A 72089-nucleotide genomic window follows, 5' to 3' on the forward strand; every position below is an offset into this window, starting at 1 on the left:
TGTAGCCGGAATAGCCATCCAAAAAGCAGTAATAATCATGGCCAGCTAGTCTTTCTAGCATTTGGTCTATGAATGGTAAAGGAAAATGATCCTTTCTGGTGGCTGTATTGAGCCTTCTGTAGTCAATACACATGCGCCACCCTGTGACTGTCCTTGTGGGAACCAGTTCATTTTTTTCATTATGAACCACTGTCATGCCTCCCTTTTTGGGAACAACTTGGACAGGGCTCACCCAGGGGCTATCAGAAATAGGATAAATGATCCCAGCCTCTAGTAATTTAGTGACCTCTTTTTGCACCACTTCCTTCATGGCAGGATTTAGCCTCCTCTGTGGTTGGACCACTGGTTTGGCATTATCCTCCAATAGGATCTTGTGCATGCATCTAGCTGGGCTAATGCCCTTAAGATCACTTATGGACCATCCAAGAGCTGTCTTGTGCATCCTCAGCACTTGAATCAGTGCTTCCTCTTCCTGTGAATTTAAAGCAGAGCTTATAATCACTGGAAAAGTATCACCCTCTCCCAGAAATGCATATTTCAGAGATGGTGGTAGAGGTTTGAGTTCAGGTTTGGGAGGCTTATCCTCCTCCTGAGGAATTTTCGAAAATTCCTTTACTTTCTCTAGTTCTTCTTGATCAGGTTGAGCATCTTTGAAGATGTCCTCAAGCTCTGATTCTAGGCTTTCAGCCATATTGATCTCTTCTACCAGAGAATCAATAATGTCAACGTCCATGCAGTCTTCTGGTGTGTCTGGATGCTGCATAGCTTTCACAGCATTCAACTTGAACTCATCCTCATTGACTCTCAGGGTTACTTCCCCTTTATGTACATCAATGAGAGTTCGTCCAGTTGCTAGGAAAGGTCTTCCTAGAATGAGAGTTGCACTCTTGTGCTCCTCCATTTCCAGCACCACAAAGTCAGTTGGAAAGGCAAATGGCCCAACCTTGACAATCATGTCCTCTATTATGCCTGATGGGTGTTTAATGGAACCATCAGCAAGCTGGAGGCATATCCTGGTTGGTTTGACTTCTCCAGTCAACCCAAGCTTTCTGATAGTGGATGCAGGTATTAGATTTATGCTTGCTCCAAGATCACATAAGGCTATCTTGGTGCAGGCACCTTCTAATGTGCAGGGTATCATAAAGCTTCCAGGATCTTGAAGCTTTTCTGGTAAGCTTTTCAAAATGACTGCACTGCATTCTTCAGTGAGAAACACTTTTTCAGTTTCTCTCCAATCCTTCTTATGGCTTAAGATCTCTTTCATGAACTTAGCATAAGAGGGTATTTGCTCAAGTGCCTCTGCAAACGGAATCTTTATTTCAAGAGTCCTTAGATAGTCTGCAAAGCGGGCAAATTGCTTATCCTGTTCCGCTTTGCGGAGTTTCTGAGGATAAGGCATCTTGGCTTGATATTCTTCAACCTTAGATGCTGCAGGTTTATTCCTTACAGAAGTGGTTGAAGAAGCCTTGTTAGGGGGATAATCATCAGAACTCTCAGGTGCCTGATTCTCCTTGGGCGTTTGAACGCCAGGAGTGGATGAAGTTTGGGCGTTAAACGCCAACTTCTCCCCCTTTTCTGGCGTTTGAACGCCAGAACTGGGCAGGGAATGGGCGTTTAACGCCAGCTTTCCTCCCTGTTCTGGCGTTTGAACGCCAGTATTGGGCAAGGAATGGGCGTTTAACGCCAACTTTCCTTCCCTTTCTGGCGTTTGAACGCCAATAATATTCCTCTCTGGGCTCTTACTGTCCTCAGAGGGATTTTGAACAGTGGCTTGGTCATCCTCTGTCAACTGTTCCTTAATTGACTTCTTGCTCTTTTGAGCAGTGGCATTCAGTGTTTTCCCACTCCTCAGTTGAACTGCTTGACATTCTTCTGTTATTTGTTTAGATATTTGCTGTTTTGCTTGATTCAACTGCAGTTCTATGCTCTTGTTAGCAACCTTAGTATCATGGAGCATTTCTTTAAATTCTGCTAACTGTTCTGTCATCAGGAGCAATTGTTGATTAAGCTCATTCATCTGTTCTTGAGGATCAGGATCAGTGACTACTGCCATGACCTCTTCTTGTGGAACGAATTCCTTGCTAGAATATAAGTATTGGTTTCTAGCAACAATGTCTATAAGCTCTTGAGCTTCTTCAATTGTCTTCCTCATGTGTATAGATCCACCAGCTGAGTGGTCTAAAGACATCTGAGCTTTTTCTGTAAGCCCATAGTAGAAGATGTCTAACTGTACCCACTCTGAAAACATTTCAGAGGGGCATTTTCTAAGCATACCTCTATACCTCTCCCAGGCATCATAAAGGGATTCATTATCCTCTTGTTTAAAGCCTTGGATGTCCAGCCTTAGCTGTGTCATCCTTTTTGGAGGGTAAAAATGATTCAGGAATTTTTCTGATAACTGTTTCCATGTCTTTATGCTTGCTGTAGGTTGGTTATTCAACCACCTTTTTGCTTGATTTTTTACAGCAAATGGAAACAGTAACAGTCTGTAGACATCCTGATCTACCTCTTTATCATGTATTGTGTCAGCAATTTGCAAGAACTGTGCCAGAAACTCAGTAGGTTCTTCCTCTGGAAGACCGGAATACTGGCAATTTTGCTGCACTATGATAATGAGTTGAGGGTTTAGCTCAAAGCTGCTTGCTTTGATGGGGGGTACACAGATGCTACTCCCATATGCAGCTGTACTGGGGTTGGCATAGGACCCCAGAGTCCTTCTGGACTGGTTAATTCCACTTAAGTCCATAATGGACAAAAGGGAAATGATAATAATTGCAAAGAGATAAATTTTGTTTGTTTTTTTTTTGAAATAACCAAAAAATAAAAATAAAAACAAAAAGGAAATTTAAAATAAAAATTCGAAAATCAAAAGGAAAATAAAATGAGATTTCGAAAATTAGAAAGAAAATAAGATCAAAGCAAATTGAGAACTGAATCAATTAGTTAATTAAAAAGATTTTGAAAACAGCAATTAAGAAGATATGATTGAAAAGTTTTTTATGAAAAAGATTTGATTCTTAAAAAGAGGAAAGAGAAAAACACAAAAAGACACCAAACTTAAAATTTTAGAAAATCAAACACTAGTTTTTTTTTCGAAAATTTTAAAGGAAAAACACAAAGAGGACACCAAACTTAGAACTTTTATGAATCAAAAAGGGACTAAGAACATGCAAAAATCGAAAATCAAAAAGAAAAACAAAAGCATGCAAATGACACCAAACTTAAAATATGAAACTAGACTCAACTAAAAGACTCTAAACCAACAAAAATAAAACAGTCCTAATCTAAGTAACAAGACAAGCCGTCAGTTGTCCAAACTCGAACAATCCCCGGCAACGGCGCCAAAAACTTGGTGCACGAAATTGCAATAACACTTTTGCAATCCCGCACAACTAACCAGCAAGTGCACTGGGTCGTCCAAGTAATACCTTGCGTGAGCAAGGGTCGATCCCACGGAGATTGTCGGCTTGAATCAAGCTATGGTTATCTTGTAAATCTTAGTCAGGATATCAGAAATTATCAGAATTGTTTGTGAAAAGCAAAAGAACATGAAATGGTTACTTGTTTTGCAGTAATGGAGAATAGGTTGAGGTTTGGAGATACTCCATCTTCTGAATCTCTGCTTTCCTACTGTCTTCTTCTTCAGTCACGCAAGTCTCCTTCCATGGCAAGCTGTGTGTAGGGTTTCACCATTGTCAGTGGCTACCTCCCATCCTCTCATTGGAACGATTCCTAATGCCCTGTCACGGCACGGCATTCCATCTGTCGGTTCTCAATCAGACCGGAGTAGAATCCAGTGATTCTTTTGGCGTCTGTCACTAACGCCCCGCCTTCAGGAGATTGAAGCACGTCACAGTCATTCAGTCATTGAATCCTACTCAGAATACCACAGACAAGGTTTAGACCTTCCGGATTCTCTTGAATGCCGCCATCAATCTAGCTTATACCACGAAGATTCCGATAAAAGAATCCAAGAGATAACTACTTAATCTAAGGTAGAACAGAGGTGGTTGTCAGGCACATGTTCATAGTTGAGAATGATGATGATTGTCACTGATCATCACATTCATCCGGATTAAGAACAAGTATTATCTTAGAATGGAAGCAAGCATGATTGAATGTGAAACAGTAGTAATTGCATTAATCCATCAAGACACAGCAGAGCTCCTCACCCCCAACCATGGGGTTTAGAGACTCATACTGTAAAAGAAAACGTGTACAATGTCATAAGGTCGCCTTCGGTAGCGTTCGGTCCTAATTACAAAGTCAAAAGGTCCTATAAGTAGTAAACTAGTATCCTAAGGTTTACAGAAATGAGTAAATGACAGAAAAATCCACTTCCGGGCCCACTTGGTGTGTGCTTGGGCTGAGCATTGAAGCTTTTATGTGTAGAGACGTTTTCTGGAGTTAAACACCAGTTCTCATGCCAGTTTGGGCGTTTAACTCCAAATTTTATGCCAGTTCCGGCGTTTAACGCTGGAATTTCTGAGGCCGGATTGCTACGCAGGTTTGGGCCATCAAATCTTGGGCAAAGTATGGACTATTATATATTACTGGAAAGCCCTGGATGTCTACTTTCCAATGCCGTTGAGAGCGCGCCAATTGGGCTTCTATAGCTCCAGAAAATCCGCTTCGAGTGCAGGGAGGTCAGAATCCAACAGCATCTGCAGTCCTTTTTAGTCTCTGGATCAGATTTTTGCTCAGAACCTTCAATTTCAGTCAGAAAATACCTGAAATCACAGAAAAACACACAAACTCATAGTAAAGTCCAGAAAAGTGAATTTTAACTAAAAACTAATAAAAATATAATAAAAACTCAACTAAAACTACCAAAAACATACTAAAAACAATGCCAAAAAGCATATAAATTATCCGCTCATCATTAACATCACTAGAAATTACAGCAACAAATCATTTTCAATAAATCAAGAAAACAAATTCAACAAAACCAATCAACAAACCAGAATACTCAACCTTCTCAATCAGTCAATAAATCAATCAGGCAAATAATTACATTCATCCAAAGTAACTCAGTTCAATCCATAAGACTCAGGTAATCATAAAAATATATTTTTCATATCAATGTCATCTTGTAACAATTCTTGGTAATAAAACAGTTTTAAGAAAAAGTCCCTACCTCAAATATTCGAAACCCATAAGCCGTAAAATGCGTCAAAACCTTTTTTCTCCCAACCCATAACAGCGACAACCGCAACTATAGCTCCATTCTACTTTCGCAACAACTTTAATCGCGACATGCAATAACCAAAACTCGATCCTACGTTACCAAAATCTCAGAATCTTTAACAAACTTATAATAGAACACTCTTATACTAGCGATGAGGGTTTAAGACAAGAACGACTTACTGCAGCTAAAGAGAAATAAGACAACAGAGCGGCAGTATCTCTGACTGTGTTTTTCAGCGACCTGAATGCTAACGAGAAGCTCCGATAGCGACGAAGTAGCAACAACAATGGCATACCAACTTTTCCCACATCTCTTTCATACATGTAGCAATGACGACTTCTTCTGATGACGGCCTAACCAGTGACGACGGCAACATAAACAACGGTAGCAGCGGCAACTGGCGCGACGGCGTCGAGCTTCCTCCCTCTCCTTAATGTCACACACACACACACACACTCTCTCTCTCTCTCTTCCTCCTCGGGTTGACGTCGACAGCAACAAGACGGCGGGTGTAAAACCCAGATAAACGGTATATAATTAATTGCCGAAAAAGACGTATCGGTGTTAGAATTAGCTGAACCGATTTAAGTCTGTTTGGTACCGCGTATGAGAGAATTAAAACTGTGAAAATGATAAAAAAAAAAATTTAGAATGGATACCCTAACACTAATCTTAAAGGTTTTGGTTCAAAATAGGACCAACGGACCAAAAATTACAAAGGGCCCATGTTAGGCCCAAGTCCAAGGCTTATAAGTCATCCTCACTTAGAGAATTCAGTAACACTCCCCCATTTGGTTAGAGAGGGCAGCTGAAAGAGAGAAGCGAAGGAGAGAGAGTGGCTCCCTAGAGTTACTATTCATCATTACTTTCATTTGCTCATAACTTTCAAACCATAGCTCCGATTGACGAGCCGTTTGCGGTCACGCATCGCTCTTCTCATCCTCTTCAATTCTATCTAACTATTGTGGTGAGTAAATCCAAAATCCTTTTTTTTATTTTCGAATTCTTCATTGAATTTGCATTTTTGGTATGTGTGAGTTGAATGTTTGTGATTTTGGTTCCTTAGGTGTACTCTAGCATGGATTCCAAGTGAGTTCCATCCTAATTTTGAGTGAATTAAGGTAAGGATGTCGAATCGCTTAATTATCCCTAATTTTAAGTGAGAATTCTAGTATGAATGTTGAAATAATTGTTGTGATTAGATTATATGGATTAGCTTGGATTTGCTTGGTAGATGTTAGGTGCAAGTTGGGTTCGCTCGGATTGAGTTGATATGGAAGGATTGCTTTGTTTGATTGGTGGAGCTTTTGTTTGTAGGAGGATTGATCAAGCTTGGGTCCACTCTTTTTGGTGAGGAAATTCAAGTGTTGGGAAACCACCATCGATAAGGTACGAGTTTTAGTGCCGTTATACTTCATATCGCTTGGTTTGTCAAAACCTTTTGGGAGCTTGGCCTTTAAAATCCTTTCGGTGAACGGGGTGGCTCCCATTATTACGTGCTCGCTCCTTGTTCACTTAGAATCTCGTTGGTGTCTTCTGTCTTCATTGTCGTGACGGCGCTCTGGTTCGCGGGGCACACTATGATTACGGCATTTTCCAGGGCGCCGATCAAGAGATCTTTCGTTCTGGCTTCACACCGTGATCAACTCCTAGAGGTTGCTTGACTTGCATGTTCCATGTGGTATCACTCTTTGGAAGCAACCAACTTTCGAGGGTTTGTACTCGTTGCCTGTCAGGGGTCGGCTGGCAGTGCACGGTGTTGGTTATCCTCCCGTGGGTTGGTGTGGGGATGTCGTTTTGTGGTTTGTGCATTGGGTTTAGTAGGTCTGATTTGTGGATATGGCTTGAAGACCGCTCCTCGAATTCTTCCGTCATGTCGCCAAGACTTGACAAGTCCCCACAGACAGCGCCAATGTACAAGATGTCGTTAGTACGAGTTGTAGGATGGATCAGAAACTTGTTTATCGAGGTGATGGAGCAATTAAATCTTCGGAGTGCGGGGGATGGTACCTCCAAAGACACTCCGATGCTCAAGTCAAAATGAGTTTAAGAGGAATAGGTGAAAGTAGGAATGTGTAATGTACCTGAAGGAGCCCCCGACTCCCTTTATATAGTTTGAGGTTGTTATCTTATCTTATCTTGTTGGCTAAGACAAGGAATGTGTTTGAATTTGAATATTGATTAGGAGTTTATGATTAGCGGGTCAGTTTGGACCGCGATAATAATCTGGGCCTGAGTAACTAGGTCGTAACTGCTCCGATAAAGGACCTGGGACAGGATCCGAAACATACCCCATGTATTTCTTCTATGTAATCTCTTTTATTGGAATTAGACCCTATTCAATTACCTAAGGTTCTAAAAATCGGTTCGAACCGGCCGATCAAATCAATCGAACCATGAACCATTACCAAATGCGGTTCGATCAGAAGCCAAAATCGTAAAATTTAAAAACCGACATGGGACTGCCAAACCGGCCAGGACCGGTCAGTCGAACCAAACCGTGAATCGGTTGGTTTTCGAAATGGGTCAAAAATCAAAATTTCCAAAACCGGTGCGTTGAAGCTTGGTTATAATTTTTTAACCCTAATATGCCTAACACACAGTAACACCCCTCTTGGCCTCTCCTCTCCAGAACGCAGAAGCAGAACGCGAAGTAGCACACAGTAACACCCTAGCCCTAGGTTCCTTGCCGCCGCCGTCCCCAGGTTCTAGGCGTCTCCACTTCTTACTATTCCCCCTGTCCGGAACCCAGGTAGCTCGGCTCGTCGTCCCCATCTCGCCGGTTGCCATCCGTGTCTCCGTCAAAGGTTAGTGATGGCTCTATTTAATTTTTCTTCTGGTTACTGATGGCTCTGTTAGTCTGTTTAATTTTGCTCCGCATCCGCTCTTTCTTTTTAATTTTGCCATGGTTAGTGGTTACTGATAAGTGATGAGTGATGGCTCTGTTTAATTTTGCTTTTGGTTACTGAGGGGTCTGTTTAATTTTGCTTCGCATCCGCGTCTTCCTTTTAATTTTGCTCTGTTTACTGATGAGTGATGGCTCTGTTTAATTTCTGAATGCTTGGTTCTTCATGTTCTTTTTAATTTCTGGAATTTTTGTTCAAATTTTTGTGTAATGTTTTCTAATGTTTTATAATGTTTGTTGCTGTTTTGTAATTGCTAGTTGCTGGGTGCAGGTTTAGTGTCATAACTGTTTTGGAATGTTTATGTACTAATGTTTGTTGCTATTTTGTCATTGCTGGTTGCTGGATGGAGGTTTAGTGTGATTATTGGTTAATGTTTGTTGCTGAATGCTGATTGTTGAGTTTAGATATGGTTTTGTTGTTGAATGCTGTTTGTGCTTAATGCTAAATGTTTGTTGCTGAATGCTGCTGCTGTTTTTAATTTCGTGAATGATTTATTAATTTCATTGTTCTTAACTTCATGTTTTTAATGCTTCTAGGCTTTGAAATCAGTTTATGATAACTGTGATGTAATTATTTAGTTGGTGATATTTTATGTATGGTTTTAAATTTGAAAGATATTTTATGATGTTTATTTATAATTTATTTATTATTTTATTAAGGAACGATTTTTTCAGTTGAACTACGGTTAGACCGATTAGATCAGTAAACCAGTAAATCAGTAATTAGAATGGTTCGATGACCAGTTCGATTTTCAGAACCTTGAATTACAAAAAAAAAAATATTTTATCCTTTTTGTTAGAATATATTATGATTAATTAGCATTTATTAGAATTATTTAGCATATTTGGATATTTATTATAAGATATTACGTCTTTATTATTTCGATTCTCTTAGCACCTATAACCCTTCTATATTGTATCATTCTACATACAACTTAAATACATACAAATTCTTTTTCTATTGTTCTCTCTTATCTTTTTTAACACTTTTAAATTTTAATATTCTCTAATAGAAATGTTACATCTGTATCAAATTTTATTCTAATATATTGAATTTTATCTTTTATTTATTTATTTTTGGGCTTAGGTCTTGGATTTATGAGTTCATTTGTGCAGTCTGAAAGTGTGAAACTCCAATGCCCTTGGTTCCTCCTGCGCTCAACTAACAAATAACAAGTCTCAATATTTTAGCAAACACTTGGTGTGCATTTGGTGAACGCTGTCGACAATGTTCTCTGCAATCCTTCACAAGTCTCGCAACTCCGCGTCCACCTTTCTTCAATGTTCGAGGATATGGTTCTCGAGCAAGAATCAAGTGAAGACGACCAACCGAAAGAACCTGTACTCTCGCATCAGTCCTCTCGGAGACCCTTCCGTCAGCATCGTCCCCATCCTCGACCACTGGCTCCTTGAAGGCCACGCCGTCAAGGCCCCTGAGCTCCACAACATTGTAAAAGATCTCCGCTCTCACAAGCGCTTCAATCAAGCACTTGAGGTAACGCATTTTCTCCCTTCTTCCTTGACTTGGTGAAAAATTGAAAATCATTGATTGAGATTTCATCAACACCAGTATAAGTAGCATGTAAATTGTTCATGCCTCAACTAACTAGTATAGATTGACTTAACTGTCAGAATATTTAACACTCTTTCTGCATATCAATAATAAATCCGTTTTGTTAACCATTTCTTTTGCTAATGTGTTTACTATAGAACGATTTTATTGAAAATCCAAAAATTTGAAGTTTCAACGCTTTTGTAGTGCACTTGTTAAAGAAGAAAAAAGAAATACTTTAGAACATTTAACTTCAACCTGTACAATAACCGGTCTATACAATCAAGGGTAGAAGTTATTTACCTTTATCTGTGTAGCTAGACTAATTCCTCCAGCCACTTAACATAGCTTGATACTAAGGGACTGGTAGGCAAGGCCCCCGGGCTTGAACATGGGCTCTTGGGCCTCGTGGATGCCTCTTTCTTAGGTTTGGCTTTGCCACTTGACTGGGGAGTCATTGACATCCACAATCCCCTCTTAACTTTTCTTTCTTTGTTTTTACAATATTATTTTCTGCCTGAGCTAAATTTGTAAATGTTGTCATGTTTTGTGGTACAAGTAATTTACTACTAAATTTAAAACATAAATGCTGATACACTTTTAATCTTGCATGTACAGATTATATGTGTATATATATTTGATATGATGTATAGCTTATATACCGACCATAGATACGCGTTTGTAATTTATATTGTTTTGGTTGTTTAATAGAGTATGTTTCTATATGATAGTTTTCAACTTATCATTTTGTTTCTGCAGTTCTCATCCATGTTTTTCTTGGTAAATTCCTAGCTTCACCCATGCACATATTGTCAATGATGTAAACAATTTTGGTGTGCTAGTAGAACCAGTTTTAGTTACCAAACCAAAAATCTGAAAGTTTACATCATGCTCAGGTTTCTGAATGGATGAGTAGCAAAGCACTATGCCCAATATCAGCAGGTGACCAAGCCATTCAGCTAGAACTTATTGGTAGAGTCCGTGGACTGGACTATGCAGAGAGCTATTTCCATAATCTGAGTGATCAAGAGAAAACTGAGAAGCTTCATGGTGCCCTGCTAAGTTGTTATGTCAGGGAAGGCTTAGTTGATAAGTCACTGTCCCATATGCAGAAGATGAAGGAGATGGGTTTTGCTTCTTCTCTCAATTACAATAATATAATGTGCCTCTACATGCAAACAGATCAACACGACAAAGTCCCTAGTGTTCTGACACAAATGAAAGAGGACGGCGTGTCTCCAGACATTTTCAGCTACAAGGTCTGCATAAACTCTTATGGTGCAAGATCTGACCTTGCTAATGTGGAGAGACTATTGGAGGAAATGGAAAATAACAGCTGTATCGGCACAGATTGGGTGACGTATTCTATGGTTGCTAACATCTACATAAAGGCGGGTCTCGAAGAGAAAGCTCTGGCCTACCTAAAGAAATGTGAGGATAAGGCAGATAAATGCGATGCTCTTGCCTACAACCATCTGATTTCACATTATGCAACTCTGCGGAACAAGAAAGCTATGATGAGACTTTGGGAACTCCAGAAATCCAACTGCAAGAAGCAGCTCAACAGGGAATATATAACCATGCTGGGTTCTCTGGTGAAACTCAAGGAGTTTGGTCAAGCTGAAGAGTTGCTTCGCGAGTGGGAATCGTCGGGCAACTGCTATGATTTTAGAGTGCCAAACATTCTCCTGATTGCGTATTCTCAGAATGGATTGATTGAAAAGGCGGAAACAATTCTCCGAAGCATGGTTGAGAAAGGGAAAACTCCTACTCCTAACAGCTGGGCGATCATCGCCTCTGGTTATGTAGCGAACAAGAACATGGAGAAGGCGTTTCAGTGCATGAAGGAAGCTGTGGCTGTACGAGCCGAGAACAAAGGTTGGAGACCAAAACCTAATATCATTTCCAGCATATTGAGTTGGGCTTCTAGCAACGGAGATGCTGAAGAAATAGAAGGTTTTGTCAATTCCTTAAAGAATGTGATTCCAATGAACAGGGACATGTATCTATCATTGATTATGGTATCCGTTAGATGTGGTAAGAAAGTTGATGGAATTTTAGAGAATATGAAAACTGATAAGATAGAGCTGGATGAAGAAATATTGAACATCCTTGGCTCAAGATTGTAACAAAATTCTTATTTCTTTCAAAAGCAAATAAATATAAAATTATTTGCAAATTAAATTTGAACTATGAAATCTGAGGAGAGAACAACTATAAGATATTTCTTTGTGAAATTTTTTACCACACTTCGCTCTTTCAAAGTGCTCTTCCTTCTTCTGCCAATGCATGAACTTTGTTCATTTTACTCATGAAGTAGCATTCAAGTTCAGGCACCAAACTGCAGACCTTCGTTATTGTTGAACCCTGTTATTTTGATACCGCCCTTGAAACCCTTGCATTGTTGTCTCTTCTTAAAACCCATCTACAAGAGCTCGCATTCTCTCCTCCATGACCTTGCACCTCTCATCTGGTCACCATCGCCACTTGCCGCTAATTCATTGTTGGTGATTTTTTGCGAGTCTCTATCCTTTATCCTCTGTTTTTGTTGATTTTGTGAGAGTTTCAAAATATTTGTTGATTTTGCCACTAATCGATAAACATTCAGGAAACAATATACAGTTTTTATAAGATTATTCCTAATTTGCTTTAATATGCATAATGTAGATATTTCCATTAAGACATCTTCACATGAAAATGCATTACGAACTATTAGATGGTGTAGTCAAATATATTCAGTTAAACATGTCAAACCATCTAATAATTCGCAATGCTATCTTCACGTGAAGATATCTTCATAGGAGTATCCATTTATGCATAAACACAAGAACTAAGCCATGAGTTAACTATGGTGTGCACCAGAATGGTTCCAAATGTATCGTTACTCTTATTTTGATTGCAAGTGTCTCAATTAAGGATCTCTATCTGAAAGTCTTATAGTTGTAACAATCTCTTGGGTTTACAACTGTGCTTTCGAAAACCTTACCATAATTTGTGGGTGGAGCTATTATGAGACAAAACCCTCATTCTGCAACATTAGGTTGTTTTGTATTAAGATTTGGTTGCCACCAAGTTTTAGATATACCTAAGGGAGCAATATCAATGTGCTATGGCTATATAGCAAACAAATTCCCTTGAGAGATGCTTTAGAATATAAGATAAGAGATCTAGTGAAGCTTTTAATGATCAAAGTTCTTAATTTGACGTACAATAATGATATTTTTTAATTTTTTCCATGTTACATAAATATTTTAAAAATCTAGTGTTTGGGAATTTTTTGGGATCCAAATCGCGATTTCATATGCAGTTTTTAATGAATCAGGTGCATTCAGGGATGACGCATCTTAGGATGCATACACACAAACACAAATCATGTGTGTGCATCCACGCACAAAGCACGCGTATCCATCTTATTAGAATACATACACATTCATATTATTCATTGATTAGAAGTGTAGTTTTAGTTTATATGTTCTTAATCTCTTGTATTGACATCACAATCGGGCAAAATTATTTAAAAAAAAAATTCACAGTATCCTGCAATTTGGTAGGTTAAAATTAATCCGTTTTGGATCTAAACTCCATTCAAGTATTTGTTGTTATACAAAACAGGATTCGAAACTAAAAGTAAAATAAGATAACTTAAAATGGGTTACTTGGAACCTAAAAATGAGTTGCCCAACCAAGTTAAACTACTATGAATTTGACAGCATAGGGTAACCTTCAATTCTAATCAATAACACCAACAAATAATTAAAAGAAAAAGAAAGCAAAGTTAACAAAGGCATCTGTATATCTTGAAATTTGCCGCTGCCCATTATTTAAAACTATTCAAGAGAAAACATAAACATTGCAGGCAAAGGAGTACTGCAACTTCAACATCGGTAACTACACACACAAAGTAGAATAAAATTGCATGTCCCGGTTGCTAGCCTTCCAAGTTTGTTCTTGCAATCGCTGTCGCACTTGTTAGTGCCTGGGCAGAATGAGAGTTGCTCATAACACCATTTTAATTCCCCAACTTTTAATAACCCTCCATTTTCTGTAACCCACAAAAAAAATAATATTAATTCTCTGTACTACTTCAACACAGATATTTTTTATGGCAACAAAATCACGAGCAGAAAAGATTAAACTTCTAGCTAGGCGAAACATACCAATACCGGCTGAGAGAACAAGGAAAATGAATGAAATTGAAAAGATGACTTTCATCTTTGAACAATGTGTACCCGAGTTCCATTTCACAAATAGGTTATATAAGCAAGAAAGATAATAATTTCTTATGTTAAAATAATAATAATAATAATAATAATAATAATAATAATAATAATAATAATAAAATAACCATGATATAATTGTTAAATATTATTTTGTATTTGGACAGTTGGACTAAATTTATTTTTCGCCCTATTGTAAAACGTCTGAAGTCTGAACGATGATATATTAACAAAGTATTATAATATAAAATTAATATTGAATTATTTCATTTAATAAATAGTTGACTTGACATTTATTACCCTATTCTTAATCAATACAAATTGCAATTTTTTTAATGAAATTAAATTCTATAATAAAAAATAAATTAATATGATTCAAATTGTAGTAAATTATATTGATTTTTTACTTTTTAAATCAGTCCAAACCATACGACAAAATACAATCTTATCTTTTTGATATTGTAAATAAAATAGTTACAAATATATCTCATTCATATTGATATGTTTTAAAAAAAAAATTACAATCTTAAGTCATGCACAAAGAGATATTGCAAAAAAAAATTTCGCTTATTTCGTCAGCAGTGCAAACGAAATTTTGTCAGTGGTGCAAATGAAATAAGTTTATAATTATCTCGTTTTCACTACCAACAAAATAAGTAATAAAAAGTATAAAATATAACTTTTTTTTATCTAAATTCGTAATTTTATGTTTATTTTATTTATTAATAAAAAATCCCAACATTTGATAATAAAATATTTTCATAAATAATTTTTACCTAATAAATAAATGTAAATTAATTTTTCTTTTTCCCTTCAAGCCATTCCTTATAAGTTACCTTCAATCAAATTCAATAATATTGGCAAGTTACCGAAAGAAAGTAGACGAGTAAAATAATTAAAGGTAAACTAATTTAGGTTGTTCGAGTGGTCAGCTCATTCGTCTACTTAAACAAGTGTTGGGAGGTTCGAATCCCGTCTTGTGCAAATAGAACTCAAATTCGCAACGAATTAGTCCTTAATCTGGTGAATTGAAAAATACCGTAGGCAACAAAACAAAAACAAAATTAAAGAGTAATACATTAATAAAAACTGACCAGAAAAATTAAAATGACAAAAATAATTTTAAAAATATGAAAATAATAATTTTGTTTTTTAAAAGATAGTATTATTTCTTTCACAAGTAGCAAAATGACTTTAAGTATTTATTCTAATTTTTTAAATATTTAAGGAATTATTTAAAAGTGGCATATAGAGAATTAGTGCAAAATTTGATATTTAAACTTTTGTTTTTAGTTTCAATCATTCAAGCAGTAGAAATAAAAGTACAAAAGAGACCAAATCTACTCAGCGTAAAATATCAAATCTAAAGATAAAAAAAATCTTATTTTTTTAAAATAAATTTATAAGAAATCATGTCAAAAACTCAATTTCTGAAGTTCTTCTAAGAGCATACGTTTATATTTAGTAATTTTTGTCAAACTAATGTTATTATTTGAGGACTTTTATTAATAGAGGTTCACTGACGGAATAAGATGTGACCAACGAAGCTTAGATTTTATGTTATTATTTGACTCATTAAATAATTCGTACGTAATAATTATGTTTTTTGTGTAATTTTTTATATGTATATTTGTTTATTCTTTCTTTTTCCTTTTACTCTCTTACAAGTTATTGGTTAATTTTTGCAACTCCAATATATTACAAATAAAAACTGTTCCAAATACGTTAAAAATCAATCATCAAATCAATATTAAATTTATCATAATAAAATAATTTAATTTATTCATAATAGTGTAATAATTTTTTATAAAATTTATCATAATAAAATAATTTAATTTATTCATAATAGTATAATAATTTTTTATAAGATTTCAAATACGTATTCATGTATATAATATCTTATTAGTAACTGATTCTTTTATTCACGTAACATAATTGGTTATGAATAGAGCCAATAGATTATTAATTCGTGTTTTACACTTTTACTATTGCACTATATTCAATTATCAAAACTCTTTTTTAATTTAATTGGTAGAGATTAAGTAGTTCTTAATACGTGAAATAAACGCAGATATGACAAACTAATTGATACGAAAAAAATTGGTAACTAATTAAGCATACATGAGCTATCAATGTATGGGATCAATGCATCTAGACATATTAAATTTCGATAATTTTGTAAAAAGGATGATTTCTATAATAAATTAAAAAGTACCTTTCCATATACAGACAAGGAAATGTAAGGCTTAAGGAGGAACTAAATAAGCTACAAAGCTAGGACTTCACAGAGGAGTAGCACTGTGGCAGAGGAGAATACAAGAGCTAAAAAGAGAAATTACGCAACAATGAAAAACAGAAGAAAAATTGTGGACAAAGAGCCAAGGTTATCAAAGATTTTAGTGAATTGGCTAAAAGGTATTCAAGATAAAATCATATCTCTTATTCAAAGTGCCTTTGTAAGAGGTAGACAAATCCAAGACAATACATCATAGTACAGGAAGCCTTTCACAGTTTAACACAAAGGGAAAAGAGAATAAAAGAGTCTTATCATAATGGCCTTTGGCTTTCAGAACAGTTGGAAATCTATACAAGGTTATCATTTTGCAAAGAAGTTGAGATAAGGGGATCCCTTATCACCACCGTATTGTTTCATTGTAGGGTCGGAGGTTCTAATTGTTCCGGTGGAGGAAGCGCTAAGTGATGAAAGAATAACAGGGTTTCACATTGCCCCCTCGGCTCAAGTTATCTCACACCTCCATTTCGCAGATGACTACATAAACTTTGCAAAGGCTAAAGAGAAAGAGTTGTACCAGATATTTCTCATTCTTCATCAATACACAGAAGCATAAGGATAATTTTGAGTAATCAGGAATAACATTTGGAAATCAAGTTGTGATCCAGACCAGGGTGGATATTGAGAAAATATTTTGAGGCTCCCAGCTCAGTAGGAAAAGAAGTTTTAATAAAATTTCTTATTCAAGCTATCCCAGCTTATGCAATAAATCTGGTGATGTTTCCAAAAGGTTTTTGCCATTTCAAACAGCAAAATTCTGGTGGACTTTAGCTGCAAAGAGAAAGGAGTACACTGAAAAAGTTGAAGATAAGCAATAACAAAGCTGAAGGAGGATTAGGATTCTTCTTTTGGTAACTTTTAATTTTAATTTTTTCTTTTTTGATGTGACAGAAATTAGGAAGATGGTGTAGTCTTTTGTTTGGACAGATGGTGAGGAGGAACAAGACATAGTTGAGATATCCGAATCCAAAAACAATGTTGATCATCACCATTTGCCCTTCTGATATGACTAGTGTTAAGCTACATTGGGCAGAATATGTCAATTTAACATGCCAAATCAACACGCCATCAATGGAGATCAATATAAAGAACAGTCACGAGTCATTAATCATAATTTGGGATCCTAATTAGGTCAATTAAAATTTGAGTCTAATTTGAAACGCGAGGTAAATATAATCCTTACCAGGAGAGCTATGCACAGACAACCAGTTTCTAAATAAAAATTAGTTCAACATTTTTGGGGAAATAAAATGAATCAAAAACCAACAACAAAAATTGATGCACCAACCAAGTAATCCCCGTACAACTTTTTTTCCTGAAGTGGTATCTGTGCACCACAATCTATGTATAACTCAACTTTCCATGTTATAAATACCACTGGATTAAAACAGAACAAACTTCACAAGTGAACATACATTACAGAACACAGTTTGTGTGGATAGAAACAAGCATGACTATTAGGAAAACGAATAAGAACAAAATTTAATTCCAAACTTGATGATTTTAGTGGTTAGTTTTCAGGAAGTTTCATAGTCATAACCAAGAGTTCAAGACAAGTTCCTCTCACGCATTAGAGATTCTATCTTTTGAACATCTTCTGGAATGTCAACACCATGGGCCTCGTGGTTAACTTTTATTACCTACAATAATAGATTGCAAAAGTTAATTTTCATCTTTTCAAGGATAACATGCACAATAATGGTATGAATGACTAACTCAAAAAAAGATTTAAATCAAAACAATCCACAATGACAAAGTTGATAAACGAAGAAGTCATTAGAGACATTTTACATCCATTTCAAAACGTGAAATGTCTTTAAAACTGTAGGCACTTTCTTCTTGTTCAAAGGCAATAGTGAGTTTGATTAACACTTTGGGATAATTTTATCCCCCCCCAAAGCCCCTTTTTTTTTCTTTTTTCTTTTTTTAAATGCAAAATCCTATTACAAACTTCAAGAGGATCTGTAACTATCACATTTGAGTCTAATAAGTCAGAACCGGATTTTGACTCACAATCAGTTTTATTCAAATTGAGAATTAAAAGATTTATTACATGAAAATAACAGCAAAACATCTTACGCTACAAGCACTCACCAGGTATTCAGTTCAATGTTTGCTATCATTGGCTGCTAAAACTGTAAGGTATTTACGGAATATATGCAGCTTTTCTAGCTAATACAATTTTATCAATCATCTCCCGAAAGCTTAAATAAATATTATATTGGTCAATCAATGATTATATATCTTAAAATGTTAATACACCCACCTATGCAAAATACATCTAAAGTTGAAATGAAAAGTAAACAACGTACCAACCTTATGCAGAAAATTAGCATTGATATTTATCATTATTTCCTTATTACTATTAGGATTTCACTATTGTTATAAATAGATGCTAGTATTCCTCTCATGTAAGCCACATCAAGTAACTTTCTCTCATCTCCTGATTACTATTTACTCTATTATTTTATTGGTTAATCACGGATTTTAACAAATAATATGGCAGGAACATTCTTTCTTGAAAGCTTGGACTGTTCAATGTATGTAAATGGGATCCGAACCTTGGACTATATTGTATGAGTATTTGACTAACAAGACACCTTTTCTTAAGTAGGTTTATGTAAGGGGAGAGAACAGAAGAATTCGGCTCAATAATAAGCAGCCCAATTAACTGCAAATATAGCTTGCTACAGCTGTATGCTAGGTTCAGAGTTCAGACCAAGGGAAAAAAAAAAGAAAATAATAAGAAAAAGAAAACAGCTGTGGGCTCCATGAGAAAGTTTCTAAGAAGTTTGCGCCAGAGCGGATGTCAAAACTCTTGAATTTATCCTACACTCATGATGGATGTGTAAACTCAAATACAAAATTCGACCAATAAAACTTGCAAGAGTTTACTTATTTTGAAAATAATATTACAAACTAATTACATATCTAATTATAATAAACATACATAATAAAAGTATAACGACAAGATTTTGGTTTTATCATAATGAACGAAATACTACGGAAACACAAATGAAATCATAAAAAAGTACCAGACATCAAAATCATCAACTTTGGAAGCACTAAGTTAAAGTGCTTCATGTATAATGCAGTGTTCTAGTGCTTGAGATCAAATTCTAACAAGAACAATAAATTTACGAGGTTATCCCACGTATGTACAAGTTCTCTCATGTTCATTAGGTCCAAGCTTTCAAGCAAGTATCTAGGGACTAGACTCCTAAGTCATAGGAGTTTACTTGAGAGTTTAACAATTGTAGATAAGCATAAGGGAAAGACAGGAGTCAAGAAGAGACTGTGGAGTTTAGGTAGGTGAGGAGATGAGCTACTGAACATATCCTCCAACCCATGTAGATTTCAAGTCATTTTGAGCAAGACTCTCTTTCACTAAACACAGTTCTCAATACTTTTCCATACCCTAACTTTTTGATCCAGTTCCATCATAATACCACTAAGACTATTTAAGGCCAATGCTAACCACATAAAATTTTTAAATAAATGCAAGCCAGTAAGACATTGACGAATTAATGACTTGTATGAAAACATTCAGGAACCTTCATCTTATAGCCGTTCTCGAGAACTTTAAGCTGTTCCAAATCTTCCTCGAGTTGCAATGGAGTAGGCTGAAGATCTGGATATATCTTCAGAAACTTTGTATCATAGCTCTGCAAGACGTGTAGAAACACAAACATTACATCCCAATGAAGCAAATACTGGTAATAGACCCATGAATGAAGAGGAATTATTATTATCATGCCCAAAGAATTGAACACCGGTACCTGTATCCCCAGATGAAGCAAATAAGGAAATTGTTGATTGACTTTTCCCGACCTGTACCGTGCATGAATTTATTAAGTTTGAGTGCCTTCATATATATATATATATATATATATATATATATATATGATGATGATGATGATGATGATGAAAAATCAACCTTCTAAGTGTTCCTAACTTACTTGTTGAATGGGATCAATCCTCGTGAAAAATAGATAGCATAACCACGATTATCTACGACACATTTCACTCTATTCGGATCAAGTGCATCTTCTGGCTTTAAAGATGTGACTGCAGTACTGAACACCGCATCTGGAGTTGCCTGTAGAGTGTAGACAACATGACAGATCATAGTATTGAAAAAAATATAGATCCAGTAATGGGGAATAGATCCTCTCAATTTTTTTCTCTCGAGTGATGTTGTGAAATGTGATCTTTTACCATATAACATCTTCTCTCACATGTTTTTTCTTGGTTCCGCTTAAGGAGTGTATCGTTAGAGTCTTAGAGATCACACTTTACAGCATCACTTGAGAGAAAAAGTTGAGAGCTAGCATAATAACTTGTTGGTTAATATATTGTCATGCGTGTGAATCTTGTAACGTACTGATATTAAAGGATGCATTCAGTATCATTGAATCCCGATTTTGCTAAGAAAACTGTGCATATAACCAGAGCCTAAAGCAAAATAATCATTCATTGTTGCCACGTAAAAATGTCTCCATCTTTAATGGTATCAGCTACAATAAACCAAAGCAAAAAGTAAATTCTTACCTGCAAAGCTTTGACAATGCCATCAATTATTTCAGGTTCAATAAGAGGTTCATCACCCTGAATGTTGACAACAATATCATAGTTTTTACCAAGCTTCTCTAGGGCTTCACTGCAGCGCTCAGTACCTATCAAGCATAAAAAAAGTTATGAATCATTGTAAGACCAAGAAGAAGAAAGAAAGAATCAAATAAAGACAATATCTTATTAATAATTGTAACTTAACAGTTCCAATATGCAACTAATTTTTGTTACCATTTCGACAAGACTCAGATGTCATTACAACATCAGCTCCAAACTTTCGACAGCACTCAGCAATCTTTTCATCATCAGTTGCCACAACTATAATCAGATTAGCAATCAAACATCAAAAAAGTAAACCAGATTAAATGTAGGGAACACTGACAATTTCTAGAATCAAAATCCCAAGAGGTTTCACAATAGAGAAGAAATGTAAACACTAAACATATAACATTACATTGATAATTATCACCCAAATATTAATGGCAAGTTAACCCAAAGCCCAAAATAATGATAGAGGAAAAAGGTCTCTCTTCCTCTTGGAAGATTGATGGTTGGTTTGTTTAATGATTTTATAATCTGAAGGTTTGTACAAAGGGTGCTATAGTCAAGGGCCGCCCAATTGCAAAAGAACATGCTCAGAATAAGTCTCATTCTGGCCTAGAGTAGTCTGCTAGAGATTAGTTTGGTAGATTGGTAGATTCTCCATTGTGGTTCAACAATTTGGTAGATGCTAAGTGAAGCTGATCATTCTGTGTTTTATCATCAAACTCTACAAGGCAACATATATTTGATTCTGTAAGTTGATGACGTTGACAATGCTAGCAAAGACAATGATGGAATAACTTAGGTCAAACAACATCTATGGCATCATATTTAGACAGAAGACCTTGCATGCCCGTCACTTCTTGGGCATTTAAGTAGCAAAAGTTAAAGACGGATACTGGTATAGTCCTCTTGTGGTGAAAGTATTCCATGGATATCTCAAAAGATACATACATACTTGGTGCAAAGCTGGTTAAACATTTTAACACACTTATGGATCTTAATGTCACAGTCCTTCAAAATTAGGGGGGCAATGGATTCTGAAATCTGAAATATCTCAAGGTGATCATTTGCCATGTTCTGAGTCCTCTAAAGAGGAACCCTGGTCCCAAAAAAAAAAATTTAAAATTTAAAAAAAAAAAAAGAAAAAAAAGAGGAAGGGGTGACAGGTCTGAGAAGGTCATTTGAAGCAACTATTCTTAAAACTCGCTTATGCTTTTGGTGTTTAGATATCAATCTCCAATGTAGGAGCTGTGGATGATGAGCACCCATAAAATATGAGATAGAATTACACAGATGGAAGGAGAATAAGATCAGAATGGTCAACATCATGTTGAAGGCTGGAAGCTCCCTGACTATACTAGTATTCACCACATCATTCATGTATCAAAACCAAAAAAGATTGTAACATCATTATCCGGGAAACCATTGCCGATTAATTGTTGACACAAAGGATAGGAAGTAGAAGATAACACTAGCTTTTAAGAAAAATGGATTACGATAATATTAAGAGGTAGATTCCTTTAAGGCACCAAATCGAGGTAAAATGCCTAATCTAATTTTATCAAACAAGACTTGCTTGAATACGAGAATAGAATTTAGACTACAGCTAAGGTGAAACAAATAATATATACTTAGAGGCCTTTATTTTATAACACAACTTCCAACAATTTATAATAGGTAGTTATATAATATAGTTACATTCAAGCCTAGATTAAATGAAGATCATGTACATAGACATACCAACTTGATCCAACGTGGCTGCCAGCTTTGCCCTTTCCCATGTCCTCTGTAAAAAACCGGCCATACATAAGCAGTATACATTAAAATTGGAACATTAGAAACAATAAACTAAGAAAAATTTGCTGAGAAAATAGTAAAAGAAATCAAAGGTACTGAAGTTTCTAGTTGACAATAAAAAAAATAGAAGTAATAAGTGCAAAAATTGAGAGAAATAGCAATAAAAATAAATAAACAAATAGTTAAGCATATAACACAACCTGAAGAACACCCAAAATGCACCTTGAGTAGAGTTCCCCACCATGTTAGTGCAGCTTGTACAATTTTACACTGCCTACACATGTACCCATTTCTCCAGACACTTATTTAACTTCCAAAAATCCAACTTCAAACAAGTATACTATGCTCTATTTTCTCATGTCATGTTTGGTACATTGTAACAAGCAACACTTCTCTTGTTTCTTATTGTTACACTAATTTGTCAAGTTAGCTCAGAATAACAATGTGGCAATAATGATTGACCAGCAATCCAGCATCCTTCCTTACTGTACACAAATTATAAAGAAAATTATCATTTGAAATTCTTTAGTATTTCCAGTTTAACTTTTAACTGTAAACAAATCTAGACCATAGTGTACTAGGATGCACAATTTCCTTTCTCTTTATTCCATTACTTCAAGTTGTTCAGTTTTATTAACCTGAAAGACAAAAGCTAGAGTCACAATTTTATTTCAAGTTGGGAAAACTGTCATGCTCTTTGAAGATTATTATCTGAAAATAGTGTCCAAAAATTGTCACAATTTTATTTCTATACCATGTTCATTCATTTCCCAACATTGGATATGAACCCTGAGCTAAAACTATTCCACGAAACACACAAAATGTCAACAAAAAATTAAATCAGCATTAACATAGAAGACAAGTAACCATCTATAGTTTAAATGGAAAAAAAAAATTGAAAGAAGAGTATTAGACCTGGATCATAGGTTTACCAAGAATCTCAACGAGAGGCTTTCCCTGAAACCGGGTAGAAGCAAATCGGGCGGGTATGATGCCGACAACCCGGTTCCGGAATTTCTTGACCCGAGTCCAGTAGGCGCGAGCACTGACCGCAGCAGCAACTGCAACTCCGGCCATAATGCCATGGAGGATCCAGAACTTTGCACTGTTGGAAGACTCAAACGGCGAGGAAGACGAGGATGAAGAATCAGAGGAAGAAGAAGAAGACGAAGGCGATCGGCAAAAGGCCATGGCAAAGTGAAGAATGAGGAGGAGATCGATCTGCGTTAGAAGGTTCTATCGTCAGTGGGTACCTACGGCCACCGGCTAGGATTAATCGAATCCGGCTCAACGACTAATTTTATTATATTTTAGAGAAAATGATAAATATATTTAAGTGTAAAAAGATTTGAAAATATATTTAAGTTTTTTATTTTCTCAAAATTTGGAGACATCAATCTTTTTATTCATTTGATGTCATAGTTATCAGAACCGAACCGGTATTTAACCCGGTCATACCACCGGGTCATCGGGTCACTGGTTCAACCGGTGGGTCGTTGATTCACTCGGTTAACTCGGTCATAATTAAATAAAATATAAAATTATAATCAAAAGTTAAAATACATGTCTTCATAAACATAATAATAACTAAATATAACCAAATATCAATTCTTAGACATAACTAATAATGTAAAAAAAGTCAATAAACTAGTCATTAGAAAAAATTTTTTCTCAATTTAAATGAATAAGAACAAGCAAAAGATAACATAATCGATAAATCAAATCCAAGTGATACTTATATCGATTAATTCCACCTCCCCACCTCCCCTAACAAGTTTCTCACAATATATGCACATCATAGTAATTTTCCTTGATTTTTCAACAATTTGTTTACAATGCTCCTAAGCAGGATCAGGCTTCCCTCTATTCTTATAAACTCTTTTAGTTGTAACCTGAGGAGTTGACAATACTTGTTCTTGAGATGGTGGCATTTCGAATGGCGTTTGTGATAAAGACATTTTTGAGATTCTAACAAAAGATAAAACAAAAGACTTACAGCAACAAATTCTACTTCTAGCAACAAAAAATTTTACTCGGTGATCTATGCAGCATCAAATTCAACTTACAGACAGCAACAAATTCTACTTCCAGCCACAAAAAAATTTACTCAGTGATATGTTCAGCATCAAATTCAACTTACAGGCCGCAATAAATTCTACTTCCAGCAACAAAAAATTTTACTCAGTGATATGTTCAGCATCAAATTCAACTTACAGACAGCAACAAATTCTACTTCCAGCAACAAAAATTTTACTCAGTGATATGTTCAGCATCAAATTCAATTTACAGCCAGCAACAAATTCTATTCCTAGCAACAAATTCAGCTCATTGATAATTTTCAACAACAAATTCAACTATGATAACTTTCAGCAATAAAAACTTAAACCCCAATTCTCCAAATATGATTTACAGCAAAATTAGCTAAATCATTATTTCAGCAACAAACTCAACTTTCAACAGCAAATTCAAGATATACTGATGATTTAGAGCAATGAAATTGAAAAAGAAATAACAGGGCCGAAGGAAGCTAAATCTCACCTGCAAGGAGCGTTGACGGCCGAAGCAAGAAGCGTTGACGGTGACAGAGCACGACAGAGCTTGCGATGGTGACAAAGCGCAACAGATCTTGCGATGGAGACAGAGCGCGGCGAGCTTGAGGCGGCGACGAGCTTGAGTTCGAAACGATCGCGAGAGATTCGAGATACCGGAGACAGATAGGGCGACGGCGACACCAGCCGTGAGAGAGGTGAGACTCAATGAACTTGAGGGAGAGTGGCGAGATCAGAGAGAAGAGAGCGGTGGGTATTAGGGGTTATGGAACTTTGGGGGAGGTGGCGTTGCACAGTGAAAGGCAACGTCCCCGTTTTTCAAATAAAAAAATACAAAGGTTAAACATGACCCGGTCCGGGTTATAAAAACCGGCCGGGTCACCGATTTTCTTAAAACTCACCGATTGAACCGATTTTTACCGAGTCTAATACTTGAACAAGTGTAATTACTCGTGTGATGCACGTGATAAGATTGAAATTATAATTTTAAATTATTTTTTAAAATTAATTTAAATTATAATAATTTTATTAATAAAAAATTAATATGTTATGCATTGTTTGTTTTTTTTAAATTTAGTATTAATTGGATTAACTCTAAAATAGTTATTAATCGATTTTAATAATCTACTTTCTTCGATAAATCAGACATATATACTGAATGTGATCATAAATAATATAGTAATAGTTAAATCTACCCACAAACATATTGGCTATTATCACACTCTAAAACAAATTAAATATGAAGGCTATTAGCACGCACTTATAAATCTATAAAATTGCACTGTCTTTAATTCGTGCAAGGGTTTATTTATCAAATAAACTTAAAATATAAACAAAAAATATTTATAAAATGGACCTAGCATCACTTGAAAGAATCATAGAAAATAATCAACTTATCTTATCATCCATAAGAACCATTTCTATGTAAGTCGTGTTGTTCTTGTCAAAATTGGATGAGACTTTTCATAACCTTATAATTCTTGTCTTTATTTTTCAAACTTTTTCATTACATAATCTATCATAGGCAATACTGTTGATAGAATCGTAGTTAGTATCCTTTAGGTATGAAAAATAATAAACAGAAGAAGTTCTATGTCTGAGGTACGAATTTTCTAGATGATAAATAATTGTAACAATACACTATTAATCCTTATATATATTACACACACTAATTATACACGGTAATAGTTAACAAATATTTTCAATGGTGATACTTACTCAATATATATGTTATCGACATTAATTATATGCCAATATTTTTAGAAAAGAGCTAAAAGATGAGATATATAAATATATATAATATTATTGCTATATAGGAAGCATACATAAGTTGCTACATTTTTTTTATTATGTTATACAACTTAAAATTATACTATTATATTATTATTAATCCTAGATACTTGCTATAATTATATAAAATTTAATTATGAATCTAAATAAATAAAATAGATAACATTCAATATTATTTTTTTCTTTTTTACATTCAATATTACTGTAAATATAAAAAGTAAAATAATTAATGAAAAAATATGAGTAGAAAATAAAACATATTAATTAAAATTCAATTTGTTATCTAATTAATCTTGTATCCATACGATATAACTTTACAAAAATGTTATGAATCACAATATTTTTTATTCTACAAAAAAGAAAAACACTATATGTAACCTTTAGTAGTACAAAAAATAATTATAAAAATTAATTATTGATGTTGATATTAATCATAATTGATTATTAATACTCTAATTTTTTAAAATATATTTTACCTTTTTAAAATATAATGCATGTACCATATAGACTTTATTATTATTATTATTATTATTATTATTATTATTATTATTATTATTATTATTATTATTATTATTATTATCCACTAATTGATATCAAATTAAATGGGTCACTATTAATGTGTGCATCAATTATCTCCTAATAAAATTATTGCACTTAAATGAGAATTAGAACTATATCAATTGATATAATTAGAATGATTAAAAATATCAATGATTTATAAGTAGTTTAATAACGCATTAAATATTAATTTGATATAATTATAATGAAGATATTTTCTTAAATTAATATAATCATGCATTATTCATGAGCTAATTGTAATATAATTAAAATAAATTTATTTGAGAAAAAAATTCATGTATAATTTTCAAAAATTATAATAATTTTTTATTTATATATACGTATATATTAATTTTGTTAAATAATTATATATATATATACATAAATAATTATATACATATACATAAATAAAAAAATATATGAATTATATTTTGTTAAACTCTATGTTACCAGCTATTAAAAATATTTAAATCACATGTATTAATTTTTTTGTTATAATTATTTCGTTTTATATATATGATTATTTTTTATTCTACAATCGTGCAATAATATTTTTTATAATATTATTGCTATATATGAAGCAGCTTTATATTACTATAATTATATCAAATTTAATTATAACTGTAAATAAATAAAATAGAAAACAATCAAAACTAATTTTTTTATAGTCAAAATTTACTGTAAATATAAAAAATAAAATCACTAATGATTAAAAATTTGAGTAGAAAATAAAATTCATAAACTAAATTCAATTTGTTAACTAATTAATTTTATGTCCATATAATATTATTATTATTATATATTGATTAAAACTGTGAATACATACTAATAAAATTATTACATACAAATGAGAATTAGAACTATATCAATTATATTAATTATATAAACTCAAAATTATTATTATTATTATTATTATTATTATTATTATTATTATTATTATTATTATTATTATTATTATTATTATTGAGTAATGATGATAATTCATGTGATAATGAATATTATTACCTATAAAACATCTAAAATTATGTGACAATTATAATTCAAAAATTACTGTATATAAAGTCACGTGAATTAATATTATAATTGATATAATAATTGCTATAATTGCTACATATTCTCAATCTTATCGGTTGTATCAATTTAACTATATCAATTATATTCAAATTAGTAGTCAATTATTTTTATGAAAATTCTTGCTATAATTAGGTTATACTTATGAGATTATCTTGTATTAATCGTTATAATTAATTTAATAAAGATATTTATTAAGTATATATGTTATCTATATTAATTATATGCCAATATTTGTAAGAATGAGTTTAAAAAAGTGATATATAAATATATATAATATTATTGTTATATAAAAAATAGATTTAAATAATATATTAAATATTAATTTGATATAATTATAATAAAAATATTTTCTTAAAATAATATAATCATACATTATTCATGAGCTAATTATAATACAATTAAATGTATAATATTATTCTATATTATTTATTTACCGTCATGATTTGATTTGATTATTTTCTAGTTTATTTACTTACATAAATAATTAAAATATATAACATAACTATCGTAATTATTATAATTTTATGATATAATTATAATTAACATATTTTATCATAATTAAATATTAATTTGATATAATTATAATGAAAAAAGTTTCCTAAAATAATATAATCATACATTATTTATAAGCTAATTATAATACAATTAAAGATATTATTATATCATAATGTCTACTTACTATATTAATATAATATCAAAAGATACATGTTTCATTATTTTTTATAGATAAAATTGATTTTTATTGGCAACTAAATTGTGTTTAGGTCAACGAAAACTATATGTTTAGGTAGAAATTTTTTGTCAAATATAATGAAAATACAAATAAAGAAATAAAGGATAAAAATAAACTTAAATAATATATATGGCACCACTTCATTTTATTAATTATTAAATTATTTAAAAATAGTACATCCATGAAAAATACTCATAATATATAAATTAAGGCAATAATTTAAAATTTTTTAATTATAATTTAATCAAATACTAATATTAAAACCAAATTACTTAAACAATATTGAATCTATTCTAGTTCTTAGTCACGTATAATATAGAGTCATTCTCGTAACGATAGCCAACTAAAATAACATCGTAAATATCAACATTTAGAATTCGTGCAAATTCAAACCATCCTCTTGTTAAATAAGCTTCATCATCCGCTATCCATGCAATGCAGCAAGGTATAAAATTGCCACACCGAGAAACCAAACTAACCCTTATTCCTTTCAATGGCATTGCATGCATGCAAAAGAAAGCCGGTAATTTCTGAAAAAAATCACAATATGTTATAAAATTATTCTAATAATGAATAACTTAAAATAAGATAATTTAAATATATTACCAATCGTTGAAATTGCATATCCGAGTTTGTCACGAATATTTAGCAAAACTGAACTTAAACTGAGAGAATTCAATCTCATTATGTGCTCCACTTTGAAGATTTTCGGCCAGACGTAAAAAATATGGAGGGGATGGAACTTGAACTTACCCTATAAAATTCTGTGGATGCAATTCCTCAATCAAAAATCGAGCTCCTCCCAAGAAAGCTAACTTTAACCACATTTCATTAGGTTGGTCATAATAGGTAAGTAGATCCAACCATCCTTCGGTAAAGTAGAGATTATTGCCCCTTCTTTGAACGCTTATATCCATGTAGTTGGAACCTGAATCAGTGAAGACAACTCGATGAGGTATTTCATGGATGTGATGCATTGTAAACGACTGTGGTAAAAGACAATCGAACTGGAACATTAGACGATAAAAATAACTTAGAGTAACAACAATTAATAAATTATTAAAAGAATAATATAATATAATGAGTATATGAAAAATATTATAAAAAATTATAAATTATACCTTAAAAGGATCAACTTCAATAAAAAATGAAGAATACATTCTTATTCTATGAAGTAGTAAAAAAATACTAAATATAAAATTATGAGCTGACTCTCAAATTTAGATTCATGTACCACAGAAAAATACTATTTATAGACCTTAGTAAAATAAAAATAAATATGTAAATTACTTATTATTAAGGCAATTTTTTATTATGTGCAGTAATTACGCATTATAATTGATAAGTAGTTTAATAGTGCATTAAATATTGATTTGATAATGAAGATATGTTTCTAAATTAGTATAATTATATATTATTCATTAAATATTAATTATAATATAATATAATTATAATAAAGGTATTTTTTATAAAATAATTTAGAATAGATGAAAAATTTCATTTGTTTTGGAGGGAAAACGGACTCACGAAAGATCGACACGTCACCCTTATTAGTTGGGAGAAAACCAGTTTTAGTATATTAAGTAGATGGTCTGACGAGTGGTTCGGCCCTAGATAACCGGGTGATCGGGTTTCTGGTCAAGCCGAATTTGATAACAATGATTTGATCCGTCAAATTTAACGAAAAAATTCAAACGTGGCTCCGTTGTCTTAATTTGGTATAGACAAGTTTTTAAAATGATATAAATTAGATGCAGAGATTGATATGTCCAAATTTTAAGAAAGCTAAAAACTTAATGTATTTTCAAATTCTCAAGAACTTAAATGTATTTTCAAACTCTCAAGAACTTAAATATTCACTAAAAAAATTAGGATCAATTTATCATTTTCTCTATATTTTATTAGAGAAATAATACAACAAACATTAGCGATTTAGTTGGGTTAACTACTAATTTGTTATATGAAAGATTCCATTACTGACAAAAAAGTCTTTAAAAGATGTTATCAACAAAAACAACTCCTAAATGATTTAAAAATACAACAAAAAGAACTAATAAATATTATATTTTTTGTAAGTAATAAAAAAACTTTTATATTTAGCAAACAACTTAATCATTAGATCTAATTTTTTGTGACAATATTTAAATAAATATTTAGAAGGTGCATAAAAAATTTGTTTAAATTTTTCTCTCTATTTTTCAAAAAAAATGTGGTCATTTACAATAAAAATGTTTTTAAAAATTTCACTTGAAAAAAATTACCAAATTTTAAAGATGAAAAAATCTTATTTTTCTGATAATGATTGCAAAAATTTATGTCGAAATTTGATTTCTAAAATTATTTTTTAGAATATATATTTAATATTTAATATCTAATTTTTTTTGTTGTGTTTTTAAATCTTTCAGGAGCTTATCGTCGTTAACATCTTTTGGGATTCGTTTTGTTAGCAATGCGAACTTTCGAGTACTATTTTGGCCGTTTATGTTTTTTTAGTTTAGTAATCTAAAATATATTTTATTACATATTTTTAAATATTGATGGCTAAATAATGGCTAGAAACAATGAATTTTGATGACTTTTTAGTATTCCTCTTTTATTTGAGTAAGGTGACAAATAAATTCATAAACATTTATACTTTGAATAAATTAATTTCTAAAAGAAAAAAAGTACTAATAAAAATAACAAATGTCATACACTATCTTTAAATTAGTCCATATGATTAGGATAAAATTTTTTAATTTAAATTAACTTATTTACATTTGTTATTCTAAAAAATTTTATTGATATTTTTTAAAAATTAATTTTTTTCGAAATGTAAATCATCAAAAGCTTAATTGTCACTTTTTATTTATATTTACAAAAAACATAATTACATTCATAATTGCAGACTAATTTAGGAGACAATATAGTCGTATTCAGAATAATTATTAAAAGTTTAATTATGATTTTAGTCCTGTAATTTGAGCTGAAAATTAAAATTATTTCTAAAACTTTTCTGTATTAAAAATTATTTTTAGCGTTCAATTTTGCTTTAAAATTATTTTTAAGACAAAAATATCTTTATATTTATTAGTATTAGTTATGAATTAAAAAAAAATAATATATACACAATAACCTTGTTTCCTCACAAAAATATATTATCTTTATCTTTATCTTTATCTTTATCTTTATAGTAATACAAATGGGAAGCTCATTTGCTGACGTGACGCTCATACGTTGAGTCTAGGAGTTTATTTGCTTAGATGTCGTCGGTAAAAATTTTTAGATTTATATTTATAAATTATAAATTATTATTTACTTAGGTTGTTATTTTCAAATTTTAAATTATTTGTTTGGGTAGTTATATTTAGGTTGTTATTTTTTAAATTTTAAAAATTATTTTATTTAGGTTATTTTTTTAAAATTTTAAATTATTATTGTTAGAATATAATTAGAATCAATTACTATTATTTAGTATATTTGAATATTTATTATAGGAGATTACGTCTTTTATTATTACGATTCTCTCAGCTCCTATAAATACCCTTCTATATTGTATCATTCCAGACAATTTGAGTAGACAACTTAAATACACTCAATAATACACAAATTCTTTTTCCGGTTTAGTCTCTTGTTTCTAACATGGTATTAGAGTCATGGTATCCTCCTTGAAGAGGATAGGTTATTTTTCTTGCGGTGAAATCATCGTAATTTTTGTATTTTTTCTCTATGTCATTCTTCTTTCTTTTTGTCACTCCTGTGCTGTTTTTTCACCTCACCGACTAGCCTTTTTGCTTTGTTTTGTGTTTTTTTTCGAGTCGAATGATCAAACACCATTGTCATCTGCTGTTTACCTATTCTCATGAAGAAATTATATAGTTTTCGCTCTCTTTTGGCAGTTCCGTCTGCGTTCTCTCGTGGCAATTCCGTCTGCGTTCTCTCGTGGCAGTTCCGTCTGCGTTCTCTTGTGGCAGTTCTGTCTGCGTTTTCTCATGACAGTTTCGTCTACGTTTCGTTGTGACAATTACGTTTGCGTTTCCTTGTGGCAGTTCCGTCTACGTTTCTTTCCAACAGTTTCGTCTGCACTTTCTTCATATAGCGTTTGTTCCGTCCGTGCTTCCTTCAGACTAGCGACAGTTCCATCTGCACTTCCTTTAGACTAGCGGCAGTTCCATCTGCGCTTTCTTCAGTCAAGCGGCAGTTCCATCTGCGCTTCCTTCCGGCAGTTTCATCTGCGCCCGTTTTATCAGTTTATGCAGTTTTTTTCTCCTTATTTCGATGTTTTAAATAAGTTTCAAACTCAAGTTGTCACTTGAGTTTGAGGGGGGTGTTAGAATATAATTAGGATCAATTAGGATCAATTAGTATTATTTAGTATATTTGAATATTTATTATAGGAGATTACGTCTTTATTATTACGATTCTCTCAGCCCCTATAAATACCCTTCTATATTGTATCATTCCAGACAACTTGAGTAGACAACTTGAATACACTCAATAATACACAAATCATTTTTTCAGTTTCGTCTCTTGTTTCTAACAATTATATTTAAATTGTTATTTTTTAAATCTTAGATTGAGTGTACTTAGGTTGTTATTTTTTAAATTTTAAATTGTTTTACTTAGATTATTATTTTTTAAATTTTAACACTATTTTTTTAAAATTTGTTGATTCTTTTTAGCAGTATTTTTTAAATTTTTGTAGATTTTTTTCAAAAATTGCAACTACCTACATAAACTTAAATATATTTCCGTTAATTTAGAATTTTAAAAATTGTTAATATATTTATCTACTTTATCTACAAATTTAATTCAAATTTAAATTAAAGTCAATCAAATTTAAAAAATTTGAGCTATGAGTCAACTATAAAAATATAAGTTATGAGATATGTGTAACACCACAATTCAAAGTACATCAAATCCTTTCTTTACATACATCCAAAATCTAAATTTTTTCGACTTATTCTAATGGTTGGTATTCACAAAATCGCAAAAATCAATCCTACAATCGACAATTTATGTGTACGTATACAAGTGATATGGTTATGAACACTACCAAGTTAAGAAAATTATTCATTGCCATACTCAATTGAGATGGTTTGGCTCGATGAAGACGTGAGTAGGTGTAATCGTAGTCTTTGACGAGGAGACAAAACAAGTTTTGGGAAAGAGTTGTGTAGAGATATTTGATCTACTCTTACCAGTAAGTTATTTATTTCTAAAAATATTAGTGAAGATATTTTTAATGGTAATTTTTATATTATTTATTATTAACATATTATGTAATACCCTGCAGAAAAAGAGATCTATTGGATATACCTACACTTTTACTCAACTTAATTTATAAGATCTTCCTCTTCATCGTTGAAGTTCAAATATTTGATAATCCATATTTTTAACCTTCTTATAAAATTAAGAAGATGACTGATAATGTGGACCTTATAGATAAATTCAAAAAGGCTCACTCTATTCAAATTGTGACTACAATTATAAATGTACTTTCTATTAAAAATCAGTTTATTTTTCTTTACCTTGGTCATTAGTAGTATCTAATTCATAAATAACAATTAATAACTAATTATAATTTTAGGATGTTAACACATCGATAGTTTGCTTCCAATTTCAAAGGCATCCTCAATCATTAAAGGGGAAAAAGTAGAAAGTGCTAAGGTATTTGTTCAAAAAATGAATTTTTTGTTTGTTTGTTTTCTCAAAGTTAGATCTTTATTTTATTCAAAAAATATTATTGAGCTAAAATCAAATGTGAGAAAGAAGTCTTTAATTTAACGTAGTATTTTGTACATAATTTGTTGCTTGAATTTTCCAATGAAGTTGCGGACAATGATGAATCCGAAGTATTGAAAAATGCTATTATACCAGCCAAGCGACTATCCTCGGAGTCGGAAGATTCGAAGGTGCAAGGAGATACCTTAACTTACAAGAAGATCAAGATTGATAATGAAACTTGAGAATTTGGATGCATGTGTTTTAGAATCCCTTTTAGAGTCTATCTAATAGAATAATGTTAAGTATATGTTTGTTTTGGTGAAAATATTATTGTCATTTTTTGAGTTGTTATTTTTCTTTTGGTTCTTTTCGATTTTTATGTTTAAAATTTAGAATTTTTTTAAATATAAATTGAAGTTATTTGGTTATTGCTTGTGGTTTTATTTTTAATTCTATTCACACCGTTGATATTCTGTTAATTTCTAATTTAGTATTTAATGTCATAAAGTTATAAATTTCTCATATAAATTATTGTTGATATAATTAAGTTAGTTATTGATTTTTAATGTGTACTTATTTAAAACAAATCTAATTATATTTTTTAATTAAAGTATTATGTTTAAAATTTTAAATTTAAATTCAAATAAACTTTTTTTAATTTTAAGTAAGCAATTGAGTTTGAGAATATTTTTTAAAAACTTTATATAATTTATAAGCTACTATACTAATTACAAAAAATTATATTAAAGTAAATAGAATTACCAGTCTTATTAAAATGTGAGGTTATTTATACTATTTTAAAAAAATAATTTGACATTCTTCACTTAATTCTGTTTCTAATGTTGTTCCAAAATTGAATTAATTTAAAAAATTTTATTTAAAAATTTAAAATTTTAGGAAACTCTATTTAAAAATTTTAAATTATTTGCTTATATTGTTTTACTTAGGTTATTATTTTTAAATTTTAGGTTGTTTTGTTTAGGTAGTTATTTTTTAAATTTTAAGTTATTTGTTTAGATGGTTATTTTTTAACTTTTAAGTTATATACATATTATTCTTTTAAATCATAAATTATTATTTACTCAAGTTGTTACTTTTTAATTTTAAATTATTTATTCATAAATTAAAATTTTTGAACAAATTAATTTAAATTTATTAAATTAAATAAATATATTATTTAATTATTTAAATTTTGCTAAGATAAAATCTCATATGTTGACGTGGCACTTATATAAAAATCTTTATTTTTGGACTCAATGTGGGTAATTTCATGACTACACATCATGAGTATGTGGTTAATTTAAACCAACATATGATATGCATATACTTCCAGAATTGTCAAGTATCCCACGAAATGAATTTAATTTTGTAAATTTTGACACTTTCAATATTTCTGGGTTCGATTACACGTATTTGGTTAGTAAGTATTATTTTAGAAAAAGTATAATTTATGGATAAAATTATTTATTTTATTGATAATTTCGGTTGTGCCTTTTACTTAACAAATTTATTGACAATAATTTTTTTTATTTTAATCCATTCTAAATATTATTGGATATTATAACAACTTGAGTTTTTGAAAATTAAATAATGCGTTATTCATGATTTATTATATTTGTTGAGAATTTTAATTAAAAAATTATTTTTCTAAAAATAATTAAAATTAAATTTTATGATACTTTAAATTTAAAAATTATTCAGATTTTTAAACTATTTTCATTATAATGAGATATTTAAAAAAATTTAATATTATTATTATTAATAATTAATTAATTAATAAGTTTGATAAGAAAAAGAAAATCATTTACTTGACTTTTGATCAATGTGAAAAAAAAGCCAAACGTGGCTTATGGTTATTGCGCGTCTCTCTCTCTCTCTCTCTATATATATATATATATATATATATATTGGGCTTTATCTATTCATTCCGTCAATGAAATTTAAGAAAGAAAGAAAGAAATTGAGAATGAGAGAGACAGAAGCTTGAGTATCGTCAAGATGTTGTTATTTGTTTAAGTTGTTTTGTTTAAGTTGTTATTTTTTTAATTTTAAATTATTTTATTTAGGTGATTATTTTTTAAATTTAAATCATTTGCTTAGCTTATTATTTTTTAAATTTTAACTTATTTACAGATTACTTTTTTAAATCATAAATTATTATTATTTGTTTAAATTGTTACTTTTTAATTTTAAGTTATTTGTTCATAAATTAAAATTTTTAAAAAAAAAATTCAAAAAATATATTCCTCAGTTAAGAGGACTCTTATGTCTCAATTTATAAATTTGCTAAGAAAAATCGATGATGAATAATCAAATATTATTTTTAAATATAAACATTTACACATAATAAATGAGTAAAACGAAATATATGAATTTTAATATTAACTTCATTGTAAATTTATTTATTTTGATTTATTTCAAGATTTCATTCTATATATTCGAATTTATTTATTTTAGTATTTTGTATTTAAATTTTTATTTAAACTTTATTTTGTTAAAAAAATTTTATAATATTAATTTTTTTGGTACTTGAAGGATTTAATTTGTTAAAAAAATTTGTTTTCGCTGAAAATAAATATTTTTTCTATCTTTTTATTTAAAATATTATTATTGATATATTAATATTAAAAATATAAAAAATAAACATACTTTAAAAAATACTTTACGTCGTTTTATCTTTATAAAATAAAATAATTAATTATTAATTTTTAAATTATAACTATTTCTTTAATAAAAAATAATTTATAAAGTGTGTTTAAAATTTTATAAATTTGTTAATTTTTAAATTTTAAAATATAAAACATATATGTATATAGTTTGGTACAATTTTTGTTGTTGTTACTTTTTAAGTTATAATTAGTTTTTTTTAATATAAACACTTATACATATTAGATGAGTAAAATAAAATTTAGGAATTTTAATATTGATTTCAATGTAAATTTATTTATTTAAATTTGTTTTAAGATTCTATTCTATAAATTTAAATTTATTTATTTTAATATTTTTTATTTAGATTGTTATTTTAATTTTATTTTATTATAAATATTTTTGTTATATTAATTTTTTTGTGCTTGAAGAATTTTAATTTGCTGAGGAAAAAATTATTTTTGGTGAATAAATATTTTTCTATTTTTTTATTTAAAATGTTATTATTGGTATATTAGTAGTAAAAATATAAAAGATAAAGCATACTTAAAAAAATGTATTATGAGATTAAATAATTTTATGATTGTAGGTATTTGTCTACACGGAAGGTTATGTGGAGAACTTTGGCAAACAAATTATTTACCTTTCATTTATTCAGAAAATAAAATATCATCTTTAAATACGTTGACAATCTTGAGAAAATCATGGATTAAGAGAAAGGAAAAGATACGATGTTCTTAGCATGGATGGAGGCCGACAAAGAATTTGAAGTAGGTCAAACTTTAACGTATGCTGAGTTTTCAAATTAATTTGTTTATAATATAGAAGAAAGGCAGGGAATGATATCCACGCAAAAGAGAATATTTTATCGGGTGATTAAATTATATTTCACCGGGTACATGTGATATCTATTATATGAGAATTTTGTAATTATTCAAAAAAGTTGCACAACATATGAGTCTATTAGGACAGTTAATGGAATTACATATCCTACTTTTCAAGATGTTTTCTATTTTATGGGACTTTTGCTTGACAATGGAAAATTCATTGCAGCTATTAATGAGGTATGGTCATCAATTGAGAAAACTGTTTGTGATGCTATTGATATCTAATAGTGTTAACAAACTAAATCGTATTTGGAATGCAACTTAGACATTATTGGCTGACGAGATACTATATATAAGGAGAAAAATATTGAAAACCAAGGTATTTTCACTATGTGATAAATTATTATCGCATATAGGATTTTACTTGCTAAAATCAGTGTTCACCAATTGCCAATTTCACGTTGCTTTGTCAAGAGTTAAGAATCGTAATAGTCTGAACATTCTACTTTTAGATGAAGACAGCAATCCAAGCTCATCAACAACAAATGTCATGTTCAACAAAGTTTTTAATAATATTTAAATAAAAAATAGTATTTTTTCATTTTAGTAAAATATTATGATTTTTATACTTTTGTATAGATATTTGTCGTAGATATAATTAATTTATTAACTATACTTTCAGACTTGAAATAAAATATATAACATGGAGCATAACATCATATGCCAATTATTTTTCTAATGAGGTTAGTAAAATACTTGGTTGTCGATAAATTTTCATTAGCCTTTTTGGTATAAAATTGACATTCTACTATTACAGTTATATATATATATATATATATATATATATATATATATATATATATATATATATATATATTTTTTTTTCAGGTCTCTTTCTTTATAAATCAAGAATATTATAAACTTCAACCTGTTTTATTTGTATTTTATTTTGAATAAAGATAAAATAACATATTAAGTACGTTTATTATATAATGACGATGACAGTATTATATTGTTATACTAAATTTGAGAAATTTAAGATTATAAAATATTATTTTCGATTTACCATGTCAAATTAAAATGTAAGTCCGTGCATCGCACGAGTTTAACACTAGTAATTTTTGAGCTTGAGAAGAAAAACTAAGGTTCAAGTCTTCTTTAAGCAATAATATTACTCCCATGACATCTCCAGAATTTGAGATTCTTTTAAAGCCCCTTAACTGCGCATAGGAGGGAGTTGTTTTGCGGGCATTTTTGAATTTCTCGAAAGAAGAACTCAAGTCACACTTTAAGGATTGAAGGTTGTAGCTGTCTTAGGGATGATTAGTTGAAGAGGAGGTAGAGAAGCATTACCCCCATAACACCTTACAACAAGATGAACCGGTTAATAAGAATGAGCGGTGGCAGTGGGTCCAATATCTTTCCCATCTTTATAGTAGTTAAAGTTTAAATTTTTTCTATGCTAGGATTTTGAATTTTTCTTTTAATAATTAGGATTTTTTTTCTGGTTTTTGTTCAGCCGTTGTAAAAAAAATTTAACCTTAGAATAAAGAACGACTTTGGGAGTGGAGAAAGGAATTGAAAGAAGAAGAAAGAAAAAAAAAATAGAAAAGAAAGCTTGTTTGCTTCTTGTTTTTCTTGTTTAAATCACATGAAAGTTAATGCAACTGTTCGTTTGGTCGGCTTCCGAACAGGTCGGGTGGACAGTAGATGCAAAGGTGGATAGATGAGGTCGTCTTAGTCCTGGTCGCGCTGATTGTGAGTCTGCCGAGCTGGCGAGCACTTGTGCTGGTCAACGGGCGAGGGGGGGTGCCACCTGCAAAGACACTCCGACGCTCAAGTCAGCAATGTGCAGGCGGGTAGGATGATGGGGTGAGAGAATGTGACGTACCTCGGGGGAAGAGCCAATCTTCCCCTTATATACATGTCAGTAGTGGGCCCCTTACGTGACAGGCCCATATTCCCAAGGACGCTGTCCTGCAGCACGTGTGTGATCCGTACAGGACGCGTGTCCGGGTCGGTTGTAGGGCGCGTGCCCGGGTCGGGTGTTGCATGGGTCGGGTCGGCCCAAAGCTGGTTCTGGGCCGGGCCGTAACAGTGCCCCCACGCGCCAATGGTAGTCGTGGGAGCTACCAATGGCGTGTTGTCTCGTATCTCGTCTGGTCGGTCGCTCGTGGGGAGGACGTGCCCCCAAGGCGCGTCTCTTGGTTGCTCAAACAACCGTTTCATCGCCTCGTTTCCTGCGCCGAGCATTAAATGCTCATAATGGGGTCAAAAACCCCGTTTGAAAAGACCATTTTGCCCCCAGGCGTTTCGCGCTCTGGAGGCAGCTTTTAAACGAGCGGTTTTGGCATTTCTTCATTTTATGTACTTTTTCCGCACCCTCTATTCTCCCTTCTCCCTCCTTGCTACCAGGCTTTGCTGTGGTGCCTCCGTTCGGGTTTCTTGCATTTTTACCAGATTCAACTCCATCTTCCTCTCATCAATTCAGGTAATTTTTCCTGATCATCCTCCCTTTTATGCGTTACTTCTGCATGCTTGTTATTTGGTTCTTTTGATGTTACTGCGTAGCCTTAGTTGCGAGTAGACGTGTTAGGGGGGAAAGTACCATTCTAGGGTAGGCTCTTTCTCGTTCCTTTAGTCTCTTAGTCTTGTTTGCCGTTAGTCGGGAAGTCGTGGGGGGTGGTGTTTGTTTTCGGCCTGAGCGACCGATCTCTTAGACTAACTGGATGGTACTCCCATGTAGGTATGGCCCGCACGGTCTCCCGAGCATCCGTTAACCCTGCGGCTTACGACCAGTATGCTTGGGTCGTCTCAGATGTGAGGGATTCGCCCAACCAAATGAGCGAAGAGGAGCTCACCGAGTTCCGACAAGCCGGGTATCTGTGTGGCGGGACTGACGAGGAGGCCAATTATGACGCCTTCGTCCCGGCTGCTCACGAGCGGTTGTATGAAATCAACTTCCAACCCCGCCAGGTCGCCGACTGGATTTGGTTCTACAAGGCCATGTTCACTCAAGTCGGAGTTCGCATTCCGTTCTCAGCCTTTCAAATGGCGCTCTTAAACCGGATTTCTGTGTCACCGTCGCAGTTGCATCCGAACAGTTAGGCTTCGATCCGCTGTTTCGAGATGGTTTGTGAATATCTCGACCTGCCGGTGTCCGTAGATGTCTTCCTCTTTTTCTTCACCCTCACAAACCCTACCAAGCAGGGGAAACATAGGAAAGGGTTCATGTCCTTCCGGGCTGCTCAGGGTCGGAAGATTTTCGGCTTGTTCGAAGATTCTTACCATGGGTTTAAGGACAAGTATTTTAAGGTCCGTCCGGCCAAAGGTCGCCACCCCTTTTGGTTGTCTCTGGAGGGGGTACGGCTCATCCCGACTTATTGGAGCTTCGGGGCAGGAGCCAATAGTTTTATTAAGGTAGTTTATAAAAACATGTCGGCAGAAGATCAGCAGATTGCCGAGGTGCTAAACGCGGTTTTTGGGAAGAACCCAGTAAATCCCCACCTCCTCATGGGTGATCGGGATTCCGGTCGGAATTATATTTGTGAGAAGCTCTTTACTTTACGCTTTATCTTTTTCCTTTCTTGTTGATGTTATGTGACGACTAACCGACCTTACTTGTTTTCCCGCAGTGGATATGTCGGCGTCCGTGACGGGTCTTCCCGACTTGTTTCAAACTTTCCTTGGTGGTGGCGACGATGAGGAGAGTGACGAGCAACCCGCCTCCAAGGGACCTGATGCTCCGGAGGACAAAGACGCTCCCGAGCAGAAGGCTGCAACCGATGGGATCGGGACCTCGGCTCAGGGCGCCTCGGTTGAAGGTGGCAAGGCGGTCCGTATTTCTCCTATCCGTGAGGTCGTCGGGACTGGGGGTTCGGTGCCCAATCCGGATGATGAGGAGGAGGTGGTGGAGGTCTCTAGCCTGAAGAGAAAGAGGAAGAAGACATCCACGGCGTCCTCTAGTCCTGAGGGTGTCCTTACCGTCATGGAAAGGAATTTCGATGCCAGCAACTTCATAGATACCCAACTCATTCCTGGCACTGAGGAGTACTTCCATGAGTCTTCCCTTGCCGGGCAGGCGAGGTGGATGTACCGGACTCTTCTGCGGGGCGCCGTGATAGCCCGGAAGGCCGAGTTTGAGCTATCTGGGATGGAGTCTCTCCGTCGGAAGTTGGACTCCGCTGGGAAGGCTAACAATGAATTGAAAAGTGAAGTAGAAACTCTTCGGGAGCAGTTGACTCAAACTTCGGAGAAGTTGGATGCCGCCGAGAAGAAAGCCACCACCGCCGAGCAGAAAGCTACTTCTGCCGAACAAAAGTTAACAGCTGCCGAGAAGAAACAGAAAGAGTCGGACGCGACGATTGAACGTCTAGTCGAGCGTGAGATGGCTCTGGAGAAACAGGTCGGCGAAGCGCAGAAGCGTACAGCCGAAGTCGAGAAAGAGAAGCAGGCCGCGGAGGCCGAGCTGGCAACGTGGAAGGTGAAGTATAAAGATGTCGTTAAGCAGGGCAAGGCTGCGATCTTGGGTACTGAGGAAGCCCTCAAAGCTCAAATTAAAGTTGTTACTCCTGAGTTCGACACGTCGGCGATTGGTGTCCGCAAGGTTATTCTTGATGGCAAGGTTGTCGACGTCCCCAAGAAGTGAATTTTTGTTTACAGCTTTTCGTGCAGCCGCTTTGTTATGACTTGTAAACTATTTTAGTCTTGGCCGTTTTTGGCTTGCGAACAATTTAGCCGTTTTATTTTGGCTTGTGATTAATGACCTTTTTAGCCGTTTGTCCATGTTGTCGTGATAAGCTTTTTATTTGTCTGAGTGCGTTCATTTCTAACCGTATTGGTTTATACTTTGTCGTTTACTCGCCTGCTCGTGTTATCGTTCCTATTAACCGTTTTTGGTTTGAAGTTGTTTAGACTGGCGGCCCGTGGCCTTTCGTGTAGTTGTTTGTTATAACGTTGATTGACGACTTCCCGGGGTGATCAGTCCCGGGTCGCACGTCGTTGTCAGTCACGATGGGACGGTTTATCTGAAAAACTTAGATAGAACATGGTGGAGAATTTGCACAAGTATATCTTATTCGGTAATCACATAAAGGATTTGAAAGTTACTATAAGTGACGGATTGGCTACTTAGCTAGATTAGCCGGCATGTCGTTCCGCCTTTTAGGAGTAGAATCTTCTCAGGTTGTCCGCGTTCCATGTCCTCGGGACCTCCTTGCCATCGAGCCTTTCTAACTTAAAGGCTCCTTTTCCCATCACCTTTTTTACTCTGTAAGGGCCTTCCCAGTTCGCCGCTAACTTGCCTTCTCCGGGGGTCGGTGGGCCGATATCATTCCGTCTCAGGACGAGGTCGTCATGCTCAAAGTCCCTCTTGAGCACTTTGGTGTTGTAGCGCAGGGCTATCCTTTGTTTTAGCGCTGTTTCCGTCAAATGGGCCATTTCCCGGGCTTCATCAATCAGGTCCTTTTCTACAGTTTCCTCTACTCCTTTCAAAAGCAATCGCGGGCTCGGTTCACCGATCTCCACGGGTATTACTGCATCCACCCCGTACGTTAGTCGGGGTTTCCTTGGTGGAGGATTGCTCGGTTGTCCGATAAGACCAGAGGACCGATGCCAGCTCGTCGGCCCAAGCACCCTTTTTGTTGTCCAACCTCTTCTTTAGCCCCGAGAGGATAACCTTGTTGGCGGACTCCACTTGTCCGTTGGTCCGAGGGTGTTCTACCGAAGAGAACCTTTGCCTTATACCTAGGCCGTTGAGAAATTCTGTGAACTTTTTGTCAGCAAATTGGGTTCCGTTGTCCGAGATGACGACTTCCGGTATCCCGAACCGTGTTATCACCTGCCTCCACATGAATTTTCTGCAATTGGCTGAAGATATGCTAGCCAATGGTTCGGCTTCTATCCACTTGGTATAGTAATCAATTGCCACTATGAGATATTTGACCTGCCCAGGGCCGACAGGGAAGGGCCCTAAGAGGTCGATTCCCCACTGAGCGAATGGCCGGGAGGTCGTCAGCAAGCTCAACTCGTTTGCCGGTGCCTTGGCAAAGTTGGCGTTCTGTTGGCACTTTATGCACTTTTTGACAAACTCTTTGGAATCTGCCATCATCGACGGCCAGTAGTACCCAGCTCGGATCAACTTCCTTGCTAGGGCTTTTCCTCCGATGTGGTGCCCACAGCAGCCCTCGTGGACTTCCCTGAGGACGTAGTCCGTTTGGTCGGGGTGTAGGCACTTCAGTAGGGGCTGGCTGAGCCCTTTTCTGAACAGCTGTCCTTGGATGACGGCGTATTTGGCCGCTTCCCTCCTTAATTTCACCGCATCCTTTTCGTCACCAGGGACTTGGCCGTGTTCTAAGTAGTTGGTGATGGGGTCTAGCCATGAAGAACTTGGGGTTGTTATGTGTAGTGCAATTGCAGGTTCCCTTGTCATGCCTTGGATGAGAGACCGGTTTCCCTCCCCTGGCTTAGTGCTGGCTAATTTTGATAGGGGGTCTGCTCGTGTGTTCCTTTCTCTGGGTACATGCTGGACCGTGACCTCGTCGAACTTTTGGCTCAAGCTTTTGACCTTTTCCAAGTACTTCTGCAACAAGGGGTCCCTGGCTTGATAGCTGCCGTTTACTTGGGAAGTGATGACTTGGGAATCGCTGCATACTTCCAGCCTTTTTGCACCGACCTCTGTTGCCAGGGCCAAGCCTCCTATGAGGGCTTCGTATTCTGCTTGGTTGTTCGAGATGGGAAACTCGAATCTGACCGACTGCTCGTACACGACCCCGTTTGGACTTTCTAGGATGATCCCGGCTCCTCCGAAGGTCTGGTTGGAGGCTCCATCCACATGGAGCTTCCACCGTGTACCCATGTCTTCGCCTGGGTCTCCTGTTACTTCAACCAAAAAATCTGCCATGGCCTGTGCCTTGATGGCTTGCCGGGGCTCGTACCGTATGTCATATTGAGAGAGCTCGATGGACCAAGTCATCATTCTTCCCGCCAGGTCGGGTTTTTGGAGAACTTGTCGGATCCCTTGGTCCGTTCTGACGACCACCTGGTGACTCTGGAAATACTGTTTTAACCTTCTCGAGGAAGTTAGGAGTGCTAAGGCTAGCTTTTCCAACTTGCTATATCTTAACTCTGCTCCTTGTAGGGCCCTGCTTATGAAGTAGACTGGTTGCTGGGACCTCCCGTCCTCCCGCACTAGTACTGCGGCCAGGGCTTCGCTTGTTATAGCGAGGTACAGGTACAGTGGTTCCCCGTCCCTTGGCTTCCCGAGAACGGGAGGTGCCGCTAGGATTTCCTTGAAGTGTTGAAAGGCTTCTTCGCACGCGGGTGTCCATTCAAACGCCATTCCTTTCTTCATGAGGTTGAAGAATGGTAGGGCCTTTGTCGTCGAGGCCCCGAGAAACCGGGAAAGTGATGTTAATCGCCCTGCCAACCTCTGGACGTCCTTGACACAGCCCGGGCTCTTCATCTGAAGTATTGCCTGGCATTTCTCCGGGTTGGCTTCTACCCCTCTCTGAGTTATCATGAATCCCAGGAACTTGCCGGCTTCCATGGCGAAGGCGCACTTGAGGGGGTTCAGCCTCATACCGTGTTGACGGAGGGACGCAAACACACTTGCCAGGTCGTTTAGGAGGTCGTCAGGTCGTGTTGTTTTTGCCAGGATGTCGTCCACGTAAACTTCGACCGTTTTCCCTATGAGGTCGTGGAATATCCTGTTCATCAGCCTTTGATATGTCGCCCCTGCATTTTTCAAGCCAAACGGCATTACCTTGTAGCAAAAAGTTCCTCCTGGCGTTATGAACGCCGTTTTGTCTTCGTCTGGTCGGTGCATCGGTATCTGATTGTAACCGGAGTAGGCGTCCATGAAACTCAGATATCGGTACCCCGCCGCGGCGTCGACGAGTGCATCTATGTTGGGGAGGGGGAAGCAATCTTTGGGGCATGCTTTGTTAAGGTCAGAGTAGTCCACGCACATTCTCCATCTGCCGTTGTGTTTTTTCACCAATACCACATTTGAGAGCCATGTTGAGTAGTCCACTTCTCGTATGAAGCCTGCTTCTAGGAGGCCGGCCGTTTGCTTGGCTACCTCCTCTGCTCTTTCCGCCGACATCTTTCTCCTTCGTTGAGCCACTGGGCGTGCTTCCGGCTTGACGGCTAGGTGATGGGAGATGATTTGTGGATCTATGCCCGGCATGTCGGTTGGTGTCCATGCGAACAAGTCCCTGTTGGCCCTTATCATTTCAACCAAAGGCTCCTTCAGCTCATGTGGGAGGTTCTTGTTAACGAATGTGAACTTTTCCCCTTCGTCACCGATGCTAAATTTCTCCAGGTCCCCTTCTGGTTCCGGCCTCGGCTTGTCCTCTACTCTGGCATCGAGGTCGGCTAGGAATACGCCGGATGCTTCCTTGGACTTCTTTCTGAGGGAAAGGCTGGCGTTGTCGCAAGCGACCGCCGTCTCGAGGTCTCCTCTTATGGTCCCTATGGATCCATTATCGGTGACAAACTTCATAACTAGTAGCTTGGTGTTGATTATGGCTTCAAAATCATTGATTGTTTTTCTTCCCAAGATGATGTTGTAGGCTGTGGAGTCTCGGAGGATTACGAACTCGGCCATCGCCGACCTCCGGTCTTGCACCTGTCCCACCGAGATTGGTAGGGAAATGACTCCGTCTGGTTTGATGAAGTGGTCGCCTAACCCGATGACCCCGTGCTGGTGTGTCGTCAGGTCGGCATCCTTCAGCCCTAGTGCGTCGAACACGTTACGGAACATGATGTTTGAATCAGCTCCTGTGTCGACAAGGATCCGTTTGACGAGACCGGTTCCCACTCTGGCCGTTATGACCATGGGAGGGTTCTCCGGGGCGTCACTGAACCATTGGTCTTCTGGGCCAAAAGAAATGGACGGGGGTTTCTTGGTATTCTGCACGGGTGGAGATGAGATCGCCAAAACCTTGGCGTCCTTCTTGTGTGCCGACCGGGATTTTGGTGCGGCGTTCTTTGCCGTTACCACGTTTATCACGGTGAGGCCATGGTCCCCGTCTTCGGGTTCCTGCCGCCGCCTGGTCGAGCGCGCCTTGGCTTCCTCATCTTGATCGCGATAGCGCCTTCTCGGCTCCCTGATGAGATGGGAGAACGCAGCTAGCTTTCCTTCCCTTATCGCCTGTTCCAGTGCATCCTTCAGGTCGAAACAGTCCTGTGTCTGGTGGCCATACCCCTTGTGGTAATCACAGTAAAGGTTCTTGTCTCCTCCTGTTCGGTCCTTAAGTGCTCGGGGCTTCGGAAGGATTCCCTTCTCCGCTATCTGTTGGTAGACCTCCACGATGGGGAGAGTGAGTGGGGTGTAATTATTGAATTTCCCGACCCTGGGGAACGGTCGAGGTGCCCTGTTTGACGCCTCTTCCCTGGCTTTTTCCTTTGCTCTCTCTCCGTCGACGGGCTGCCGTGCTTGGCCGTAACCGGACTGTCGTTTATTGGCAGCCACGACTCGGCTGACTTCCTCGTCGTTTATATACTCCTTGGCCACTGTTTGGATTTCATGCATCGTTCAAACTGGTTTCGTGGTGAGGTGTTTCCGGAAGTTCTCGTTGAGGAGGCCGTTCGTTAGGCAAAGGCTGGCCACCGAGTCGGTTAAGCCGTCAATTTCCAAGCATTCGTCGTTGAACCGATCCAAGTACTTCCTTGTCGATTCTCCTTGTCTCTGGGTTATCCCCAGAAGGTTGATGGGGTGCTTGGCCTTTGCTATTCGCGTTGTGAATTGAGCCAGGAATGCGCGGCTGATGTCTGAGAAATTGTAGATAGAACCTTGAGGGAGGCCGTTAAACCATTTGATCGCTGGTCCTGCTAAGGTCACCGGGAAGGCGCGGCATCTCACTTCGTCGCCTACTCCCTCTAGATTCATCCTGGCCTCGAAGGCCGTCAGGTGTTCTAGAGGGTCTTGAATTCCGTCGTACCTCATGTCCGTTGGCTTGTCGAAGTATTTCGGCAGCCGGACCTCGAGGATAGATCGGTGGAACGGGGTGGCGCCCATTATCACAGGTTGTCGTGTTCTTCCGTCTTCGCGACCTCTTGTCGCTCGATGGGTCGGTCTGCCTCGGGAGTAGATGATCGTGTCATTTCGTCTCCTCATTATGGGTGACTCCTCCCGCGAACTCTCTGCTTCCGTCCGCGGGCGGCTTCGGTAAGAATCTTCCTCCTCGCTTCCGGGAGACGGGGTATAGCTCGGATCGGTAGAGCGTCCGTCCCGCTCCCGGTCGGCAAGCTGCCGCTCCAGGTTCTGGACTCGGTGACGCAGCTCTTGCATTATTATGGCGCTATCACCGCCCGTTCCTCCGAATGGTCGTGTCCTCGTGCGTCGATGGGGGGACCTTCGCCGCCCCCCTTGCGAGGCGACGGAGGCTGCCCCCTCCGCTCCGGCAGCCCGGCCCTGGTCGCCAAGACCCAGTACAGCTTCCATTCAGACGTCCCCACAGACGGCGCCAATGTTCGTTTGGTCGGCTTCCGAACAGGTCGGGTGGACAGTAGATGCAAAGGTGGATAGATGAGGTCGTCTTAGTCCTGGTCGCGCTGATTGTGAGTCTGCCGAGCTGGCGAGCACTTGTGCTGGTCAACGGGCGAGGGGGGGTGCCACCTGCAAAGACACTCCGACGCTCAAGTCAGCAATGTGCAGGCGGGCAGGATGATGGGGTGAGAGAATGTGACGTACCTCGGGGGAAGAGCCAATCTTCCCCTTATATACATGTCAGTAGTGGGCCCCTTACGTGACAGGCCCATATTCCCAAGGACGCTGTCCTGCAGCACGTGTGTGATCCGTACAGGACGCGTGTCCGGGTCGGTTGTAGGGCGCGTGCCCGGGTCGGGTGTTGCATGGGTCGGGTCGGCCCAAAGCTGGTTCTGGGCCGGGCCGTAACAGCAACAATCAGAGAGGAAAAAAAGAAAACTTTGTTCATTGTGTTGTGTGATCTTTACCTAAAGGGATAATTCATATTGAAGAAGAAAGGGCAAATGTTTATATTGTTATGTGAACTTTATGTAAAGAGACAATTTTGTGATCATACACCATTAGTTAATATCTATGGTTGCACAAAGATCCTAAAAGTTTTCATCATACACCAAAAGGGTAGTCTGTCTTTGAAAAATTGTAATTGTCAAGGATTATTTTAAAATAAAATTAAACGTTAGGGATAATTTTAATTTTTACCCTAAATTATAAAGACAGTATTAAAATTGTACTTAATTTATTATTAAATGCGTAAAGATTCAAATTGGTTCTCTAAATAATTTTAGATAAGAAATTTTGATTCCTAACAAATATTTATTCAATAAAAGTTTTTGAGGAATTACTCAAGTCAAATAGGTTGGCTTTTATGTGGTTGTTAATCAAATTTTTAATATGTTATAAGACAATTAAATCCTCAAAAATATTACTATAAGATAAATTAGTCCCATTTAAAATAATAAAAAGATTAACCTATTTAAAGAAAATAATTTTTGAAGACTTAGAGAATAAAAATTTATTTTAAAAATTCAATTTAAAATTTTTTATAACCAATTTTGGTATTCATTCTTATTAAATTTTGTAAATAAAAAAAGAAGGAATTATTATAATGGAAAGAATTATATTATAAATTTAAGATTTTATCTGGTCAAAAAATTTATGATGCAAGCAATCAATATGATAGGATCAAAGTCCAATATTTAATAAAGTTAATTTTTGGACTTTGGAATTCTATTAAGAATACAATAAGTTTTATCTCTGAAGTTAAAATTTTGAATTTAAATAAAACTCATTTAGAATTTGAAAATACGTTTTTAGATTTTTCTTTTTGTTTAAAATTAAGATTGATAAGTTTGAATTAAATGAATTTCAATTTGTCAAACTTTGAAAAACTAACTTCTTCTAAGAGTAAATGAGCAAAAGTTTACATAAAAAAATTTGAGATGAATAAAAATACAAACTAAGACTCTTAAATATTAAAGTTCACTTTATATATTATTTTCGATGAACAAAAACACAAACTAATAATTTGTAAATAAAATTTTTACTAACAACATAATATTTTTGTCCATTAAAAAATTTTTGATATGTATTTTGATAGAGGACACTCAAATAAATATGTCTATTTTATCTTTTGTTAAAGATGTTTTTGTGTTGCATTTAATTGGTTTTTATATAATTTATTTGGTGTTACTCATCACATATTATTAAATTTTTTAAAAGATTTTCTTTTCAAAAATAATAAAAAATATTTAGATTGGACTAAAACTAAAAAGATAATAGATTAACTATTAGATTTTTTACTGAAATTGTTTATATAAAAAAATATGTCACACTCATCAATCAACATTATATATATATAACTTTTTTAAGATAAAATTTATCATACTAGTTATATCGATAACAAGCTCAAACCTCTTATTTTACAAAAAAAATTTAATTAATTTATATTCATGCGATATATAAAATAATTACTATATTATTATATTATAGATTAAAATTCACTACTTTAAATTTAATTTGTTTTCATTTTTAATATAAGCATTAGAATAAATAAAATTTTTATAAGTAGATGTAGTATAACAGAATATATATAATATTAAATAGTTTTAAAAAATTTTAGAAAAATAATTTTTTTAATAAAATATTATTAGAAAATTAACATTATAAAAACTAATTTCAATCAATGCGATAAAATAGGTTATTAAATATATTTAATACAAAGCACATTGAATATAAATTTTTGTTAAGTTTAAATTTTAAATAATTTTTAATTGAATTTCGAATATTCTTATTTTAAAGAGTTAGAATATTTTAACATCATCTTTTTCATATCTTTTTAATTGAGTCTTTGATTTTTTATATTATAAACCTTAATTATAATTAAGAGTAATGTTTTAACACTATTAATTAGCCACACATACAAAAATACCGGAAAAATTCTATAATCATAATTATAATCTAACTTTATAAGCAATACAATAAAACTATATATAAGTAATATAACTATATTTTATCTATATCTATAGTCATATTTTATAAATAATATAATCAAATTATATTTATGTTTATAATTAAAATATGAATAAAAATACAAAAAATTATCATGATGGTTAATTTTTTGTCCATTTGTTGTGAAAAGTTTAATTATTTTAACAGTTAATTATTTTTTAAAAAAGATAATTGAATAACACAAAAAATTTTTATTAAAAGTAATTTATTTAGAATGTGATTAAAAAATAATTAAATAATTATATACGAGAAAAAATTAATATTATTAAAAGATAAATTAAAATTCATTTTAAAATTAAAAATAAAATTAAAAATCATGCCTTTTCTTTCTTTTTTTTCTAAAATTTATCTACGAATAATTCTATAAGTATTTTATGATGAATGAAAATATTAAATTTGTACTGAAATTTATTTTAGTAAAATTTATTTTTATTCTGTTAAACATTAAATAAACTATTGAAAGAAAATTTATTGCCTCCATTAGAGGAGAATGATAAACTTCTATACTTTCATTATGTTATGGACATAATTTAGCCCTGTTATTTTTAAAGTCACGATTGTACTTCATGATTTTTCTACTTTTATCTATGAATTTTTGAATGTGTAAAATAATAATAAAGAAGTATATCACATTAAAAAAGAAGCATATCACCAAATAATGTATCATCCAAATTATATATGAATCAAATGGATAATAGGAGGACTAATATAAAAAAAATTGATAATAGAACTAGAGACCTACAAAATCTTTCTTAGGTTCACAGAAAAAAAACGTTTATATCTATGTGACATATAAAATAATTACCATATTATTATTATTGTTGTTATTATATATATATATATATATATATATATATATATATATGTGGACAAAAAAAGTCCAACTAATTTAAAGTAAATTTTTTTAATATTTGATTAAATTGTTCTTGTATTTAGTACTCTTTTTTTAATTTTCTCTTAGTTAAAAGTATAATCATTATAATTTTTTTAATTATTATTATTATTAGGAGTGTTCGCAAATCAGATATAGCTAAAATTTCGATACAATCCACACTAAACTCATTAGATCGAATTTGATATCCGCACTTTTTATGTTTGAATCAGATATCAAATATATTTGTAAAATAAAAAATATTAAAAAAATTATTTTTAAACATATTTACTTCCATGAACACTTTTATGTTTACTTTTTTTAGAATTTCAGAAATTTTTCAGAATTTTTTTAAAACTAATTAACATTATATATATTTTGTTACACTACATTTAGTTATAAAAAATTTATTTATTTTTAATGTTTATATTAAAAATAAAAACAAATTTAAATTAATGAATTTTAATCTATAATGTAATAATAATATAGTAATTGTTTTATATATCGCACGAATATAAATTAATTATTTTTTTATTTGTAAAAAATTTAAGAGGCTTGAGCTTGTTTTATATATATATATATATATATATATATATATATATATATATATATTTGATGAGTGTGACAATTTTTTATATAAAAAATTTTAGAAAAAAATTTAATAATTAATTTATTATCTTTTTGGTTTTAGTCTAATTTAAATGTTTTTTTTATTGTTTTTGGAAAGAAAATCTTTTAAAGAATTTAATAATATGTGACGAGAAATATCGAATAAATTATATAGAAACCAATTAAAATGCAACATGAAAATATCTTTAGTAAAATATGAAATAGAGATCTTTATTTGAGCAATCTCCATTTTAATATTTACAAATTTTTATTGTGTAATTTTCTCCACTTCAAACTTTTTTTTATATATTTTTACCTATTAACTTTTTTTTTAATTTATTTAAAAAATATATATTTCTTACTTCTTAAATCATACCTCAATTCTTCCTGACATCTATAAGAATTTAGGACTCTAGAAACTAAAGTCATTAAGGTCTTGATTCAAAGAGATATATTGACTGATTGGCATAAACTTATTCTATCAAATTTGATTTCAATTATTGAGAGTTTTACAAGTGATTTTTATTACAATTTGAGAGATAAACTTGCATTTATTCATAGAATTTTGTTTATAATCACACTCTTTTTAGAAATTAAGATTATGGTCCTTCATATATTATTTTGTAAAAAAAAAAAATTGTAACTCTTTTTAGTGTTTTAAAGTTAAAATTGCTTTAAAATTTTCGTAGAGCTAGTGTCTCCAAAATTGAGACTTGTTACATAAAATGATATATGGTATTTAAAAGATTTAATGAAGTGTCGTTGTCGTATCAGTTTATCAAGCACTCACTAAAACTTGATATATCATGAAAAATCTCTAATACTTTGGTGAAAAAGATTAAATATAGATAAAAAAATTATGCCGAACCATAATAAAATAAAAGTTTGTAGTCTCTCTTTCTTGAATATATTAAATTTTATTGTAATTTATATTTCAAAATCATGAGGAAAAAAATAATTTCTTATAAAATATTAAAATTTGCTTGAAAGACCTTGAAATTATTAATATAAGTCCATTTGTGAGTTTAATTTGAGTTCATTCTTTTTCTGATCTGTGTACTCTCCAAACTTTGAAAAGTAATAAAAAATATGGGTTGATGAATGTTGGTTCGTGTGAAATAGAGTTAGATAGAAGAGAGGGATATAGTGAATGAGAAAAATCTCTGCAACGAAAAAGAAAAAAAAAGAAGAGAGTTTCGGAAAAAAAATATAAAGAAAAGGAACCGATGGCAATTGCAAAAAGGAAGAAAATGATCACAAAGGCACGATAGACATGCAAGCAGAAAAGAGTAGAAAAATTATCAACGGTGGCAATAGGTAGAGGTAGGGTAGGGTTTAGAGTCAATTCTAATCTTATTCGTGGGTTAAGAATATTTCAACTTTAATCCTATTTGTTCTTAATTTGTGGGTACCTGATATCATCCGTAGGTTACAAAAATGATGCAACATTATTATATAAGTTTATGATAATTTAAAGTAAAAATGATTTTTATGTAAAAAAAAATATTAAATTTAATTAATGATCATCTTTAGTGACTAAGGATCTTTTGCATTTAGTAAAAGATCTTTGGTTTAACATTCACTTAAAACATAATTTTTATATAAGTATATAACATATACATATATAGGGTGTGAATTGGTCGAATAGGGTTGAAGCTCAATCCGCACCCTATCTGATCCGCACAAAAATTCTACTTGTACTCTATCATATCCGTTGCAAATCGGATTGGCAATCCTATCCGATCAGGTAGAGTTGGGTTGGATACCCGCGGATATGGTATATGTTACCACCCCAAATTATCAAGTAATAAAAAAAAAGCAAAAAAGGACTCGATGACAATGTCTCACAGCAAAGAGGAGGGCATAGAACGGAAAGCACTCGAAACTTGGAGGATTGGATCCCAACTTATGTTACAATGTAGCGATGAGGAAGTAACAGTGAAACACTTGATGAAGGAAGTACAGAATGAAGAGCTACTCTGTAAGAGATTTGCATTAAAACAAGGTATAAAAGGCAAAAAAAAACACTCTAAACTAGATAAAAAGAGTTGTAACTTGTAACCGAAAAAGAAAGGGTGGTGGAGTATTAAAAAAAGAAGTGAAAATGAAAGAATGGCTTGGTATGACGATTAATTCTTGATAGAGATTTGAATTTTGTGACTAATGTGGTATAAAATGTATAGTGTATACTATAAGAGAAAGTATAGAAAAATAATATTTTTTTTAACAACGTAAATAATAGGTAAAAAACGAAAGTTAATTTTAATTTTAAAATTCAAATTTTAAATTAATTAGATTTATTCATGTTTAGTGGGCTTGGGATATAGTTCATTGTTTACATTGTTTATGTAATATCCTACCATACAAAGTTTTTCACTTAAGTCGTAAAGTAGAGGTGGTGAGGCATTACGATCTCTAAAAGAAAAAGACGTATGTAAATATAATAAAAAGGAATAATAACTAGGAGGTTTGAAGAAGAAGTTAAGCAAAAGCGTAGCAGAACTTGCATCACACTGGTCTGGATACACTTAAGCGGATAAACAAGATCAAACGAAAAAGGATAAACGATATATAAAAATTAGAGTTCCAAAAGATACAAATATCAAGATCCAGACTCGACCTACGAAGCTAAGGCCAACCAGAATATACTACCCAAAACATAACTCAAACTACAATATAAACACCTGTTTTTCCATTGGGGAGAGACTTACACAAAAATACAGGACGGAGAATATCTCTATATATATATATATATATATATATATATAAACAAAGTACAAAACACTAAGTCCCAAAAGAGTTCTTCACTTTCAAAGAGTTTCCAGAATGCTCAGTGAGGTGCCTTTCGACCTGCATCTGAAAAATAACATAATATGTATGGAATGAGAACCGGAAATTTTCAGTATGGTTAAGGTACCCACATAGATAATATATAAGGTTCGGAAAAAGGCAGAGGCGTTCCTACTCCGACACTCAAATTAAACTTAAAATTTATACTAAGCAAGAATTCTCAGTAATCTATCTAAGGGATTCTAGTTCTAACCTAACTTTGCACCTTCTGTCTCCTATAAACCTCCTAAACATCGGGAAAACAACACTCATCATGCCTCCACCATATGAGGGTCTCTCAGATACATACACATACAAATCAATCAAAGAAAACACAGATAGATACAGAAACAGCAAGTAGAGCAAGTAGCAAATAAGCATGGTTAAGTAGTTAAGCAAACAAAAATAATACACACTCAAGCAAAACATTCAAAGGCACATGATGTATGTATGTTCTATGGCTGATGAATCTCATCTGTCAATTATATAGCCAAACCTGACATGTGTAGTAGCTAACCATGGATAGAAACACCACCTCGCGGGGCAAGTGGACTGAGGCACAACCCCTTACATACTACCCGTTTGATCCAGAGCAAGTGGAACGAATCACTACTACTGCATACTACCCAGATGGGTGTTTACGAACTCAACCTATAGCAATTGGAATGAACTACTATTGCTGCTACTGCCCAGGTGTCTTAATTACTGACCCGGAGCAAGTGGGACGAACCACAACCCTTACTACTAACCAGGTATCTCAAACATTAGTATTAAATTCTTTATCAATCACTTCTTGTTCATCGTTACCAACACCTCATTGGCTTACTTATCCACTTCGCAAATTCTTCTCACCATTTACTAAACTTATTCAACATGGTCATCCCTATTCCCAAAGTTTAAAAACTCGCTAACAGACTCTAAACCAGTGTTAAAGAGGTTTGGAAAACATGAGGAATAGTTTAAAACTTAAAAACTGTATTTTTCATCAAAATAGGGGTTATGCGTACGCATGTCCGCTCTCGCGTACGCATAAGTATTAAAATGGCAAAGTTGCGTACACGAGTTCCATCCGCGTACGCGAGCTTATGGAACAGAAAGGGGAGTCCCGCGTACGCATGCACGTTCCCACGTATGCATGATTGGAAATATTGACATAGTCGCATACGCATCCACCTCATACGTACGCGAGTGTGTTGAACAGAGAGGATTCTCGCGTACCCATGCATGTTTTCACGTACTCATGCCTTGTGTTTTTTCAAAAAGCTGTTAAGTTTGCAGAAATTAATTTTACACACCCAACTTCAAATGCGCATAGCTTTTTCATTGAAAATTATTTTTAGTCCGATCTTCGAATGTTATAAATTTCACAGATCTAATTTTTATTCAAGATAAGTTTGACAAAATTTGATGGTCCAAAAGCCATGTTATGGCCCGCCGAAGTTGATCAAAAATAAATTTTTTATCCAAAATCATCAAACCTCAATTTTTCCTAAATCCTCAATTCAAAATCCATTATTTTACCACCCAAAACATCACCACATGTCTCTAATCACATTCACACACACTTTCCATTCATACCAGAACATGCTAACATACAAATTCATTCAATCCATCTAATAATTTTCATCATTAATCACTAATCCTCAACAATTCATATAGTTTAACTTATTCTACGGTCAACTAGCCTAAGTTTTCACGTAACGTTATATATTAACTACGAGAAACCAAAATCATACCTTGACCGATTTTTCTAAGCCAAAAACGCCACAAATTCTCTTCTCCACAAGCCTTAAGGTCTTCACATCAACTCAACGAGCTTGCACATCTACCACAACTTTGTTCCAATTCACCACTTTGACTCTAACTTCATATGAATTCAATCTAACACCACACAATTTCATACATAGCCATAATTTCAATACCTAACCTTATAAAAATAAAAAATTCACAAAGGATATAGGTTTCTTACCTTACCCACGGATAATTTGGACAAAACCCAACAGTTTTCGTCACTAGAATACACCTAAATTATAAAAAATATCAAATTTCTCAACATATAATACCCAAAATTACAAAATTGAAGAGGGTGAGAACTGGGTGAAAAATCCCAAATTTTTATCACTTTGTTTCATGGATTTAAAGAAAATTTCGAGACGAATGTGTGGTCACTAACGGCTTGTCAATCAAAACTCCGAATTAAAAGTTAGAAGAAATTGAAGTTGAAAGTAAAATGAAAGCTTGGGTTTCATGGCTTTTCCTTTCTTCCTTCGGCGTACTTCAATGTGATTATAGGGAAGGAAAGCTAAGTTAAATTATTTATATGTTGGTCTTGGTTTGGTTTGAGTCTAGTCTAATTGATTTAGCTTGTTGATCTAATTTTAAGATAAAATTTTTAAAATTAATATTAAAATTTTTATTTTAAATATTTTTATTTTTTTTAAATTATAAAATTTAATTTTTTAATTTTTTTAAATAATAATTAATTTATTAATTAATTATTTATTAATTATTCAGAGTTTATAATTTACGATCTCCGTTATTTACATAGCAGAATTATACAAAATCTTGCCTTAATGGCCATGTTGATGAGACGTTGTATTAGTGGGACACTTTTCTTGAGTTATAGACTTTTATATTAGGAAGTTTTGATATTTAGTATTAGGGTCCATTTTTTTTAGGAGTTATTGATATTAGAAATCTAAGCGTTGAATCCATGTTATGTTTAGCTATGTATGTACTTGTTGCACAACCTTACTCCCTTCGTGGTCAAGTCCTTTTGAACTTAATTATCCAAAAAAATATTATTTTTATAAAAAAACTATTTTAGTAATAAAAATTCATTAAAGAATCACATCATCTATAAAAGATATTAAATTTTTTATAATTAAGAAGAAAAAATACACAAATTATAAAAAAATTAGGATTAAATAGTATATATATTTAATTAACTTATTTCTAATATATAATTTTATTTGATTTATGTTATTATTATTCGTGGTTAGAAATATAGTGATTTGTGTGTTTTTTTATGATTAAAATACTAAGAGTTAGATCTTTATTATCTTTAAATAAAAAGAAAAAATAGTATAAAACAAATAAAAAAATGTCTATGTAAAATTTTTTATGTAATTCTAAAAGAGACTCTTGCATAAAGGACCATGTTATTTGTTATCTAGATTATTTTTTTTATCAATAGTAAATCTAAGTTTATTTATTGTTAATATTTTTAGTTAGAGTATATACAGAATACATCGTATATAAGGTGTAATAACTCAACAAATATTTTTTAAAGAAATTTTTTATTCTTTTTAAAATGAGAAAAACTTATTTTTCTCCATCTCTTAATCTCTTCTACTTCATCAAACCATCAATATCATAATTTGAACAGATTGAATAATATTACCAGTTGAATGAGGATGCAAATATTATCTTTTAAAGACATATTTTATGCATGGTTCATCCTAAACCTGACTTCATAAAATTCACGATGAAAAAATTTGCAAAGAAATTGAAATTTGCATCTTGATTCTGTTGGACAATAAGTGTGAAGCAATTCATCCTCACTACCATATTTTCTTTTTTCCTTTCTTACTTCTTCCTTTGTTATTTTTTCTTACTAAAAGTGTTATCTAGATTTTTTTTATCAATAATAGATGAAGATTTACTTGTATTTTTTCTAGTGAAAGTATATAAAGAATACATAGTATATAAGATATAATAACTCTGTTAAGAGTACTAAGATTAAATAATTAGTTAATAAAGTCAATTGGGTTGTGATAGTTTTCGCAAATTGATGCCGTGACGTCGCATGGGTCACCAATCTTGGTGAGGTTAACAACTCCACTATGGTTGTGAAAATAGCCAAGAACCCACCTTGGTTGGCTAAGTCAAGGATGCACCTCTTACTCTCAAGGAATCTATAAAAATTAAAAAAATAAGCACACAGCTTATTTAAATATATAATTCAATCAATTCAACTTATAACCAAAAGAGATACATATGCATATTGTAAATATAATACCCACACTTCAATTGGCCCTAGGATCACTCACTCATATAAATGACGCTATCATATTTTTCATCTTTCAAACTCACTAACGCTCATAATTCTAAGGAGAGAATTTCTAATATTTCAAAACATATTCAATTTTATTTATGGAACACACATACAATTCACAAGGCATATGTGCCTTTATATAGGCAATGTTTCCTACTAAAATAATAATTTATGAATTACAACTCAATTTTGTAATGACTACTATTTTATGAGTTGGTTTCATGAATCTTCTTTCAACTTGTATTCATGTAGTTTCCATAATCTTTTAATTTGCTTGATTTCCAATTTCAATTCAATTTGATTTTGAATTTCTTCAATGTTGTAGAATGTTGTAGGTGTACTATTCTTTTGAATGTTCTTCAAAAATCTTCAAGCTTCCAGTATGTTAGCTTCTAGCAATATCTAGCAAATTGATGATTATTATATTCAACTAAAACTTTGCTTCTTTTTTGACCATTTTGACTTCAAAAAACTCTTCATGAAAATTCTAGTGATGCAAGTTGATTTATAATGAATTAACATTGCCTCCCTTAAATCAAGCTTGCAGAATTAATCAATCCAAGCATCTTCTTCAATTTGTAAAATAACTCTGTCTTCAATGGCTTTGTAAAGATATCTGTAACTTGTTCTTCAGTTGGACAGTACTCGATCACAACTTCTTTTTCATTCACCAACTCTCTGATTTTGTGAAATCGAATATCAATATGCTTCGATCTTCTATGGAATACTGGATTTTTGCAAAGTGCAATAGATGACTTGTTATCGCAAAATATTGTTGTTGGAGTATTTTGTTTCTCGTTCAATTTCTCAAGAATTCTTCTTAGCCAAACTGCTTGTGTTGCACAACTTGCTGCTGCTATATATTCTGCTTCTGCTGTAGATAGTGCTACTACTGGTTGTTTCTTTGACGGCTATGAAATTGCACCAGAACCAAGATGAAATACAAACCCTGAAGTACTTTTTCTTGTTTCTATATCTCCGGCCCAATCACTATCAGTGTAGCCAACAAGGTTTACTTCATTAGTATTCTCATAATAAATTCCATCATTTAAAGTACCTTTGATATATCGAAGAATTCTCTTTGCCGCTTGCAAATGATTGGTACAAGACTCCTCCATAAATCTGCTAAGCAAACCAACTCCAAACACAATATCTGGTCTAGTTGCAGTCAAGTACCTTAGACTTCCAATCAAGCTTTTATAGTATGTGGGATTTACTGCTCCTCCTTTATCTTCTCTCAGCAATTTAAACTTCTCTTCGACTGGAGTAAAAACTGGTTTTGAGTGCTCCATTTGAAATTTCTTCAAAATATCATTTGCATATTTCTTCTGAGAAATGAAAATTCCATCATCTCTTTGAACTACTTCAATGCCAAGAAAGTAAGACATCAAGCCCATATCTGTCATTTCAAAGTGCTTTATCATAGCCTCCCTGAATTCTGCAATTATCTTCAAATTGTTGCCAGTAAAGATTAAATCATCAACATAAAGACACACGATCAAGATATCTCCAGGTTCAACGAACTTGATATAAAGAGTATGTTCAAATGGACATCTTTTGAAACCATTCTCAATAAAATAAGAATCAATCTTCTTGTACCATGCTCTTGGTGCTTGCTTTAGCCCATACAAAGCTTTCTTCAATTTGTAAACTTTATCTTCCTTTCCAAGAACTTCATATCCTGCAGGTTGCTCAACATACACTTCTTCTTCTAAAGTGCCATTTAGAAATGCAGACTTAACATCCATTTGATGTATCTTCCACTTATTTTGAGGCGAGAGTGAAATAATCATACGAATAGTGTCTAATCTAGCAACAGGAGCAAATACTTCAAAATAATCGATACCTGGCTTTTGTTTGTATCTCTTAGCAACTAATCTTGCTTTGAAACGATCAACTTCACCACTGGATTTATACTTAGTCTTGTAAACCCACTTTACTCCAATCGGCTTCTTATCTGCTGGTAAATCTGTCAGCTCCCATGTGTCATTCTTTTCAATGGTATAAATCTCATCATCCATTGCTTTCTTCCAATTGTTATCTCTAGAGGCTTCTTCAAAGTTTAACGGCTCACAATCTGAAAATAGAGCAAAATTTATGATTTCTTCATCAGACGGATCGTTGTCATTGCCAACCTCATAATCTGCTAATCTAACTGGTAGTCTCTTCTCTCTTTGAGGTCTTCTAGATGATTATGGTTGCTCGGTTGCATCGGGTTTTCTTTCTTCTTCATCATCACATGTATTTGAAATTATAATAGGATGCTTTTTTATCTTTGTGTTCCAGTCCCATATGTCTTTCTCGTCGAACGTCACGTCTCTGCTGATGATCACTTTCTTTGATACTGGATTGTACAACTTGTATGCTTTTGAGTCTGTGCTATAGCCAATAAAGATACACTTCTCGCCTTTGTCATCTAACTTCTTCCTTAATTGATCTGGTACGTGGACATAAGCAATACACCCAAAGACTCTGAAATGATGAATGGAAGGCCGCTTTCCACTCCAAGCTTCCTCTGGTGTTTTATCACGAACACTCTTTGTTGGACATCTGTTTAAAATATGAACTGCTGTTGCAACTGCTTCTGCCCAAAACTCTTTAGGCATTTGTTTTGACTTGAGCATGCATCTGACCATATCCATGATGGTTCTGTTCTTTCTTTCAGCAACTCCATTTTGTTGAGGAGTGTATCTAGTTGTTAGTTGGTGTTGAATTCTGTGTTGCTTAAAGTATTCTGAACACGCAAGATATTCTGTTCCTCTGTCTGTTATGAGAATTTTGATTTTATAGCTACTTTGTTTTTCGACAAATGCCTTGAATGTCTTAAAGACATCACATGCTTCTGATTTCTGCTTCAGAAAATATACCCATGTATATCTACTAAAATCATCAATAAAAGTGATAAAGTACCTGCTACCACCATTGTAACACCCTAATATTCAAATCCTTATGCTCGAGTCATAAGTCAATGATATTACGGTGGTACGACTCTCAGGTGGATTTTTGTTTTAATATATAAATATAGGTAAATTCGAAAGGAATATTAATCGAGAAGCCTGAAAAGAGTAGAAATAAAATCGCGAAGACCTTTCACTCACGTTTCGACAACGAAAAGTTAAACTGTTAGCCCGAATGCGATATGCGGACAAGGCATAAAGGAGATTAAGAGATAGATAACAGATAGATATATATAACATAAGTAATAGCCACTAGTCGCGACCCGCGAAGTTTAGGCCGGCTAGGGTACAGTATGAAAGTAACTGACAACAGTACATCCTAATCTCTCCCAAAGAAAACATAAGAGCCTCTATAGGCAAGTTCCAAAAAAGTTCAGCACATAATATAATCTTTTCAAAACAAAAGTGGAGAGATTCTAAGGAAAACCCAAAGTAGAGAAAATAAATATCTTCGCCGTCTCTCAGACGAACCGCAGCTCACTTCTGAGCACCTGAACCTGTATCTGAAAAACAAGAGATATATACGGAATGAGAACCCCGGGCCCATGGGTTCCCAGTACGGTAAAAGTGCCAAATAAATACAATGCACTGCAATAAAAACTCACTAAGCATCCTAAACTCCTTTTCACCAAGTATCCAGCCTAGATTCTCACTAATCCATAAATAGGCATCTGTCGTAAGGGGATACTAAATCTAGTTCATGTTACACATGTTTCCCAATTCGCTGATTCTTTCACGAATCAGACTCAGAATTATAAGCAAAACCATTACCAGTTGTTCTGCCTCAGCAACTTTATATCAATACATCATACCCTCGCCTGGAGCTAGTGAAATCACATCACTGCGTCTACCCAGGGGGCTCAAATGATCTCATTAAAAAATCATCATCATTAAGCAATCGCATTATCAACTCATCTCATCAAGAACAGCCCCCAACATCCACCGACACCATCATGAGGGATCTCTCAGTTGTACAAACACAAGCAATACAGACAAGTAATACACAAATAAGGTACAAGTAGAACAAGTAGCATGTAATCAGGTAACATAGCATATATGATATAGAAATCCAGAACAAATAGGCAAACCCAAACAATTCAAACATATGCAAATGATGTATGCCTGCCCTATGGCTGATGATATCATCTGTCGGTTATATAGCCAACCCGACACGTCCTGGTAGCTAACCATGGACAGAAACACCCCTTGCAGAGCAAGTAGGTTTGAGCTACAACCTCCTTGCTACTACCCGCTCAGCCCAGAGCCAGTGGAACAACCACTACTGCGGCTACTACCCAGGCGGGTGTTTAACAGCTCAACCTGGAGCGAGTGGATTCACCACTACTACCGCTACTACCCAGGCGTCACAATCTCTGACCTGGAGCAAGTGGGACGAACCACAACCCTTGCTACTGCCTAGGTATCTCAAGCATTAACCCGGAGCAAGTGGGACGAACCACAACCCTTGCTACTGCCCAGGTATCTTAATCATTGACCCGGAGCAAGCGGGACGAACCACAACCCTTGCTACTGCCCAGGTATCTTAAGCATATATTCATTCAATCTCAATTCAAATTATCAATCTTCATTGTTATCAAATCTCAAACATTAACCTGGAGCAAGTGAGACGAACCCCAACCCTTACTACTACCCAGGTATCAGAGTTACATTCATTCAAAACTCCATAATTAACTCATTTATCATAAACATCCTTTTCCGTCTCATACCCGGAGCAAGTGGGCAATGCCACTGCCTACTACCCGGGGTTACACATCACATTTCAACATTTTCCATTATTATCCATTTAACACATTCATTTATTAATCATATATGCATTTATACTCAGCCATACTCAATAATGGCTTTGCCGTGACCCGGCAATAACTCAGCCATCCGGCTCATGGTTCAATCAAGAACCAGCCATTTATCAATAGATATAGCCCTTCGGCTCATGGCATACACGGTACTCCTACCGTCATCCTCCATATCTCATATAATCATCGTTGATCACCATTGATCATAACTTTTTCCCCTTGCTTCACTCGCAAGTTACCACATCCCCTAGTTCCTTTCTCATTACTAAGCATATCATAATGATTTAATACATAAGGGGTGAGATCGGAGGCCTAAAAGTATGAGACTTGGCTTTTAGAACTCAAAAATCAACTTTGGCATGAAAGCAGGGCCACGCGTACGCGTACTCCACGCGCACGCGTGGATGGCCACAAAATTCATCGGCGCATACGCGCCATTCACGCGGACGCGCGGATTGAAAAATAGACAACGACGCGTACGCGTCAGCCACGCGTACGCGTGGGTACACTTGCGCCCCAAGCACAAGACTGGCACAACTCTGGCACAACTCTCGGAAAAATGGCTGGGCAATGGGTGCAGCGCATCGACGCGCACGCGCACACCACGCGCACGCGTGGATGGTGCCTTCTTGAAGAACGACGCGTACGCGCCAAGTGCGCCTACGCGTGGAGGGTCATTCTGCTAAAAATTTTCTAAGTTAAAAGCTGCAGAATTCACAGATTCAACCCCCAATCTTCCGACGGACATAACTTCCTCATTTTAAATCGTTTTTCACCCGTTCTTCAAACGGCATGGACATCCCGGATCCAATTTCATTTCTAAACAAATTTGGCACAAAACAAAGATCCGTAGTCCAAGTTATGTCCCGTCAAAGTATGCCCAAAAACTATGTTTTCATATAAAACCACAAAGTGCCATTTTCAAAACAAGCCATTTTCAACTCTTTTCAAAATCAACCAAAACATGCCAATTTCAACCCTTTTTGAAACCAATCAAAATATACCAAAATCAACATCAAGCCTCCTCAACTCATACATTAACACTTTACCACGAATCACAAGACCATCATATAACCATCTTTACCTATTTCAAGCAAATGGCTAAATTACAAACATATCAACATGTCATACATCCTTCCTCATCTCAATTTCCAACAATACTATTTCCAATCAACCATCATTATACATAATCAATATCATAATCACTATCACGTGGTATCACCCACAAATCAACCTTAATCATTCCTCAAGCATATATCACAATATATATACCTCTCATGCATCGTCATACCATCAAGACATCAATAATCATAATCACATATATGACCACATAATATTTCTCAACCCAAAACCAAACATACTTCATCTACATAATTTCACCCTTCACTCCTTAAACCTTATTATTCAACAATCAACCCAATCATTCGCATATTCATTATATGAAATTCATCCAATCACTTGTGTCATCATACAATGCACACATCAACTTACCTCCCTTACCTCTTTTCGGCCTCCGGCCCAAAATTTACGGCCTCCGGCCCAATTTCACAATTTAAATGCATAAACCACAAATTAATACTCATTACCCAATACATCAAATTTTCAATACACCAAGCATACAAGGCCACACAATTCTCAACCCAATCATCAATTCACATTACATACCAACTATGCATATTAGCATCAACCATTTACACAATCCAAACTTAATCCTAGGGGCATCTAGCCTAGGAATTCTCATCACACCACACGGTACTTAAATGAAACTTAAACCGTACCTCTTGTAGCCAAATCAATTGAGCCTCTTCTATGGAAGTCTCCACCAACCCTTAGCTCCAAGCCTCACCAAAGCTCCACAAGAAATACCAACCTCCCAATTGTGCACCAAAACCATCAAATGCACTAACATAACCAATATGACATACATACATCAACCTAGGGCTCATAAAAATGACAAATCACAAGGGTTTGAGCACTTCTTACCTCAGCCCATATGAAGTAGGGATAGAACTCACTTAGAATCCATGTTGGAGTATCCCTAAATACCCAAAATCACAAGATTTCAACACTAACTTCCCAAAAACGTGTAACAGTGGGGAAATTCGAAAACTGGGCAGAGATGAATGGAATACTCACCACAAACCTTAGATAGAAATGTAGAGGATGAAAAGAGCGACGCGTGGCCGCAAACGGCTCGTCAATCGGAGCTCCGTAGCTCAAGTTATGGTGGTTTGAAGATCAAAGAGAGTTAGGTTTTCTCTCTTCTCTTCTCTCTTCTTAATTCAGCGCCCCAACCCTTCTTTTTAGGGTAAAATGAGCTGAAATGCTCATAACTAATGTTTATATATGTTGGGTCTTGGGCCCACTTAGGCCCAGTTCACTTATTTTTATCCGTTGGCCCAATTTTGGACCAAAACCTTTAAGATTAGCGCTATAAATCACACTTCAAATATTTCTACCTCCCCTAATTATAATTCCTCATTTCTTAATCTTATTTACTCATAATTAATTTTCTCAGCTGCAGTACCAAACAGGTCTCAGCCGGTACTGCCGGTCAAAATTCCACTGCGCGCTTTTACACAGGAAACTATGTCTTCCGACTCAGAAAAACTCACTGAATCCAAATATCATATTTAAATCATCAAATTCCAATGGCTAAATCTTCCAACCATATTCGCTCCTACTTAACTCATTATTTAATTAATTTCGGTTAGACCGGGTATTACATTCTACCCCCCTAACAGAAATTTTTGCCCTCGAAAATTCCATCCATCACTACGAGTACACGAGCGTAGTCTGCCGTTATATCCAACGCATAACAGTTCCAAGGTCCTTTTACTCTGCGCGCTTCCGTTGCCGCGCTCTGATTTCTCTATCTTTGAGGATCTCGGTCATTCGTTCCTTACTTTTATCGTCTCATGAACTCACACCCTATTAAATCTCAAATCATGTCATCAATAATATTGTCATCATCGTTAATCATAGCCATCATCACACATCACTATAATCAATCAAAGCTTTCTTCGTTTTTAGAATCCAATGAGTTTGTACTAACAAGCTGACAAATTCTTAAGAATCCGCCTTCCTCTAATAATCTATAAAAGCTTTCAAGACACATCTCTTTTGTTGAAGTTACTCAGATCAAAAATCATTTTCAAAAATATAACCAAATACTCTTTCAAATTCTTGGGAAAATTTTCAACAGCGCCTCTCCAAACATTGGAGTTTACCACCCGTCACGGGTTCCCTCAAACCAATCTCAGTACTGCATCAACATTTCAATTTAATGGTTTTCACATTCTTCTTTCAAAACCAATCATTACAAATCCCAAACTAAATCCAAGGTCACTATGACCAAACATCATAGCACTCATCTCTCGAACACAACAACTTGCACTCAATCATCATCTAAATCCGACTATGCATCAATGGTAATTTCCTCATCCATTTCGGAACCATTAAGGCTCATCGTCGCAATTAATTCCAATTATCGAGAATCAGTATCTGTATAAGCTCACTAAACTTTTAAGTACTCAAAGCATAAAGCATTTTTAATCATATCCCACTTTTCCTTATTATTACCATACTATGCTAACGCTTTTAGCAAGCTTCCGCTATGCCACTTTGATTTCTCGTCAAGTATTAGCTCCATCACTTATTTCCTCAAGTACCCAACCACAACTTAGTATGACTGGCATTTCAAATCAACGTTTCCAAATCCCTCATTTAGGACAATCCCTTATCTATTTAAATCAACGGAACTAAAGGTCACGGGTCAATCCGTTTTACCAAAAATCTAGAATTCATCCAACTACATAACACACATCATTCTCAACAGAAAATCATTTACATCATAGGCATTTATCCATTTGTATTAAGGTAAATCCTTACTCGGACCATCCGGTTTACTTCTCAGTCTAATATTAAGTTCGACAGTCCCAATTCTACTGTACAGGCGGTATTATAAAATCATGCACTGTCCTTTAAGCTTGATGATAATAATTACCTCAATCTTACTGTTGCAATCGGCCCGTATCCTAACTCCCTCCTTGTTGGCAATTTCTTGATACATGCCCTGGTAACCCGCACTTGTAACATACACCTAACCCCAATCGGCACGGCCTATTTGGGTGATGACTTCCACACCTCCGACAGCTCAAAACATCAGAAGTAGCCGCTACCCGTTTTCCCTTACCGTTTCTTTGGGACTCCTCACTCGTCGCAAAGTCATTTCGCCTTTGAGGAAAACGTTGTGGGTATCCTCTTCTCTTAAACTCTTGACCCCTTGTTGGGTATTCTTGATTGTGCTCCCTGCGGTGGGACTCCCGACGGTCATTCTTCGCCTCAACAGCCTTCCTCACACATTCTTCAGCAATACAGCTCTTGTTCACAAGTTCGGAGAAGACCCTAATCTCCATCGGTCCAACGGAGCTCGGGATTTCACTTCGAAGTCCTCCCTCATACTTAATACACTTCCATTCCTCGAAGTCTCCCGGAGCTCCCTGACACATGCGGGAAAACCTGAATAGCTCCTCAAATTTGTCTGTATACTCAGATACGGACATAGCACCTTGCTTCAGCTGCAGTAACTCCAATTCCTTGGCTGTTCTGGCGGAATTCGGAAAGTACTTCTTATAGAATTCCACCTGAAAGGCATCCCAAGTGATATGATCATTCCCCTGTTGCAGGAGACGTCGAGCCCCTTGCCACCAATGCGATGCTTCCCCCATGAGCAGATAGGTAGCAAATTCAACACGCTGCTCTTCAGGCACCAACTGCGCTTGCAGCGCTCGCTCCATGGCCTGAAACCAAGTATCAGCTTCAGTCGGATTGGTGGTCCCCTTGAACTTAGGTGGATTAACCTTTAAGAAAGTTGCTAGTGTCATCGGGCCTTGAGCTTCCCTTCCGCCATTGCCATTATTGTTTATCTGTTGCCCAAGAGCCTCCGCAGTGGCTTGCATAGTAGCAGCCATATTCTCCAACGCCGCCATAAGGTTTATCGGGTTATTCGGGTTGACTTCCGGTTCCTGCGTACTAGTACGATCTCTCTCACGTCCTTGACTGGGTCCACGAGGCGCCATCTGGTTCCTATACACACCAAACAATCGATATCAAGTTGATCAGTCTCAATATCGGAAGTATAGTGCTTCAAAGTACCAAAGGTACACTCATGGACTTCATGCTAGATGTATCAGTTAGATACCCTAACTAGCACAGGCACAGACTCAGAGTATGCATTGAAGCATAAGCAGTTCCATCCCTCAGGCTCACGAGGACGAACTGCTCTGATACCATAATGTAACACCCTAATATTCAAATCCTTATGCTCGAGTCATAAGTCAATGATATTACGGTGGTACGACTCTCAGGTGGATTTTTGTTTTAATATCTAAATATAGGTAAATTCGAAAGGAATATTAATCGAGAAGCCTGAAAAGAGTAGAAATAAAATCGCGAAGACGTTTCACTCACGTTTCGACAACGAAAAGTTAAACTGTTAGCCCGAATGTGATATGCGGACAAAGCATAAAGGAGATTAAGAGATAGATAACAGATAGATATATATAACATAAGTAATAGCCACTAGTCGCGACCCGCGAAGTTTAGGCCGGTTAGGGTACAGTATAAAAGTAACTGACAACAGTACATCCTAATCTCTCCCAAAGAAAACATAAGAGCCTCTATAGGCAAGTTCCAAAAAAGTTCAGCACATAATATAATCTTTTCAAAACAAAAGTGGAGAGATTCTAAGGAAAACCCAAAGTAGAGAAAATAAATATCTTCGCCGTCTCTCAGACGAACCGCAGCTCACTTCTGAGCACCTGAACCTGTATCTGAAAAACAAGAGATATATACGGAATGAGAACCCCGGGCCCATGGGTTTCCAGTACGGTAAAAGTGCCAAATAAATACAATGCACTGCAATAAAAACTCACTAAGCATCCTAAACTCCTTTTCACCAAGTATCCAGCCTAGATTCTCACTAATCCATAAATAGGCATCTGTCGTAAGGGGATACTAAATCTAGTTTATGTTACACATGTTTCCCAATTCGCTGATTCTTTCACGAATCAGACTCAGAATTATAAGCAAAACCATTACCAATTGTTCTGCCTCAGCAACTTTATATCAATACATCATACCCTCGCCTGGAGCTAGTGAAATCACATCACTGCGTCTACCCAGGGGGCTCAAATGATCTCATTCAAAAATCATCATCATTAAGCAATCGCATTATCAACTCATCTCATCAAGAACAGCCCCCAACATCCACCGACACCATCATGAGGGATCTCTCAGTTGTACAAACACAAGCAATACAGACAAGTAATACACAAATAAGGTACAAGTAGAACAAGTAGCATGTAATCAGGTAACATAGCATATATGATATAGAAATCCAGAACAAATAGGCAAACCCAAACAATTCAAACATATGCAAATGATGTATGCCTGCCCTATGGCTGATGATATCATCTGTCGGTTATATAGCCAACCCGACACGTCCTGGTAGCTAACCATGGACAGAAACACCCCTTGTGGAGCAAGTAGGTTTGAGCTACAACCTCCTTGCTACTACCCGCTCAGCCCAGAGCCATTGGAACAACCACTACTGCGGCTACTACCCAGGCGGGTGTTTAACAGCTCAACCTGAAGCGAGTGGATTCACCACTACTACCGCTACTACCCAGGCGTCACAATCTCTGACCTGGAGCAAGTGGGACGAACCACAACCCTTGCTACTGCCCAGGTATCTCAAGCATTAACCCGGAGCAAGTGGGACGAACCACAACCCTTGCTACTGCCCAGGTATCTTAATCATTGACCCGGAGCAAGCGGAACGAACCACAACCCTTGCTACTGCCCAGGTATCTTAAGCATATATTCATTCAATCTCAATTCAAATTATCAATCTTCATTGTTATCAAATCTCAAACATTAACCTGGAGCAAGTGGGACGAACCCCAACCCTTACTACTACCCAGGTATCAGAGTTACATTCATTCAAAACTCCATAATTAACTCATTTATCATAAACATCCTTTTCCGTCTCATACCCAGAGCAAGTGGGCAATGCCACTGCCTACTACCCGGGGTTACACATCACATTTCAACATTTTCCATTATTATCCATTTAACACATTCATTCATTAATCATATATGCATTTATACTCAGCCATACTCAATAATGGCTTTGCCGTGACCCGGCAATAACTCAGCCATCCGGCTCATGGTTCAATCAAGAACCAGCCATTTATCAATAGATATAGCCCTTCGGCTCATGGCATACACGGTACTCCTACCGTCATCCTCCATATCTCATATAATCATCGTTGATCACCATTGATCATAACTTTTTCCCCTTGCTTCACTCGCAAGTTACCACATCCCCTAGTTCCTTTCTCATTACTAAGCATATCATAATGATTTAATACATAAGGGGTGAGATCGGAGGCCTAAAAGTATGAGACTTGGCTTTTAGAACTCAAAAATCAACTTTGGCATGAAAGCAGGGCCACGCGTACGCGTACTCCACGCGCACGCGTGGATGGCCACAAAATTCATCGGCGCATACGCGCCATTCACGCGGACGCGCGGATTGAAAAATAGACAACGACGCGTACGCGTCAGCCACGCGTACGCGTGGGTACACTTGCGCCCCAAGCACAAGACTGGCACAACTCTGGCACAACTCTCGGAAAAATGGCTGGGCAATGGGTGCAGCGCATCGACGCGCACGCGCACACCACGCGCACGCGTGGATGGTGCCTTCTTGAAGAACGACGCGTACGCGCCAAGTGCGCCTACGCGTGGAGGGTCATTCTGCTAAAAATTTTCTAAGTTAAAAGCTGCAGAATTCACAGATTCAACCCCCAATCTTTCGACGGACATAACTTCCTCATTTTAAATCGTTTTTCACCCGTTCTTCAAACGGCATGGACATCCCGGATCCAATTTCATTTCTAAACAAATTTGGCACAAAACAAAGATCCGTAGTC

The 72089-nt window shown here is 34.8% G+C and overlaps 2 protein-coding genes across 4 annotated transcripts; one reads left to right on the plus strand and one right to left on the minus strand.

Annotated features, from left to right (window-relative positions):
* Positions 1-7802: 7802 nt before the first annotated feature.
* On the plus strand, positions 7803-11835 carry LOC130966507 (pentatricopeptide repeat-containing protein At4g21705, mitochondrial-like). Of its 2 annotated transcripts, none has more exons than XM_057891318.1 (3): positions 7803-7995; positions 9181-9588; positions 10542-11835. In XM_057891318.1, the coding sequence occupies exons 2-3, from the start codon at positions 9322-9324 to the stop codon at positions 11772-11774; spliced, it is 1500 nt and encodes a 499-aa protein (XP_057747301.1). In that variant the 5' UTR covers positions 7803-7995; positions 9181-9321; the 3' UTR covers positions 11775-11835. The 2 variants fall into 2 exon arrangements, with proteins under 2 accessions (XP_057747301.1, XP_057747302.1); XM_057891319.1 differs by having other exon boundaries at positions 9210-9588.
* Positions 11836-16391: 4556 nt separating this feature from the next.
* LOC130969185 (3-deoxy-manno-octulosonate cytidylyltransferase, mitochondrial) lies at positions 16392-25419 on the minus strand. Of its 2 annotated transcripts, none has more exons than XM_057894811.1 (9): positions 25108-25419; positions 23502-23790; positions 22513-22558; positions 20959-21045; positions 20707-20831; positions 20115-20254; positions 19935-19986; positions 19710-19820; positions 16392-17795 (listed from the first exon to the last, which is right to left on the minus strand). In XM_057894811.1, exons 2-9 carry the CDS (start codon positions 23652-23654, stop codon positions 17703-17705), a joined length of 807 nt encoding a protein of 268 aa, XP_057750794.1. In that variant the 5' UTR covers positions 23655-23790; positions 25108-25419; the 3' UTR covers positions 16392-17702. The 2 variants fall into 2 exon arrangements, with proteins under 2 accessions (XP_057750794.1, XP_057750793.1); XM_057894810.1 differs by having other exon boundaries at positions 16394-17795; positions 23485-23790.
* Between the last annotated feature and the right edge of the window lie 46670 nt (positions 25420-72089).

The sequence above is a fragment of the Arachis stenosperma genome, chromosome 3 (assembly GCF_014773155.1).
Source record: "Arachis stenosperma cultivar V10309 chromosome 3, arast.V10309.gnm1.PFL2, whole genome shotgun sequence".
In the NCBI taxonomy this organism is placed as follows: Eukaryota; Viridiplantae; Streptophyta; class Magnoliopsida; order Fabales; family Fabaceae; genus Arachis; species Arachis stenosperma.

Excerpts from the sequence above, each read along its gene's own strand:
- LOC130966507 (XM_057891318.1), top strand. The coding sequence starts at position 9,322 with ATGTTCTCTGCAATCCTTCACAAGTCTCGCAACTCCGCGTCCACCTTT. Across the intron at positions 9,589-10,541 it reads GCTTCAATCAAGCACTTGAG|GTTTCTGAATGGATGAGTAG; the intron begins GTAACGCATTTT and ends CATCATGCTCAG.
- LOC130969185 (XM_057894810.1), bottom strand. The coding sequence starts at position 23,760 with ATGGCCTTTTGCCGATCGCCTTCGTCTTCTTCTTCTTCCTCTGATTCT. Across the intron at positions 21,046-22,512 it reads AGCCACGTTGGATCAAGTTG|TTGTGGCAACTGATGATGAA; the intron begins GTATGTCTATGT and ends ATCTGATTATAG. Across the intron at positions 19,987-20,114 it reads GGATTGATCCCATTCAACAA|GTCGGGAAAAGTCAATCAAC; the intron begins GTAAGTTAGGAA and ends TGCACGGTACAG.